This window comes from Esox lucius, chromosome 25 (assembly GCF_011004845.1).
Source record: "Esox lucius isolate fEsoLuc1 chromosome 25, fEsoLuc1.pri, whole genome shotgun sequence".
In the NCBI taxonomy this organism is placed as follows: Eukaryota; Metazoa; Chordata; class Actinopteri; order Esociformes; family Esocidae; genus Esox; species Esox lucius.
In genome coordinates, this window is record NC_047593.1 from 5,179,166 (window position 1) to 5,236,175 (window position 57,010).

Here is a 57,010-nt window from a genome sequence, read left to right on the forward strand (position 1 = left end):
ACTTTGTCTTAAACTTACCAGTTCAGCTGCTTCCATGTCATTATAAAGCCAAAATCTGCTACTCTAGCGATACGCCATCTGTTCATTTCAAACCATGCAACAGGTGGGAGTGTGTCATAACATTAAACAGCCAATGCCTTTACTCTTCCATAAGAGTTTGTTTTAGATCATTCTTGCAGGTTAAAATAGCAGCCATAAGAGGCCGTATGAGCAATAGGAACACATCTTCCATACTCTTCAACTATCCCTCATATCATTCTGCTGGGTGTGAATTACCCATTCATATTATTCTCCCCCGAAATTACTAAATAATGCTGGCACTTTTTGAGTCTGATGTTTCCTGCTGCGATGACATCCTTCTAGGTTAAAAGAACAACCCTTGAAATAATTCAACAGTTTGAGTTGCACATCATTGTCCATGACCGTGACACAACGTGTTTCCCTATTCTTCTTCTCTTCTCTTTCACACAGACCAAATGCCAAGAGCCTGTGCCTCAATGGAAAGCTTGAGAAAAGGAATCCTACCTCACCTTCGTGTGACTAATCCACCAGAGGTGTTTGTGAGCTGTGAATCTCTCCGGGAGTAAACACGAAGCACTCAGCATGACAAAGCTAGGCTTCAAGTCACATTCTGTTATCCCATCCATCTCTCAACTCCCCCTGGTTTTACCAGGCATATCTCATAAAAAAAAAGTAAATCCTCAAATCCTAAAATAGTTTAACTAGGTATCCTGTTGCTGTTGTTGGCCGTTTTCAAAGTCGGCTAAGCTTTGTTTTATTGATTTTTGTCTTTGTTGACTAAACTCATTAAAACCGAAAGTTGAAAGAACATTTACGTTTTTTTTATACACAGGAGTAGCATTTTTTCTTTTTTTTATTATTCTTTTTTTCTCTTTCTTGTTTATCTTCAATTTGTTATTCACTTCCACCCTTTACTTCTCTTAAAACTCCCTGTCTTCTCCCCCCTCACTCTCTCTGTTGTTTTTTCTCCTCTCTCCTTGGCACGGACCTAAAGACCATTCTCTTCCTTATTATTTTTAGTTGGCATGGCTGGACATACTGGTGCCAGTGGATGACCCTGTCTGTCCAGCCACAGACAGTAATCATTTCATGTGCACCATTTAATCAAAAAATAACCATATTTCACAATCTATTTCAGCTCTGGCTACTTCCTCCAACAAATATGTCCCGGGAGGTAATCTAAGCCCAAGTGTTTATACCGTGATTGTGGTTGTATATTTGTTTACTGATTTATTATACTTTTTTAGTGGAATGAGTTTCATTTTAGGGGGATGCATCATACAAGGAACTCTGTTCTTATTATATGCAAGCTGAACCAATTCACGAAGATTTCTTTCACCAACATACTGTAGAAGAGCAGAAAAATAGGATAGAAAGTATTTTTACTCTAATGTGAATAAGGTACCAGACAATTTCAACTTCTTGTGTACATTATTATTACATACGTTGATGATGATCAACCATCATAACAAAGCCATCACAAACACTACAGTCATACAATCAAGCATTTTTATTTATTTTGCATCTTTGAGGTCATTGGAAATTATAATAAAAGGGAAATGTATTTACAAAGCTAGAACAACATTTATGAAAACTAGGTTGAAAAACAGCCACTTTGTTATTGCAGGCTTTTTTTTTTACAAAATTGAATTGCAAAGTGCAAGTTTATTTGTACCCTGTCAGTTGACGTTGTGCAGTTTATTCTCATATTTATTTAAAGTTTTGTTTCTCTGAAATTCACATATTCTTTTAACATCAATATTTTCAGCAGCTAAATACTCTCTAAACAACAAGAACCACTTCATCCATCGCACGCGACATCCACATTGCACAGTGTTACGAACCCTGTGGCTCTAGCAGTCTAGGGTGGATGGTACAGAGACCCATAACATTAAACTCATGCATATTAGTGTAGTGTACATGAACAGCAAGAACAAATGACACAGACAACCAAAACTACCATCAAACATAAAACGTTTATAATAAACACACGGTAAAGGGGTTAGGGAAAAGAGGCTGAGCTGTGCAATTAGGAGGGGTGTCCACTGATTGGTCCAGCTCAGCAGTTAGGCAATGCACTCATGACTGCCAGGTGGGAAACACCAACGAGCACAATCAGGAACATAAGGGACACCTGGGGAAACGACAGGAGGGGAAAAACACAAACGCACATACAGGGTACCTGCATGAGTAACACACAGTCTCTAGTCATTTATTTGTTAGTGTGTTCATTGCCCTCTTTTGATAAATCCATTCCTGGCGACAAGCTTTGTGCGCATATCCGACATCCCATAATCATGACGAATGCCCTCCGGAAGGATCTGTTGAAGAGCCCGTACAGGAAAGGATTAAGTGACGAGTTGACGTATCCCAGCCACAGGAAGACCTCCCACACCTCCGCCGCGGTGCCGTGGTCCACGAAGGGATCCACGATGTTGACGGTGAAGAAGGGAAGCCAGAAGAGGAGAAAAACTCCCATGATGATTCCCAGGGTCTGAGCCGCTTTGCGCTCCCTCCTCATGGCGTTGCGGTGCCTCTGCTCCTTGCTGGAGTCTTTGCCCACCCCCGCCGAGAACTGGCTCTCCATGGCGCTGATTTGCATGGCCTGCCGTTTGGCCGCCCTGTAGATCTTCCAGTAGGCCGCCAGCATGACGCCCATGGGCAGGTAGAAGGCCACCAGCGAGGCCGCGACGGCATAGACACGGTTGACCAGGAAGACGCACGTGTTGTCCGGCGCCGCGGGCGCCACTGCCTCGTGGAGTCCCAGCATGATGGGGCCGAAGGAAATGAACAGCGGGACGGCCCAGCAGGCCACGATGAGCAGGGCGACCCGGCCCTGGGACATCTTCTGGTGGTAGACCAAGGGGTTACAAACGGCGTAGTAGCGGTCGAAGGCGATGCAGCTGAGGTGAAAGATTGACGCCGTGCACAGCATGACATCCAGGCTGGAGTGTATCCGACAGAAGACGGCGCCGAAAAGCCAGCAGCCCTCAGCGGTGCGCACCATGCTATACGGCATGACCACCAACCCCACCAGGCAGTCGGCCACCGCCAACGATGTGACGAACGAGTTGGTGGGGGACTGCAGTTGCTTGAAGTAGGCTATGGCCAGGACCACCAGGAAGTTGCCCACCACCGTGCACACTATCCCTGCCGTGAGGAAGGCATACAGGGTCACGCGGGAGGCCCGGCGCCTTGCCGAGGTAGCGCAGAGGTCCTCGACGGAGCCGCGGGGAGACGAAGACGTGTTGGAAACCACGTCGATATCCGCTGACCAGCCCAAGCTACTGTTATCCATGGCTGGATCTTGATCTGTCGAGGTAAACACGACAAGAATGAAAGGGATGGATTTCCTTTGTCATCATTTAGCAGTAGAGTGAGAAACTTGCCAAAGCAGAAAACAAAAGTCTGGGGAGAATTCTGTAAACTACATAGTACGACCAACACAAATCAACCACAATTTTGTTGATTGACTGGGTTTCTTCCATCTCATAGGAACTTTGTCATTATTAAAAGCACTAAACTTTGTGTTTTTTCCTGACACGTAAATTAATCAATGTTTGATGAGATCAGTGCAGCCAGGAACCTTGGCAAAAGAAGGCTTGCTTATAAAAGGACAGCAGAGTTTTCATACTGGAATAGACAACTTTTACATACAATTCTGATTATACTAAAGCATTTGATTGCCTTTTTCTTTCTAAGGGTTAGATATTTCATGGGACAAATTAAAATGGGGACCCCTGAATTAAAATGGGGGACACCTGGTCGTTTGACACAGGTCGCTATGATGGAAAACTGTATAACAATTCAAAAGAAATAACTTTTCCTGGGCTGTCTTTTCCCAGCAGTGCCTTCTGGAATATTCCCCCAGGATATGGCTGTCATGAATTCTGTTGGAGTGGAACTATCTTGCAGAAAGCATAATCATCCATAGTGACAGACACTCAGGTCTACCTTACTGCACCCTATGGGGAATTATTTTACCGTGGCACAAAGGAACTTAAACATGTTAAAAGTGACATTAGCATTGTGTTCTGAGGATTTCCTATCTGGTTGAGGAGTTAACGTTGTCAACCGTCAGAAGTTGCCCACTGTGTAGTGTCAATGTTCAGAAATCACTTGTCCACAAACTGTCCTAATGTCAAGACTGAAGAGTTCATTAAAATCATTGTTAGTTTGATTGCTGTGGCAGTGTTAATAGTGATCTCACAGTCATTTTCACGCACGGTAAACATGATCTGTAAATAGCGGTATGAAAGCAGCAGCTTGTTTCTTTGTTTTGAGGCTACTGTGTGACAGGGGCAACGAGGATATAACACTGACAAGTTGTATCACAAATGCTCTCATCATCCTCACTGTCAAAACAATTGGCAACATTTTTAGCTGTAACTCTTCCTCAACATCACCACAACTAATGTTGCAGTTTTCTATTCTGGTCGTCTTAGTCATCAGTGTCGTCATCATTCCCATGAGAGTTGACAGTTGTTGTCAGAGACATGGTTGTTGCGTTTATCCCTTTTCACATCTAGTGAAATCTGAAGAGAATTTATTATTATAAATGCTTATTTATCGAATATAATGCAATTATGCCTAAATATAATTCACCTAGAAAACAAGGTACATTGAAATAAGGTTTTACACTAATGGGTTATCATTTAGTAATGGTTGCAGTGGAAATACACTGGTATATTGGTATATCAATGTGACTAGAGAATGTCGGTATGATTACTCAACCTTATACACACAGCTACACACCCACACACCCACACTGTTCATTTCTTTGTTTTGGTGTTTTGACCTCCTTCTTTGAACGCTGCACACTGTAATGTCTGTTTGTCTCACTGTGTCTGTTCACACATCCGTTCTTAAGACCAGGGAACCAGAAGAAACAGAGGATCCAAAACAGCATCTAAACTGAGAGAGTTATTATTTCCACTCATACTGTGTGGGGTGGGTGCCTGAGGTGCTGGGAAGAGGGGGGCAACTGGATATATTTCTAATACACATAGATTTGAAGGAATCTTCATTGGGGAGAGAGAAAAGAAGCGAGGGAAGTAGAAAGACAGGGCATGTCTTTTAAGCTATTTGTGGAACGGAACTGTCTGTAGTTCATTTTAAACGGCCAGAAACATTTATCCTTGCCATATCACATTGCGCCGGAACTGCTTGAATTCACTCTGAAACTGACAATCAAGACGTCATTTCTGGTGACATCAAAGGGAGCAGAATAAAAAGGGATTGTCTTCAACTTATTATCCTATCTAAACCAAGCACACTGATATAATTACTTTTGCATTTCCTATCAAAGGGGTACAATCACTGAAGTATAGTACTGTGCAAAAGTCTTAGGCACCTGAAATTCGAAACTAAGACATTTATTTGGGTAGTAAGTGTTTTTATCTCCAGGTAGCCAAATAAATGGCTTTAGTTTGACTTTCAGGTGCTTAAGACCTTTGCACAGCACTGCATGCAAATAGGAATAAAGTCAAATATGGGTCTTGAAAAGTAATAATTTGACCATTTATAATAAATATCTTGCAAAATATGTCTTGTCATGCACAAATTCTGCAAACAATCTTTTTAAGGGATGAGCGCTAAAAGCCTCATGTTTTTGTTTACAGTTTTACTGCTTTTTTTAAATGCATAGGATTTTAATAAATTACCAATCAGACTGCAAAAGTATTTTGAATATTGTAAAATATACAAATGTGTATACATATTTATTAGCTAACATGTATACACTATAGTTCCTTGGCACAAATCAGGAAATAAAGGGAAAATACACCTCAGGGTTAACCCAGGTATAAACAGGCTTTGGCCTAATCCTTTGGCTTCTTAGATCAATCAGAATCAATGTGTTCACATCTGATACTCTACCTCCATCAGGAAGGAGATTAAATCCAGACTCAATGAGGAGAACAAATGTTAATGGCCTTTGGTCAGTGTGATATGTATGGCTTGCCGAGCGAGTGCCAACCACAAAAGATAAAACATATTTACTATTTATGGTAGCAGTGAAACACTCATTCTGCAAACCCCCAGAAAAAATACATAATAGCCAAAAGCTCATTCAAATCCACCGGAGTAGAAAGTTGCTATCGTAAAAACATTCTAAGCCCTCTGGGAGAAGCTGATTTTGGATGTCCTCTATGGCTTCCTCTTATAAAATCATTACTGAAACTGACAGATTTCTGTTAATGCCCTCTGCCCTATCCACATATTCTAAACCAGGGGTCATTCAGTAGAGGACAGTGTTTCAAAAACACTGCACTGCCCATTGGCAACCCCATTGGACAAGCTGTGCCCTAAAAATCTTTACATCAACATTGTACTTTGTGAATAAGTCCTTCGAGTAGAGTATGCCAATTATCACAATTGTGAGTTGTGTTATTTCTGTACAAGCACTTCTATGGCATTATCCAAAGTAAGCAGATTATTTTAGTCAATCTTAACGATTCGCTCCACCATAAGACATTCCAAGTATGTCTTGACTTCACTTTTTGAGAATGATTTTGAACTGGAAGTGAGAGGTTGTTCTTTGGGCTAATTGTCTACAATTTATCATTTACATAGTATCACCTGATACACCCACGTTTGTGTCAGAAAGGTAGTGTGTTGGTTTAGTAATGCATTAAAATGATTTGTTCATATATTTATCATTTGATACATGTCTGGGTTATATTTTATTACAGCCAGTGCTGACAGATTCATTACAGTTTATAGAGGCTAGATATTCACCGTGGGTCAGATCACTGGCAGAAAAAATATGTGCCTTTGGATTCTATTGTTGATTTTTGGAAACTGATATCAACATTAGTTCTGTCGGGCCCAAAATAATATTGTCAAAGAACGCATTTGTCAAATTCTGCATGTTATGCGACACTGAGAAGGAAAAACACATATTCAGTTGAATACAGTGCAGACAAACCAATACCACTTGTGTATAAGACAGCCATCCAAGATGGTTTAACCAACACAAAAAACAGTAATCAAATGTGAGTGAAATGTGTGAAAAACCAGAAAAAGATATTCTTCCTACTTTAATAGGTTTAACTGTTTTACGTGAATGTGTGTGTGAATGTGCCATATTTTACCATGTAGCAATAGTTAAACTGCAGTCATGACTGACTTCAATGACTACTCCAGTCAATGGAGAGAAATTCTAGGTTAATTCAGTTATTGATTTATTTTCCCCAAAACACTTCTGGCACAAGCGGCATTGTTCTCCTTCTAGCAAATGTGAGAGCTGAGTGTGGAGCGTGGCTACTCACCTTCGAGAGAGATGGTCGATCGTCCGTCCTCATGTCACAACGCCGCTCATCCCAGAACAACAGGTGCCCGGCTCCTTTCTATTCTCCCCTCCACTTGTGATGATAAAAAGAGGAGGTGCGGAGGAGTGTATTGCTCTAACGAACACGGGAAACACACTAATCAGGCTAACGCACAACGGTCCCTTGTCATCGTATTCAGACGGGCGGGCGGGCGGTTAACGAAGGAGGGAGGGGATTCAAACGCAACGACTTCTACAAGAAGATGGGGACCACTTGTGTAGAGACCTACTTCACTATGCTTCTCAACAAATATTAACCTAAGGCCATGGTCCCAGTCTTCAGGTCTCGGGGAAGGTTACTAATGGATTGGCCCCATTTAGTTATACAAGCACAGATCGGGTGACTCCCTGAGAATGCAGGTACTTTGCGTCTGTACTGTTCTCCAACCACCAGAAAGAGGCGCCTCTCAAATTGCACCCAATTGTCTGGGGCCAAATAATACTGTATAATATGGAAAATGCTGAATTCCGTCGATTATCGAGATTCATGAAAATGGTCGACCATATTCAGGCTGGTTTCCACATTCAATCGGTTATATATGAACAAAATGTAAATGGGTAAAAATCTATCCGACACCCACGATAGGAAATATAGCTCTCTATTCTCCCCAAGCATTAAAACAGAGCTGTTCTTGCCTTCCCGGTTCTACATACCTGGGTTCTCTCCCGCTCAGCTGCGGGTGAAGCGCACTGTCTTGTCCCTCAAGTATGACATGATGGATGCTTTAATTAATTAACCATGCAGGGATTTTTTTATTAGGCAAGATAAAAGGCCACATTCACTTGCCCCGGCCAGTGTTTTTCCAGACCAGTCATTCATATGCGTAATGTAAGCGGTTCCCCTCACAGCGGACAGGGCAGGTGTGGAGGAGAGGGGCGACATTTGGAGGGAGGGGAAGACACACAAGCAGAAACATCTGGCGCTTTCGAATTGGATTCCGGGCGATTGTTTTCGTTGACTCAAGGGGGTTTAATTGGCCTAGCTGTTAATCCAGAACATGATCACGCATATCATTGAAGAAGGCCTCATGGGGGTGATGGTGGGGAGAGAGGTTTTTGTGTTGTCGATGTGATCCTTGATGTCACAGGGGCTATTCTGCGTGATGCACAATGCTCAAGCAGTGAGTAACTTTGCCTTACCTTGCTTTCGCTAAAAGGTTTTTGTGCTCCACCAGGAACAGAGTTGACGTAACTGCGTGTAAGCTGTCTTTTTGTCTGTGAAGAATAGAGGCTTTTGGCACCTGATACTAGATGCACCATTGTGTTCATTATATTATGTTAATATTATATTGTGTTCATTGTACTGTGTTAATATTATATTGCGTTAATTATATCGCATTCATATAATAATGCATTTATACTTTAATTCACATTGCTCTTATTACAAATATGTTACATTGTAAGAATAGGGTTTGCATGTAAGCAATTCGCAGCAAGGGCTACACCTGTTGTTTTCACTGAAGATCAAAAAAATTTATTTGATTGGACTGTGTTTTTGTTCTGTTGAATAAGAAATAAAAAGGCTTTACTAAATCCTTCCTTAAAACCGCCACCAAAAAGATGTGAGGGCAAATTTGACTTAAAACCCTTGCTGCCTCTAAATAAATCAAAAGGTCCAACAAAAATATTACACTTCTTCATCATGCACGCCCTTCCCTGAAACACACTGGTGAATTAGTCCATTCCAGGCAAGGCTGTGAGAGAAGAGACGGCTGCCCAATTGTCCGTAATTGTTATCTCTCTAATCTATCCGTCTAACTGCTTAGCGGCTTTATGAGCAGGGGGACTGAAGAATGTTTGTTTGCAATTGGCCTATCTGTGAACTAGTATTGCCTAAAGGCCTATCAGTTGTTGCATGCCAGACGGAGAGATTGACGGCTTCCAGCGGAGCCAGATGGTTTGCTACAGACAAGGTTTTAAATGGTGTTGGTTTACTTTCAAACACCATTCAGGTTTGAGTAGCTTAAATGGTTCAGTTATACCAATAGACTGGTCAAGATTGGGCACAGCGCAGGGGTTCAAGTGAACTGCTCAAAGATTTGGGTGACAATAAAAGTTCTGTTAAATTTGAACTCTGCTTGGAATGGCTCTGGCTATGACTTGAGGCAGGGTCGGGGCACCGTGACCTAAAAGGCACCGCTCACACTCTCCAGACCTCTAATTACCTCCTCAACATGTCTCATGGCAGTCAGGCCGCAAGCCAACCTAAACAGTTGGATGCCAAGACTGGACCTGGGTTCAAATGCTATTTGTTTTCGGGCCTTGACTGAGCTTGTTTAGCGAAATGGAATCAAAAAGTCAAAGTGCGAAAGCCTGATCATCTTGTACTGCAAGCAGGCTAAGGCTAGGACTGAAACGATTTGAAAAGGTTTTAAATAATTTTTGAGCCTGGGCATTATTCAGAATTATTTGTCACCCATGTCTCTATCCTAACTAATTTAGTTTTCTTGTAAGTTGAGAGACTGACAGTAAAAGCTAGGGCTTAATGAAAGAGCATAAATCAAGGATGACCAGTTAAATGTCCACTTCACAAGGATGACCAGTTGAATGTACACATCATAAGGATGACTAATTAAATATTCACATCATCATCAATATAATTGTCTTACTTGTCAAAACAAACCTTCCATTTTATTTAACTACTAAAATCCATTAAACTATTAGAAAAAGTAAAAGAAGCCAGAGAAATAATAACATATTCAAATGAGCTAATAAAAAGTTGGCATCTCTAATGTAGAACACTGAACCCTTCTCAGCATGGTTTAATATACTTGAATAGGCTATTTCACATCTATCGCTATGGAGAACAGTTTAAACATTCTTGAGTTTATATATTATAAATTCATTAATCCTTGTATGCATTCATTTAATTAAGTTGAGATACTTTTAAAAAGGGATTAGTGTTCATAAACGCAGTATTTTATTTAATAATAGTTTCAAGTGCTACCTACAGATTAAGCAGCAGTTGCCCTTTCATACGCTTCCATTATATTTAATCATATAAAACGGGACATATTTTCAAAACACTAAACTTCTTCTGTGTAGTTCTTATTAATTTGTATATGGGCTTTGTCTAGGGAGGCACCCAACCCCCTTCATAGTGCATTTATTTTAACCAGAGCCCTAATGGATATATGGGGGATACTGTGTCATTTGAAGCTGACTGGGAAGTACTGTACCAGACAACTAAATGCGTTTGAAATGTCTACTCCAAAGAATAAAAAGCTGCCTCAAAGAAGTTGTAATAGAAGAATGCATCTCCATGACATCCATTATGAACAATTGTCAGCACAATAATGTTCCCTAAAACAACACAATGAATTTTGAAGAGCACATATCAGCACATAAAGCAAGACAGCTGTAAACTGTCACACTGAAAGGGAACACAGTGTGTTGAGAAATACAAAGCCTGGCATTTCAGATGTACAAAAGAGCCTTGGAGACTGTCACAGTGGGACCACCTCCCGAACCTCAAGCTTTTAAAAAGCAGAGAAGCCTTTAAAGTCATCTGTTGGCAGCCTGTTTTTTTAAGGGTTGTAACCTTTCTGTTCTGTCCGTCATCCCTGTACTTTGGAGTTTAGCAGCTTAGCAAGAAGAAGGCCACATTCCAAATGGCATTCTGTTCCCTCTATTGCCCCTGGTCAAAGGAAACACAATATCTCTGGAGTAGTTAGCCATTTGGAAGGAACCCCATAGGGAAACTAATGACAGTAAGTAGGACAAGAGGAGTTAATAAGTAACAATTTTTCTCTTTAGAAACAGTCAATGGATGTCACAGCAGCTGCCATCATCTTCACTTGACATTGTAGTGACTATGTCTACATACGTGCCAAACAAAATGTAGTACTTTAGATCTCACAGTGCGTGCTAATGTTGACTATTAGTCTCCCACTACGAGCACTCACTATTGGCAGTCTCGAAACCTCCTGACTTATTTGTTTAAATTTTTCTCCGATCTTTTTCTTAAGTTGACTCCGATTTCATTGCCATGTCACTCGTTTGCTGGGAAGACATAAGCCTTGAAAGTGATGCATGGCCACTTTGACAGAAACCAACATAACATTGTAAAGCAAAACAATCCTTCATTTTGTTTTGCTGCTTTGGAAAACAGCAGCAAGGGCCAGCAGAGAAGAATGCTGCAATGAAAGAAGTTCATTTCAACATCTGAAATTAAACAACATTAAGATCCAATCTTCAAAGCCATTACAGGGCAGTAATTAAGAGACTGCACTCTCCAGAGCTTTTAGTAGTGGCCCTAATGGCCATGCTGGTCCTTTGTGGGTAGCGAAGAATGTGTGTGTGTGTGTGTGTGTGTACAGGTTCCAAAAGGCGTTCAGTGCATAGGCCTGAATGAAAGTCTAATTTAGTCATTCTAACAATTGATCTCTCCTAAATTATCTGCCAGATTCATAACAATGATAAATAGCAGTTTCTATTAAAAAGGCACTGACATAAGCAGTGCTCCCTTAGGGAATGAATTAAGTTGATGGTTGCCTGTCTACTGAGACTTGTGCTCTGGTCAAACAATACGCCACAGCCATGGCCAAGAGACTGAATACGACAACTTTCACAAATCTTAAATGTAAAAAAATTCAAGGCTGTCTGACAGGTCCTAGAAAACAAATTACTTGGGCCAGAACCAGAACGTGGGTTAAGCGGTAATTTTGTAATGCATCACTTAATACTCTGATTTGCTTGAGAACAATCCAATCACAACGCTCCTCAAACTTCTTCTACGACACAGTTTCAAAAAAGGTTTGAATGTTGTGTAAGATGTAAATAAAAACAGAATGCAATGATGTAAAAATAATTTAAGCCCTATATTCATTAGAAATTAGTACAAAGACCACATATAAAATGTTGAAACTGAGACATGTATAGTTTCTTGAGAAATATAGTATGTGCCCACAATACAGTATATGCCCACTTTGAATTTGATGCGAGCAAGTTGGGACATCGGCAACAAAAAACTTGAAAAGTTGGGTAATGCTAAAAACTAATCCTGGTGGAATTTCACACAACTACTAAGGTCAATTGGCAACAGGCCAGTAACATGATGGGGTATGAAAATATAATTCCAGAGAGGATGGGTGTGTCAGAAGTGAGGAATTGTATGGGTTCACCACTCTGTGAAAGACTGCAAGGGCAAAGAGTGCAACAATTTAAGAATAAACTTTCTCAATGTAAAATTGCAAAAAGTTTGGGGATCTCAAAAGTTTTGGAATCCAGATAAATCTCTGTACGCAAGGGACAAGGGTGAAAACAAGTACTGGATGGCCGTGATCACCGGGGGCTCAGGCTGCACTGCATCAAAAACAGAGATTATTCTGAAGTGGAAATCACTGCATGGGTCCAGGAACACTTCCGAAAACCACTATCTGTGAACACAGTCTGTCGCTGAATCTACAAATGCAAGTTAAAACTCTACCATGCAAAGAAGTAACCATACATATACAAGATCCAGAACCGGCGCCGCCTTCTCTGGGCCCCAGTTCATTTAAGATGGACTGAGGCGAAGTGGAAAATAGGGAATCATGGATTCAGCATTCTCCGGGCTAAAGAGGAGAGGGACCATCTTCTTATCAGCTCACAGTTCAAAAGCCAGCATCGGCGATGGTATGGGGGTGCATTAATGCACATGGCATGGGTGACTTGCACATCACTAATGCTGACCAATATATGCAGGAGCAACATATGCTACCAGCTTTTTCAGGAAACTCTTGCTTATTTCAGCAATACAATGCCAAACCACATTCTGTATTACAACAGCATGGCTCCATAGTAAAAGAGTATGGGTGCTAAACTGGCCTTCAAATATTCAATATTTTGGAGTGAGATGCAGGATAAGCTAGCTAAATACACAGATACAGTGAGATCACCCAGGTATTTAAAAAAATTATAATATATTTTATGGGCACACATTAGGAAGCGTGTGAAACAAATTATTTTTAATCTTGTGTTTTTATACAATTTCAAATGTATTCAGAAGTCTTATTCTTTGCTCTTCATTCATAAATTCTACTAAACTAACAGCATATTTGTCTGGTGAACAACTCTTATGAGGCACCTTTCAATACATTTTCTTGGAACTAGAGTCATTAAAAAGTTAACATTTAGGGCAATGTCTCCTTTCAATATACAGTGGGTATGGAAAGCCACCACCACGTTTACCATTTGCTGCCTGAAATTAAATCACCAAATCTGTCTTTTTCCGGTTGTATTTACAAACAGAAACCTACAATATTCAAGTGAAAAAATAAGTCTAGAAAACTCTAGAAAAATTCAAACTAAACCGGAAAATACCCTATTTGGATAAGGGAACACAACATGTACAAATAAAATGAGTAAGAAATCCAATTAAAAAACAGTCTAATGAAATACTCTACAGTACACAATATCCAATAATTAAAGTGATTACAGCTGTTATTAGTTTTGTTGTTTTTATCACAAATAAATATTTGCTCAGTGATCCTTGAAATTGCACTCCAACTCCAAATTACAAAAACTAAAAGTGTGTGACAAAGAGGTATGCATTTTTTAAGACCTAATCTTTTCTGCAGCACCGTCACAAAATCAAATTTCAGAAGAAAACATCAGGATGTCACTGGTCCTCTCCCAAAAGCCAGAACGTCCGTACTAGCCCTTTGCCCTGTAATAAAGCACAAAGAGAGCAAAAATGTAAATGAAACTTGGAAAATGTCTTTAATATAAAAAGCGGTCAAAAGCCAAACTATTTTTAGCCCATGGTCCAGCTGTGGCCAGTCAACTAAAATGGCTGCTACTTCTTAACAATGTTGTATACTTGACATTATTTGGTGTCTTCCTTCATGAATACAAATCAGATATAGGGTTTATACAAATGTGTTTTTTTTTTCTAGATACTATTGATAGACTTCCACGCCATGCCTGGCCATAGCATATAAATCGATTTACTTGGTTATGCAGAACCAATGCATGTAGCACTTAAAGCCTTTTTTTGATGTGATTACACATTTATGCATCCCCTCATATCCCCTGTGATAGTACACTGTTTTAATGCAACGTTCATGTAAATTCCCTCAGCTGACAGTCTATTGCCACATTTGCCACTTTGGGAAGAAAAATACCATTCATTCAGGTGTATCACTGTTAGCAATAAGAAAGATGATAATTTATTACATTTGTAGAGTGCTTTTCATTATTCTGAATAATCTCAAAGTGCGTTAAATAAATAAAAATAAATAATACATTTACAGCGCTGGAAAAAATTAAGAGACCACTGCACCTTTTTCTTTCCTTTCCAAAAAGGTTGAAAAGGAAAGTGAGGAACAGAAGCGTTAGAAGTCAGAAGTATTTTTTGACTTTCTGGAAAGGAAATTTTTTCAGATAAAAACATGTTTATCATTGCCTCATTAAGGGATGAGAAAACCCCAGGCTGAGGCCAGGTTTCAGTTATCCACATGAAGTCAATCTTCTTGTCCAATATGTGGTGATGTAGATTGAGGGATTTATTATTGAGAGACCGAGCATTAAATACTCCGATGCTGATAGACAAGGGAGCTGTAGATAGAATAGGAGCTTTAGATGGAAAAGGAGCTACTGTACATCAACTCTTGGTAGAGGACTCAATGTACTGACATCCACTGCCTGTTTTTTAAATTGTCTCGTATGCAAAGGTCATACAATATTTCCAAGTACATCAGGAGCATCCATCGGACTTGGCCAGTGTCGTTCATCAGTCAACTCTAATGGGCCTGTCGTGCTACTCTCACTGAGAGTGCAAACAACAGACTTTAGTTTGGTAGATGGTCTCCTACCCCCTTGTCGTCCTCGTCGTCTGCATTCATTCTGTAGGATCCCAAATTGAATGAGGATCTCCATACACAAGGTTGTTAAAATCCTTTCAAAACTTCACAGGAAACCTCCTGTGTATTGGATTAGGAATGACTGCCATTTCCGGAGCGTTGTGCCAGTCATTTATCAGGAGAAAGAAGACAATGACGATGAGATGAAGATCCAGGGGATGAAGCTCTAGCTCTTGCTATGAACATCAATACTGTTTTTTCAGATCAAAACAACCAGCAATAGAATAGCTAGTTGATTCTAGAAGTAGACCAAATGTTAACTAATTGATAACCTTATTGATAAAATAACTATTAAATATTTGATCGGGCTATCAAAAAACTAAGATTATAAAAACAATAATGCACATAAAACACACTTAAAATAAAATAATAAAGGTTTGCAGGATTAAACTACCACGGCTTCTGCTAGGTGCCCCAGTAACCATGGAATTAATAATAAGATGTACTTAATTGTCTGTTACCTTGCTGAGAACATTCACATTTATATTAGCACACAACCCATTACCATCATGTTTATAGGTGACTACACAGGAATGGTATAAGACCCAGACGCAGAGGGATGGTTGCATGTCGTAATGTTTAATCCCAGAGGGGGCAAGGCAAAAATTGTAGTCAATGAAAACACAGCACAGGTCGTTAATTTTCTTCAGGCAGGTAATCAAGAGGGCTAGGCAGAACCGTAGTCAAGGTAAAACAGGGCTAAAGTCAGTACACTAAATCCCTTAGAGTAAACAGGCACAGTACGTCGCTAACACAAACAATACCTCATAATGGACAGAAGGTGGGCATGAACTAAATAGACACGCTAATAACGCACAGGTGAAATTATTAAAGCCAAGTGATAGTCAAACTAAGGACGGAGCATAGAAACGCGATACTAGACAGTGACCTAAACAATACGAAAACCCGAACAGTAACGAAAAATTAACCCAAACAAACTCAAACCCAAACAAAAGTCATTGCCCCTAGGGCTCCACAGAGTTATGATGTTTGTGGTAGTATTATATCATTTTGTTAATGTCAAAGATGGTTGTTTAGTGGTAGACCCAAGAGCAGGGTGTTTTTAGTATATCTACATATAAGATGTTCCAATTTTATATGTATGTGTGAGAAGAATGATCTTGTACCTTCATGTGGATGTCACCCCTCAGCTCACAGCAGAACATCCCAAAAGTGTCTAATAGAGCTTTGGTGGAGCTGCTTACATGGATCTGCAATGCTGAGAAACGTAAGAGAAATATCACCACATGAATTCAGAATGGCCTAATAGAAAAGCAAGTTTGTTTTGCCCTTGTCATCTTTGAAATGATTTCCAACAGAGCAGTGGCATCGTTAGGCCTGGGCATCCAGGGCTCTAATCCCAGATCATTTACGAATAGCCCCAGATCTCAAATTGACCAAAATAATAATAATTAAAAAAATAGCCCCTGATCTACTCATATATAATTCTGATCGCTCATTATGAAAATGTAGGCTGCTACCATATACATCTTTCAAGGTAAGACCCCTCTAGCTATGTAAACCCAGGTATAGTCAAAACACTTATGAATCCTTTTTCAGTGTATATTAAAATAATGTTAACCTGTTTTATAACGTTAACCTGTATATCTTATGTTTTAGATACGGCCAAATGCACCACTTGCTGTGATTTCAAGAAGCTTTAAGGATAGTAAGACAGAATGTATGTTTAAGGATGGTTGGTATTACACAAAAAAACTAAAACACATTCCATAGGGTATCTTTAGCTGTCCCTGTGAGAGTACCCCTTTTTGGTTACATAGTTAATCTTTGTTAATTCCTTATGGTCTCCAATTATTCAATCTAAAACTAATAGGTTAAACTAGGAACCAAAATATTTCTATTAGAACCGAAAAAGTTGATCCTACAGGAACAACCAAACATTAATTATTGAACCCTCTGTAATTTGAGTGTCGGAGTGCTATTTTATTTTAAAGGATAAGGCACAGTGCACTTTGGATAAAAGGTGATAAACTAGAATATTCCCTTTTGGTAATACATGAAAGAATAAATCATCCACGGCACTCCAGCTCCATCTCCTAAAAACCTTCATTTGCATTGGATTTACATATTTCAACAGAAGATATTTTACAGGAAAAGAGCGACCTTTTGACTGTGTAACGAATTGTGAGCTTACGTGAGCCGTACGACTCCATCCGCGAGGCAGTGTTGACTGTGTCTCCAAACAAACAGTACCGGGGCATCTTCAGTCCCACCACACCAGCCACACATGGACCTGAGAGAAAGATATTAAAGGGGTTCAAAGCAATGGTTGGCTGTACTATTGCCTCCTAACAAAGAACCTGGGCTGTCATTTTTTTGTTATTATCCAGGAGATCTTGAATCACTACTCTGCATCATTACTAATGTTACACACTGAGAAGGTCCCTGGAAGATCATTTCAGCATTATCCAAATTAAAACTGTGGGAGAAAACCAGAAAACCAAAATCTATAATATTGAACCCTCTCCCCCACATACACACACAACCCTCAACTGGACAAAATATTGCAGCTTACATATACTTTTTAGTTATTTTTTAATAATTTATTAATGCACAGTCTACTATTTTTATGCTCAGCCCACTGTTCTTACTTCGCTTATTCCTTTGGTATTGATTGTTGCACCAATAGCCAGAACAAATTCCTTGCTTGTGGTGAAACTTACTTGGCAATAAAACACCTTCTGATTCTGAAAACACACAAACTAATGTTCACTAGACTATTTTAATCTGGGCCGTTCTTCGTACCTGAGTGGAGTCCAATGCGAACTTTGAGTAGCTGCTGTGGCACATACGGGCTGTTGTACTGCCTCATGCCCCGCACCACTGCGAGAGACATACGAGCTATCTCCTTGGCATGGTCATCTCCGTTCCTAATAGGTAGGCCAGACACTACCATATAAGCATCGCCAATGGTCTCCACCTGAAAAAGAGTTAATCCAACACAGCTGAAGTAGTACAATTTTCTTTATTTATTCACCATCAGGCCTTTACACGATGGAAATAAGACTTCCCCAGTAAAATATAAAAATAGGCACAAGGTGCCATTACACACACTGAAATGTAAATTTGATTTCTTAAAATTCTTACAAACTGATATTGTGTTTTTGTATGTAATAGAAATACAGTCCAGCCAGTTGGTCTACCTTGTAAACATTGTAGTTGTCGATAATATTGTCAAAGAACGTATAAAGGTCATTCAGCATGTTTACCACCTGAAAAATAAAGGAAAATCACCATTAAAGGATCTTTCGTTCTCATAGCACATACACATGCTTAAACGAGGCTTACAAATACACACACACAAATAGTTGAGAGGTGACAAACTATTTCCATTGAGACCCAGCTCTCTGTGTGACTTCCTAAAATAAGTTGGCGTCCATGTGTTAATTCCATTTAAGAGTCTGAATCCTACAAGCCCCCTGTACATGATACCTTCCAGTCACTCATGCCACATAACTTTGCAGCAAAGTTGCACCCAATAATTCCACCATCGCCCAAGGGACATATCAATACACCGCCACTATCCCTTCCATCAGGCAACGTAGCAACATTGCTGATATAAAGCACGTCTGTGTGGCCAGAAGGGCGCCCTACTTCCTGTGTAGTGCACTTCATTTGAACAAAGCTGTTTGTACTTAGGACCCAATTTGGAACGGGCAGGTGTGTAAATATGGACACGTAACGGCCATTCACAGTTTGGAGCAATGGCTTAGATGTTAGATTCAGAGCCTTGCAGGATTGGACAGAACAGTTCATATGGTAAAAAGGTTGAGTGGGTTCTGGTCTTCCACGCTGACAACCACAGAAGAACCAGCGTCTTAGCTCCTGTTCAAGTTTAAAGGGAAAAGCGTTCCTGTGATGTATCCAATGCACTGAAAGTGAGTTAGGATTCGTTAGGGATTTCTTTAGATGTGTTAAGAATGACGTGCGATGTGCGAAGAATCCTATTTCGGTACAAGGTTCTCCCTTCCGGAAGTTTTCACCATGGGGGATCTTTAGCCATGTTGCACGCAAGCAAACGTGAATGTGTCGACAGGCGGATGACAATGCTCTGACAGACAACCTTAAAACATGCAGTGAGTGAGTGACCATGGAAACACACAAGACAGCTGGATATAGCTGTACTCTAAAGCATGCACTTGTCTGGCCAGTTCTATTTGTAATATTTTACGCTGGATAGCAAGCTTGCCACGAATTCAAACCTCTTACGACCGCTGAGACACTGAAGGCCATAGGCGTCAAACTAATTCAATGAATGGCCAGGTGTCTAGGGTTCTAAGGCCTCCCTGTAGGATAGGAAATAGCTTAATCTGGATGTTTAGTTCTCAATCGGAAACACAAACAAATTATAGCTATATGACTGTGTGTTTGTGCACTTGCCAGATTGGCATTTCAAATTGCATGTGGTTCTAACCTGCTTTGCTGTGAACTGAAGGCCTTTCTGTGAACATGTGTGCAAACTCTCCTGATGGTTCTGGACGTGGCAAATAGCAACCGATATTTAGCATATAGGGACAGGACACAACGCATGCCCTATCCTCCTAACCCGGTTCCCCAATTCCTACCCCGTCAGTGGGCGGAGAGGCGGAGGTTAAAGGTCGGCTGACTACCTGCATGGGCGTGAGACTAGCTGACAGGGCGGTGAACCCCTCGATGTCGCTGAAGTAGATGGTGACACAGTCGTAGGTCTCCGCCTGCACCGTCTTCCCAGCGATGAGCTGGCCGGCCACCGATCTACAGGACAGAAGCCCAATGAAGACCGAGCAAGGAGAGACGGAGAGGCCGGTCCAGACACACACACACACACACAGTGTACACGCAAATACAACCAAATAAAACACACGGTGACTAGACAGACCGCCAGTCAAAGGAGGGCAGACACCACGCGAGAAAAAGAAAACGAAAGAGCAACTGAGACAGACACAAAGGAAGATGGAACACATGCGGCACACGGCGCCCTTCGCGTTCGCTCGGCAGCACGGGGGCGACCAAGCGCCGTGACCGTGTGGAGGTGGGTTACCGTGGCAACATCTGTGTGAGGAGGCCCTCGGCCCTCCTCTTCTCCTCAACAAGCTGGGCGGTTCGCTCGCCGACCACCTCCTCCAGGTTGGTGGCGTACTGCTCCAAGCGGGACAGCAAGTCGTCCAGAATGTTCTCCTTCATGCTGCAGGTGGAAACAACACGCATGGGTGTGTGTGCAGAACCACACACACAGCTGACACACGCGCAGACACAGCAAATCACACGCAAACTGGAACGCCAATGCACAGAAACGGACACATTACACGCACCCAAGGAGAAAGTCATTAGTTGGACCCTAACCCCTTTTTAACACCACTTCCATTTTACTCTGTAATGGTTCAGGAACCAAAACTAATGGGTAGGTCAACTGATCTGCCCTTGGCACTGGACACCATTGCTCCAGGCTCACCATGCTCAGTGCTGGCTCTAGACTTTTGGGGGCCCTGAGCAAAATATTATTTGGGGCCCCCTCTCCCCTAGCGGTCGGAAGCCCCCTAGCCGTCCAAGGCCCTAAGCGACCACTGTTGTTGACCGCGCTGATCCGTATTTGTGACCCCACGCAAAGTCAGAAAATGCATTACCATTTCACACCTACACACTAATAATAAATATAAAAACCTTCTCTTTCAGACACTGGCTTCGCTTCTCTTACTCTCTCTCCCTCTTTCCATCTCCGTGCCGGATTCCCTGCGTGTCGTGACGCAAGCTGTCAGTGCATGTCCCTAATGACTGTGTGTGTGTTTGTGTGGACTGACGTGTGTGTGTGCAGGTGTCTGTTACGCTGTGTGCCCTCCCCCCCTCCCCCCCAGTCTCTTGTTCCCTGGAGACGGAACGTCATGTTGCCAGTTTGTGTACCAATATTAGGAGCCTGTCATCCCTAACCCACATAGATGGGGCCTCCAGCAGGCTGACAACCTCTGTTCTTTTCTATTACCTCACCTGGGTTCAAGTAATATTTATTGACATGGCAAAGACTTGGGCGTTTGCTTTGCGGCGCCAGTTGGCCGTGGCTGTAGATTCCGCCGCTTGCTCACTCAAGCATGTATCGAGTGCGTAAAAGAAACGGATAAAGTTTGAACCCAGGGTCGGTCTGTATCAGGCCCTTCTCATCAGCATGCCAACTCAAGCGGAGCTAAAGTATGGGGAATGAAACAGATCCGACTTGAACCCCGGATCTGTCTGTAAGAGGGCCTTCTCAGAGATGTAATAAGGCCTGTACTGCTCATGAGGAAACACAGAACCAGAGGGTGGGAGTGATAGGGTGGAATCTAGTAGAGCCACACGCATCTTGGGGAACGCTGATAAAAAAAAATATGCGTTGTTTTATCTTGTGGTAGCTGTCACGAAGGAGCTTTCTTCTTCATTCCATAACACCTTTTTTTAATGAGGAATGTTAATATGTAAGAGTTATGTTCAATTATTCAAGCCATTATTCACGAGGGGGTGTGGAAGATAGACAATGTGCTGAGGGTAGCGGTTGTTCTTGGACACAAAGTGCCAGCATACAGCCGTTCGATGCGATATATTTAGGTATATGTTGTGTGTACTACATATAGCACCTAGCCCAGAGCTGCCTTTTTGGTAAACAAGTTCGCAAAGCAATTAAAACCCAATCAATCTGTAATCCCAGTGGTTTACGGCCTGATAAACCACAGCTTGCAATCATTCAGCATCCAGCGTTCAAACCCGATTTATATTTACTTTCTTTTTATGTTTTAGTTCCTGTTTTGACCCCAGGAAAAGTGTCCATTGCCTTGATGGCATCGAATTCGGATTCACATATTAATAACGACTGGGCGCTGTTGTCATAGACTGTGTATGTTCACCCGCTGGGGCAGAGTCTCTTCACGGTCACTCTGAGGCTGGAGAAATCCGGTCGGTCGCTTGGTCTCTCGCTCCAGCATGCACCCAGAAGGGCCTCCAGCCCCTCTGGACACTCTGCCCCGGCCGTGTAGGGTCTGAGAGGAGTGTCTCTGATGCTGCAGCCTGCCTTCACCCGCTCCACTATATCTGATTAGAGCAAGGGGAGTGGAAGGAGGTGGAAGGGATGAAGGGGAGATTTGGACAAGAAGGGAGAGAGTGACAGAGGGGGAGAGTGAGAGTTTGTTCGGAGGGTTCTACGCTGTAACGTGGCTGTGAGGACGAATGCCTTGCAACAGTCACCACTTACTTGTGCAGCGTGAGCAACTGCGCGTTCGCAAACACACACACTCACTCACTCACACACCAGAAGCGTGGCGTACCGTGTGCATTCAGCGTGCTGTTGGGTATGTAGAAAGGTCCCTGGCGGTACACAACCTCCTGAACGATGACGCCAAAACTGTAGACATCCCCTTTCTGTGTGCCGGCGGGTGGCATGCTGTCCCTCAGCAGCTCCGGGGCCCTCCACAGCAACGCTAAGAGTAGGGTGACAGGTAGGCGGGGGCGCCAGAGTAGGGAGAAATGTGAATCCAGATCGGTGTACGACTGCATAGTTGTAATGCCTTTTAACTGCTTCTCTCTGGCTCTCGACCCACCCTCTGCCCTGTCACTCCCTCTCATCGTATTATGGTCAGATTACCAGAAAATCCACGTTGCGTGACTTCCTACTCCTGATTCTGATTTGTGACCACACTGCTTACATGTCCAGTGATCTCTGGACCCACACCTGCCCTCGTCGTCCTGGAAAGGGGGTCTTCTGAGGGGACTTAGACCGTAGTCGGTCACCTTGAGGACAAAGCGACTGTCCACCACGCAGTTAGATGACGACAGGTGACCGTGGGAACGCAGAGGACTTCGGTGGAGGTAGTCCATCCCCTAAAGAGGACGCACACAGACGGACACATGCACACGTAAACCACCACATGGTATCACTATACTTGTACTTCAATACAAATTCCAAAAATGGATTTGACCTAACCCTTATCCCAATAGTCTGAATCCTAACCCTAAATCTAACCCTTAACTCCTAAATCTAACCCTATCCTTAATCTGACTAAATTAGCCTTTATTGGTTTGTAAGGACTGGTCGAATTTCCTCCGCCCACAGGTCTTAGATTGGAGAGAAATGTACCTTGACAATGTCCAACATCAGGGAGTACTTGAAGCTCCAATCGAGCTTAATGGAAGCATTCTTCAAAATGTCCTGGAGTTTGGGAGTTGCAGTAGAGTTTATTGCTCTTGCGATGGATTGAAGAAGCAGCGAAAGGAGGTTCATGAGTGTACAGAGACGTGGGTGTGTTACCTGCAGGCTCCCTTTAGGACAATACTCTGTCAGCAGGAAAAAAATTGGAGGTTCCAGACAAGCACCGATGAAGCTGCAGATGTTTGGGTGGTTCAAATCTCTACACTGCACACACATACCCGGAGAAGATTAGAGAAAGACAGACGTAGGGAGAGGCGAGACAGATTGTAGGGCGAGACAGATTGTGGAGAAACCATAAACATCTAAAACAGATATTAGAAAATGATTATGAAACTTACTGCATCATTATTCATAAACATGCATATTACGCTTCCACTCTCTAATCACACACAGCAGCAGACAAACACCCACCCACAGCCAGGACCTCAACACAAACATCTCCACAGCGAGGCACTCACCCTTTTCAGTTCAGCAAGCAACTCTCTGTTCAGACAGACACTCTTCACATTCAACAGTCGGACTGAACAGATGTTCTCCTGAAAGAAAACGGAAAGAGACAGAGCCAAAATGGTTGACTAAAAATAACAAATATATAATGGCACAGCCTGGCTTGAAATCAATATGAATCATTCAATTAGATTTAATTTCACAGGAGCAGATGTCAGTGTTTGGAGGGAACATCATGCTAAGTAACTCTGTGTTATTTTCAGAAAGTCTCCAAGGGTAGATATTCCACTTCTGAGGTTTGGTGGGAATTGAATTTAACTGTGGCCAGCAGTGTGTAGCCAGGACATTCTCTTGGCCTCACTCAAACAATCCTATCTCTCGACTCTCTCTCACCTCCAAGTCAGTTGTAGGAAAAACCCAAGGCCCTGAATGCCACTTCATAAAAAAAAGTGTTCACACCCAAATGTACGGTTTTATTTCTGGGAGGTGCAGCTTAAACCGATGACTGTTTGGTTTAGTAACAACATGGAGACATGCTAGCTTAGCATAGAGAAGTAGACATGTATACGACTGTAAAGTCATAGAATAAATGAATGAATGGAATGCAATCAATATGAAATTCAGCAAGACACAGAAAATATTAGTCCTACCAAGGTCAATGTCAATCATGTCTACTATCGGTTTAACTGGAGCCTCCCCCCATTCAGAACAGGGTCTTATGTATGTACATCATCTACTCAAAGAAGGCACCATAGAGTCATTAGAGCAAATAAGAGAGGAGTTTAGCCTTCCCAGAACAAACATCATCAGGTGCCTGCAGATAAGGGGCTTCCTGACAAAGAAAATGGACTTAGACAAGTTCTATTCCCCAACTGCATTAGAAAAGTTATTTACAAAGTTACAACTAGGCTCCTTGGGTGCAAAGATCCCATTGCATTTATCAGACTTTGCAGTCCAGGGACTCAAATAGCTCCTTTCAAGTTGAAAGGAAGTGAGAAGCTGGAAATTTTAACAGAGACTGAGGAAGAAATCTCCTTTGAGGCCCACCGAGTTACCTGCTCAAACTCACGGAAAACATTTAAATGGAAGATGGGTAGTAGATACGTCAGAACGCCACATATACAAGCAAAATGTATCTGGCATTGCCTACTGTAGTAACTGCTGGGGGAACTACGGGGAGCAAGTTCGAAATGTGCATACATTCCCAAAGTTGAGTTTATTGGGGTGATATGATGCTCTAAATGAGGAATATATTTTAGTAATCACTCAACTCTTAGTCACTCTACTGGGGGTAATTCCAGAGAACATGGATGGAAGTGGCCAAAACTACTTTCCCAGATTCTTGCAGGCAAACTTTGTTTACAGTAATGAAATATACTTCCATTTGTTAATCTGATGACATAACCAGGAATAAAACTGCATTCAAGTTTTTATGCAATCACAAAATGTTCTAAATGGAAAATAAATATTGACTTACAAAATACGTGTTTACCAATCCAACATTGAGAGTTAAAACTCAAGGCCCCTTAATAAAAAGTCATAAAAGTGTTATTAACATTAACGACATGCAATCGATTCTCTGAAACAAGTAAAATGAATACCAATAATGGCTAACAATTTAAATGTACATTTCTCACTTTATAGATTGCCGTTCGGTGGGTGGAAGGTTTGTCCGTCGTATTTTCTAGGCCGGACTCCAGAGAAGCATGGATGGACATGGAGTTGATGTACAGTACCTAGTAAACACACAATCTACTTTATAATACATTTTATATGAGCCAGAAAGAAGGAGAGAGGGAGAGTTGTGGAAGGTCGTTGGGTAAAGGTATGGTAGTAAACATAAAGCAGTAAAATGTTCAATATGAGCCACATATGCCACTTCAATTTAATGGATATGTGAATTTATTTGATCCATGCCAATGAAGTAAATACATATTCTTTATTGTTGGTAGTGACTTTCATTACTCTGTGAACAAGGCAATGAAAGGCATGGTGTATGAGAGTAGGTTTTAAAGTGTTTTATCAATTTACCATCGCCAAAGCAACATATGGCTGTATATCTGTTTATCTTAAAAGCATTACATTTCTATTTTCGCAATCAGTTATAAATAGCTCAGTGTGTTTGCGGAGTATAAATCAATAATGAAGTGACAAAATTCACAAAGTTGTCTGTTGTGCACTTAACCATATCTTTCGCTGAAATAACATACTGTAAGGAATACAATATGAAGTTGACTTTCATAGCCAACTTCATATGCATGTCTTTTTTTCTGATGTCTTTGGAACACAAAAGTGTTTCAGTTTTTGCAGTGCAATGCAAACACCTATCAGAAAGGAATCTGAAGTAGGCTGTTCCTGTAAAAATGGTCAACCTTGCAGATTGAACACCACTCATGCCAAAATAGAAGTGGTCAAAAATGGGCCTAAATTATAATTTTTTTGGTTTGTTTGGGTCAAACCTCCCAAAATTAGGAAAGCCATTCCAAAACAAATGTTGTAATCATTTATTTTAGGACTTTCTATTGAGCCATGTTAGTGATTTTCATTCCATTTCTATTGAACATAGCGATAAGTCCAAATGTCAACCTCATTATGAATTATTTTCCAAAATGTTTCAATATGCCTACAATGATCCTAAACAGCTAAATCCAACACCAAATTAAAAACATGTAATCTGAAAATAATTCTATGTTAGTTTAAGAAGGCAAATATATATCTAGACTCAGACGCAACACTGCATCGAAGCACTGCAGGGAAACGGAGAAGGCAAATGTAGGCAGTGGCGTCACACCAGGGGAAAAGGGGCACTAACGTGTAGAGGGGCCCTCGAAAATGTTTGAATCTTGAATAAAGAGGGGAGGAGCCCTCAGAGACCGCCTATATACAGGACCCAGCATTTTGTGCTACACCCGATTGTAGGAAAGAAAGGCTTTGGGCTTTCAAAGCAAAATGATATGCACCCCATATGGCACACAATTCCCGACACGTTGCGCCACTGATTACAGGGGTCCATAGATTTCCTGTCAGAATAATTGTGATATATAGTGAATATGTTGCAATTAAAGACGCAACCACCCTCTCACCTTTCCTGTAGAGGTTGAGCTGTGATCCATCATGGTGACATCACCTGGGCTGAGCCTCCACAGTATCACAGACACCTTCTTCTGGATGATGTGCTTCCTGTGTCAGAAGAACAGTTCTTCCTGGGTCAATATTGCTGTGAGGACCTACTGCACTCAGCTTGTACCGAACACTAGATCTGCAATGACATCAAAGTCTGTTTTTTGCAGAGTAGATATATTCTGTTGTATCTACCTCAAGCAATCCAAGGGACAGCAATGCATTTTCATTTAAATGTTGGTGTAATATTGATGCTGTTTCCTGAAATCCTCCTATCTCCAAAACAGACCATTTCCCATGAACTAACAAACAATTACAAAATGTTCAGAAACTATTCAAAGTTATGTTTTTAGTATTAGTAAAAATCTGGGGGAAAAAAGGAAATAAAATCGATAAACCTTTCATCAGATATCAATTAAACATAGCTGCCGGAATATCAATTTCTTCACACATGCATGTGCTTGTGAATGGGCCAGAACAAAAGGTGTGAAATCTGCCTCAGGCAGTGTATTTAAATTACATGTAGGAGAACACAGTTTAGTTTCTGGTTAAATGTGGTTACTGAGGAAATTCCCATACCTGTTATAAAACTAATGACCTATAATATGCTTAAAATGTCAAACCAAGCTTGATCTATTAACAATATCAAGTTGCATGTCTTGTTCTTTTAGCAAAATAACTCCCTAGTGAAATTTCACTTTAAAAAGGATCTTTTCATCCATATCCAAACCATTTTATTGATGTGTCCTATATTCACATTTGTGACAAACATTTAATTGGATAAAAAACAATGATGTCCTCCACCTGAGGAATTTGAGCTGGCTAACTGTTCAGTCTACAGAAGGATCAGCTATCCATTCTGTGATCTAAAGACATTCATCTTTTTTGTGACTACAACAACATTGTTTTGTTGTCCCTAACCCTCCTACAGAGAAACGCTGCTTTTTAAAGGATTTTATAAGGAAATATATTTCACTCACATTGATAATGTAAGTAAATATAAGTCATATTTCATTGAAAGACTTGAAATACTGGTCAGTCACTCTTGTAAAACTGGTGGGCATCAACACTTATTCTTCATGTTAACATCCAAGTTCACTCTGCAGGCAATCTTTCTGCGGGCCAATCTCTTGTTTATTCATTGACTAGCAATGAAGACACCATTCATATTAATTCATAAATGTTCCCACTGGAAAGGATTATTTAAAAGTGTTCATTTGGATGGGAAAAGTCAATTTCCCCCTTGAAAGGGTCACATAAGCCTCAAGTCTGAGACCTCTGCGCTAATGACTGGTGTCTCACTCTCCCACCATCACACACACACACACACACACACACACACACACACACACACACACACACACACACACACACACACACACACACACACACACACACAATTACACACACGCAAGCACTCTGAGTTAAGAACTAAAGATACAGAACGAGGTACAGATTCACATTGTTCATTTACATCCATTGTGCTAAAAATATTATCAAATGTATTGTCATCCACCTGCTTTACCCAACAATGTAAAACAAAATGAGGTAATCCCCACGTTGGTGGCAAAACCTGTTTAATTACAAATTGGACGAGGATGAGAGAGACACAGGGAAGAAAGGAAAGAGAGAGAAAAATAGAGCGCGAGCAAGTGTTTTATTTGTTAAAAACACTAGAGCTTTGTTAAAAGCATTAGGGACTATCCACAGTTTGTGTTTGTGCACAAGTGCTTATACCTGTAGAGAAGACAAACGATCAGTGTCCCAGTGGCCAGGAGAACAGCAATGGTCCCTACAGCAACTGCAAACCTTCTTTCTGTAACACACATAGGCTATCATGAGCTTTGATAACTGTTTTACAATCTGAAATGGTTAGGACAGAAATACGTACAACCCCAGATTCAAACAAACTGTTAAACCTGGGTATGGCCAGGGTATATCTAGTCATTCGGTTTCTATGTTCAGGTAATCATCCCTTGGCTCATTCATTTCACCTGTGTCTTCAGTCTTCCTGTTTTGCCTCCCGAGTTCCCTGTCCCTTTGTCAGTTATTGTTTTTAATGTACGGTACCCGTCTTGACCTATCAAACCTTTTTGTGTTTCAGTAAATCTTTGGAATTAAGTCTTATCATTGTTACTCTGCGTTTGTGTTCTGCCTCATCCCTGCAATGTGACACAAATCTAATATTTGTCTGTTGCTTTGACGGTTGTACTACTTTCTCTATGAAAAACTAGTATATATCTCAGTATATAATCTTTAATACGCTGTTGTTTTCATGAACCAATGTCCAACAAAAACTATTTGTAATTTGTATTCTTGCATCTCTTCCACATTAATTCCTTCTTAACATCAATAAACACAAATGATGAAGGCCAAACATCAATAAGTTCCATGCATTTTTCACGGGGCCATCTGTGTGAGCTCTTGTCAGCCAAAGAAAGCTGGAAGCAACGGCAAAGAAAACATTTTCGGCCTGCATATGACATTTTTCCAGATCGGATTTCGTCTAGAAAACGATGATAACTAAGAATACAGCCCTTGTTATTTTTCAAATGCCTCCCTCTTACTTATATAGCGAGCTACTCTGACAAATCCCTGTGTGATGTGCAGTAAATACCACTGCGTAGGGAATAAAGTGTCATTTGGGTCTCATCCTGTGATACACAATCCGGGCTGTGCCATTATGAAGTGGCTAGAGGTCTACCTGGGTTGCTCTGGGGACATTAATAAAACGGTATTAAAAGAAATCCATATTTCAGTAGAAAATAAAGATTTCCTTTTTGGTCCAGCAGGCACAGGTGAATAATTCAGTGGGTGTGCAACTGTTTTTGGGAGTCCGTTCTCGTTCTCCGTTGTTCTCTGTTTCCGTCTCCTTTCTCTCAGCCCTTCCTTCTTTGTGTTCATCTCAGGGGATCACATGTCAGCACTGGGCTGGATAGCGTTGAGTAACTTACGGAGTAGCTGAAGCAATCAGGTACATTCCAAGCATCTCAAATCCTGTGCTCAACATGAATTTATTGTTCTAAGTTGGCCCAGATTCTTCAACATGTGTGGTCAAATGAAAGACACCCTGCTATCAGATCATATGTGTATACAGTCAAGACAAAATCTGCATGAAGCGTTGGAGGCAGGTAAAAACGGGGTCAGAAAGCAGTGATATGGAACCTACATCAACAGAAAACTCTGCTGTAGTGGATACATGATGCTCTGACGCCCCCTGCTGGCATTGTCATCACCTGCACGTGCTGACTGTATTTGCCAGGAGGCCATTTATCATGATGGTCAGGCACACAAAAAAAATTATTTTCTTCCATCAGTCCATTTCGGCCTCAAAAATGATATTTATGGATTTCTATTTTGACAGGAAAGAGCGCGTACATCAATGCAAATCTGTAACCAGGCTTACTCACAGCAAGGCAGGGTTAGGCTATTTCAGTGTTTGTGGTCCGAAACACTGTGTTTTGTCTTTACCTGGTGGTTTATTACATTTCCCTGGTGTCCCAGACCTGAATCAGTCCTGGATTAGAAGATGATGAAGATGGAGAAAATTGGATACCAAATATTTTTCTTTTTTTTTTGCAGGTAGGAGGTTAAGGTGTTTGATGCACAGAAATTATAACCATAGGCTAATCAAATCCAGCATATGAACAGGATGTATCTAAAGGTGTTTGCACTCTGCCTACAAGTGATTCAAATTTGATTTGAGATCATTTCTTAACAGGGTTGTGCATCAATACAAGCAAAGAAATTAACAGGAATGGCTCTGATTTATATATGGAAACAGTATATGCACATGTTGCTTCCAACAGTTAGATAAATATCAAGTATTTGTTATGAAACATTCCACAATCCAATAATGTCAGAATTCAGTGATATATGGCTAATAAATGAGGCCTGTGGAGCAAACAGACGACAATGGCGGCAGCATGAATGTTTTTCATCCGGTAAATAAATGAACAAATCAAGTAAATGTATTTTGATAAATGAATGAAATGTGAAAATATTTCGTGACTAAATAAATGTTACCATTACAGTATAACAAGAGTTGAAAGCATCAGCAGAAAGCAACATTTCACCATTCACTGCAATTTTGCTAAACAGCTCTGATACTAACTTGTCAGACTTGCACAGAGAATCGAGTAGTAGCCTTTCAGTTGATCACTTCGGTGCCATTGTAGGCAACGCATTGAGCATGCTCATTGGTGAAGACAAATGCAATCCCGCCCCACTTCCCATGACATAATTACCAAGTATAAACACTCTTCTGCTTGAGGCGTTCAATTACGCCACTGGAAAATCTTGTCTGCTTTTGTGTTTTTCTAGTGAATATGTATTTTTTTCCCCATGCCTTTCTTGGCGCACCTTGCTCTCCGAAACTCTGCAGTTCAACTGTCCATTTTGGATGACATTCCCTGCGGTTGTTGTGTTTTGTAGTTTGTCACTGTGAGGTTGCATTTTGCCATCCTTTGTTGTCTTGAGACTGTGCTTTGTTTCTTTCTCTGCTCGGTGTGGTCCTATTCACTGCTTGCCGGAATCTGCCTTGTGTTAAATGATCCCCTTGGACAGCGTTTGTTTGTTCGTCTTAGAATGTGTGTTCTGGGCCGTTTCAGTTTGTGCGAATCTTATCTCGCTCATGGGGCATAATTTTTCGGTGTAGTCCATCATGGCTTGTTCTACTGGACTCGGGACCGGCACCTGCTCTGGCTGCCGGTGCAGGCTTTCTCCAATTTGGATGTGGTGTCAGTGACTGTCTCCTTTGAGCCCTGGAGGAACGAGACGAGATGGAGTGATAGCTTGTTTAGAAACTGCTCCCATGTGAGGGGTTGGTGGTGGTCATCTTTCCCGTGTTCTGCTGTGGCATGAATGCGTCTGTACTCGTTCATGTCTGCGGAAACATTTGGTTCGTGCTGCGCCCCTCATGAGGCCCTCTGTGGTTGGTTCAAACACAGAAGGGTGGGATGTTAAACGTCCTGCATATGGCAAACTGCTCACCATTCCTTTCCTAAAGGGTTTCTCCGGCACACCTATTGGTTTCACGTAAGTCAATTTGGAGGACGTTTTCCTCCATTTGGCAATCTACCCGCCTACGCAGGAAGAATCTCTGGCTCAGTTTGTGGCAGTAGGCCTTGAATTTGGGGTCCACCCGTTTTGCCTATCCCTGTCTTCCTGACCCTTCTCCCATGTGGTAGGGGGGTATTTCCCTACGCTGGGACAGAGAGATCTGAGTGCTGGCTTGTTTTTTATGGGGCGATTGGCTGATAGTAGTACAGTCATGCCAGGCGGTGCCATTTCACACTTCTATTCAGTCAATCTGTGGAAAGAATGGCCTGACTCCAACCGAACACGTTTGTTTTTTGGGTCTCGAGTTGAATTTGGTTCCCAAATGCGCATTAAACTCCTGTTACAGGCGGGATGCTTTTGCCATTCTCGTTTTCGATTCCATCTTGGAGAGCATGTGTGTTGCGCCACTGCTGGTCACACCTCTTCATTGGTTATTTTTATCCACCCCCATCCCCCCCTGGCTGAATATACAGAGCTGAATCGTGTAGGATTTCACGTCGCAACTTTGTATGCCTCCCTTATGCCTCCTCACGACTTTGTACAGCCTACCAATCTTTGGTGCATTGGGCTGCGCTTTCCGAGCCACGCCAGTCCTTCTGTCACAGAAGCCACTTCTATGGCACTTTGTAGTTTTTTCTGTGTCTGAGATTTGCACGCCTGCCACGTTATCACCTCCATGCAAATTGGTCCTGTTCCGCCACCTGGTCTGGCAACGGTGGAGCTTTTGGTTTGGTGGCTTGGCAGACTCGCCCGTCGCGGCCTGTTGTTTCTTTGCCCCATTTTTTGGGGTGAGTTGCCTCAGTCTCCCACATCAGAGTTTATGTGTCCCCAAAATGGCGTTGAAGTGACCAACCAAAAGGGAACCTTTGGATATGAATATAACCTTTATTCCCTGAAGTAGGGAAAGAGGTGTCTCTCCTTTTGGGACCCACCCACCCGAAATCGGTTAGTGCAGGTGTTGGCTGGGGAGCTCCCGGCTGCTTCGCACCTGCAGGGCCTCATCAGGTGGCACAGTATTTGTCATCACCACTTTGCAGTGGTGATATATTCCCCGTATTTGCACCTCATTTCCTCCCTCTGGGAATGAAGGTAAGACTCATAGCCAAGAGACTTAGAGGTCTAATAGTGTAGTAAACACTAAGTACCGATATTGGTGCAGAGCTCGTTTTTGAAGCCACAATCTGGTGTGTCTTTCGGTGGCATCTTTCTTCCTCCTGGCCAGTAGATCTCATTCACAGACTCATAAGCCTTATTTGTACCAAAGTAGTTGGCAATAACCTGTCAAGGGAGAAGATACCATTACTATATATAATATGGTCATGTAAACAACTTCGGCACATTTAAGGATGTTTGTATGTCTTCATAAATCATATTCAGACCACTATCAGTCATTAGTGTTAATACGGGTGTTTCACTGTTTGACGGGCTGTGATACATGCAAAGGATTTGGATGTGAACTCTGAGTGGGTGCGTGTGGTGGGGGGTGCAGAATTGAAGAGAAATAAAAAACTGAGAAAGAGAACAGAAGAGAGAGAACAGAAGAGGGAGAAAGGTGCAAATGAAAAGGGGGGGGGGGAATGAAGCTGGGGATAGAACAGAGAGAGTTCAGAGACACAATCATATAAAGCAGGGGTTAGAACTTGTTTAGGGAACAGAAATGGAACCTGGAAAATAAATAATATTTTCATATAACAGAAACGAAACCCGGAAACAAACGTGATATTTTGAGCGATTATTTGAAAAGCATGTGAAGTGGATAATAACTTTCTTTTAATTTCCATTATTTAAAGTGTGTGGCATCCTGCCTCTAAAGTTAACAAGACTGAATTAAACAATAACATTCCTCCTCACTTACAAGAGTATGGAGAGGTTTAAGATGAGAGGAAGTGTCTAATGTTAGTAGATTACAAGTAAATGCAAGTTAAGAGACAAAAACATTGTAAGAAAATAGAGTCAGTGACAGAAAAAGAGCAGTGGAGTGATAATGTAATAGCTTCTGACTTTGAACTCTCCGTCTTGGAGGTGTTTCATCATATAGGCCGACTCCCTGTCTCCGCAGCTGTCCATGGTAACGTCACCCTGGATACCTAAGAGATACAGTCCAGAAACACACACTAAATTAGTGATCTTTTATTTCCAAGTCAGTTGGAATATCCATATGTCATGTGTCATAAATCTTCAATAGAGGCACATGCTGTTAATCTCACTGTAAAATCTATGGAGCTGATGTTTTGGACTATTTTCTTTTGGAAAAAGAACCTCAGTGGAACTGCTCCAAAAATGACCATTGAAAAGTAGCTGGATCACAGCATGCTTTTCTGGTGGCTCTAACTGTCAATACTTCATGAATGAGTAAGAATGAGGCATAACACTTTTTTTCATAATCTTCCAGAACAAAAACAAAAAAATCTAAACACATTATAGGTAAAAAATGATAAATTCTGTCTGAAGCCCAACAAAATGTTTTTGTAAGAGTACTACACTGCATTATCAGCCCATGCTCTACAAGGGATTGTATTCTGCAGTTGCTGTGTTGGTGTGTTGTACTTCCAACCATGTGTCGGCAGGTTGCTTAGGATTCAAACCTCAAAGAGTCTGATTCAAAGTCAATTGGAATTTCTGCAACATTTCTATTTGTACTGCATACAAGATAAAGTATCAGATTTTTCATTTAAGATATTTTTCCCCATTTCATTACTGCTTGGAGGATTTTTTTTAATTAAATGAAAGCAAGCGTTTCTTATATACTGATACTCTGGTTTGATTAACAGGACCCTTCGGTATTCTAGTAATGTTGTGCTTGCCTTAAGTCTAGTTTAGAAATACATGGCATTGAGATTCTTTTATTTCATAACATCTTCAATCATTTTGATCAAAATGTGCCCGACATAATTAGAATTTCCTGGTTCAAATCTTGAATGCTGATTGATTGATTGACTGATTGATAGCATTACAACACTACGAGGGACTGTATCTAGGCACTCTTCACACCTTAGAACCGCTCTTTAGCTGTGGTGTATTGGCTATATACCACACCCACTCATGCATTATTGCTTAATTATACCAAAGCATTAAAAGGTAATGTAAACGATAGTGGCAGCAAAAATAACAGTATTATTTTAATTACACAGCTGATTCTTTAGAGGGAAACTAAAAACCAGAAACCTATTTTAGCCAATGGGGAGTAAACTGGGAAGTTTTCCCGACCTCTCCGTCCTTGACTCTCACATTCAGTGGCTTGGAGAGAGAGTGGAATGCAGTCAGGTAAACTGCGCCCATTTTTGCGCTAGCAGAGCATCTGAGCTGTCGCTCCCCTAGACATTCACTCTAAACACCTTTTTATGTGACTTTAATTTAGGAAAAGTACTATTAGGCTAGTGCCAATGAAGTAGTTTATCCAGTTCCGTTAAACTTTTTTGGCACCATATATACTGAGAGTCTCATTCGTTTCACATGTGAACATGTTAATTTAGTGGAATCTTGAAAATAAAGGTGGCTAGTATTCTTTTTTTTTAAGAAAGTAATTGCTATGCTTTATTTGCCAGAAGAAACACAGGAGGGTTTTTGTTCAAAAGATTCAAACTCATACTTCAGTGTGGTCATTCACACAGGTGAAAATGACTTGGGATACAGTGGATATGAAAAGTCTACCCAGGTTTGTGTGACGTAAAAGAATGAGGCAAAGATAAATCACGTCAGAACTTTTTCCACCGTTAATGTGACCTATAATGTGAACGATTCAATTGAAAAACTAACAAATCTTCAAGGGGGAAAAATGAAAAATAAAAACCTGGTTGCATAAGTGTGCACACCCTCTTATAACTGTGAAGACAGTATTCATCGAGTGGAGAAAATATGGCACAGAGACATTACAAAGAACTGGACATCCCTCCAAAATGTATGTAAAGATGAGAAGAAAACTGGTCAGGCAGGCTTCCAAGAGGCCTACAGCAACATTAAAGGAACTGCAGGAATTTCTGGCAAGTACTGACAGTGTGCTACATGTGACAACAATCTCCCATATTCTTCACATGAATGGGCTATGACGGAAGCCTTTTCTTGCAAAGACAAACATTCAAGCCTGGCTGAAGTTTGCAAAAACAAACGTGTCTGATGAAACCGGTCTGATGAAACCAAAGTGTTACTTTTTGGCCATAGAAACAACACTGCACATTACCCAAAGAACACCATACCCACACTGAAGTATGGTGGGGACAGAATCATGCTTTGGGGCTGTTTTTCTTCAGCTGGAACAGGAGCCTTAGTCAGGGTGGAGGGAATTATCAGCCCATGCACTACCAATTCTCACATTTTCACTTAGGGGTGTACTTTTGTTGCCAGCGGTTTAGACATTAATGCTTGTGTGTTGTGTTATTTTGAGGAGACAGCAAATGTACAGTGTTATACAAGCTGTACACTCAATACTTTAGTGTCATTTCTTCAGTGTGGTCACATGAACAGATTTAATAAAATATTTACAAATGTGAGGGGTGTACTCACTTTTGTGAGATACTGTAGGTCACATTAAAAGGTGGAGAAAGTTCTGACATGATATTTCTTTGTCTCATTATTTTACCTCACAAGAACCTGGCATTTTAACAGGGATGTGTAGACTTTTATATCCACTGTACATCACGTTAACAGCAGCTGGTGGTTTGGTAGAAAGTTTCCCTTTTAAAACAGGACATTAGAAGGTTCCCTGGGACAGAGCAATTGGATGTTTGGGGGAGGGGGGGGGGGTACCAGGGCCATCTATGTTTTACTGTGAGTGTTAAGTGTCTATCTTTGGCCACTCAGTAAATCTATAAACTCCATACATTTTCCCCAGAGGGAGAGAGTAAACTGTACAATGGATTCATGTTTTTGTTCCCAGCTCTCACCTGCCCACCCCAGTCACCGCTCAACACAACAACACTGTAAAATGATAGGTTGAGTTGGTATAGCTACCGAGGTTTACTAACATTTTACTAACACATTTCAGATTAGTCGAACCCCGCTGACATTACTTAAGAGTGCAGATCAACTGTCAAATGAAAAGATGAGAGACTCATTGCAAACCACTCATCTTTCACTGCGCAAGGGGTTGTGGTCTATTATGGAGGATCAAAGGAGTACAAATGTATTAAATATGTAAATAACTAATTAAATTAATATAGTATTTTAAGTGGCACATTATTATGTACTCCCTCTTCACCCATGACTGTGTTTCTGTACACAGTTCCCTCAACATCGTCAAGACAATCAGTGACAATGACGAGTCAGCCTACAGGGAGGAGGTCAAGTGTCTGGCGGCATGGTGCGCTGATAACAACCTGGCCCCCAATGCAAAGAAAACCAAGGAGCTCATTGTGGATTACAGGAAGTCTAAAGGCTGCAGTCAGGCCCCAGTTCTCATCGATGGCACTGAGGTGTGCATGTGTCCAGCTTCAAATTCCTGGGTGTCCACAACTCCGAGGACCTCTCCTGGACCCTCAACACCTCAGCCCTGGTCAAAAACTTCACTGCTGCTAACCCTGCATTTCAGCTGCACATGCCATCTTGCACCTTCAACTTGCCTTCATTGCACATATAGAATGCCAATTAGAATTGCCATTTGGAAACACACATCTATTCATCCCACTTATAACATACACTATACTTAATTTTCTGCCCTCCTCTATTTGCCTTCATTGCACATTTAGTATTGCTAATTTGTACTGCATTTGTCTTCTCATTTATGAAAAATGCACCCTCTGTCATTTCATCCTGCATGTTACATGTTAGTGTAGCAAATGTCAAGGCAACTAATGCACTGAATGCAGTTCTCTTATTGTTATGGACAGCTACATTCAACACAGATTTGCTTCCTTTGCGAGTCACACTGCCCATACAGGTTCAAGATGTTGCTAAAACAAGCATAATACAATTTCTGAAGGTGTTTAGATAGATACAGCCTTTGAACCAAACATCTGTTCTCTTAGCGTTCGTTTCTTAACCACATTCCAAGTGCCTTAGTGTCAGCTCAAAAACAAGCAGACATCTTCATCTAATCTTTTTAAATTGGATTAAAAGACCCAGAGCTTAAGCCTCGGATGCCCAGGCCTAACGACACCACTGGCAGTGATGTCATGCATCTTCGTTTGTTATGGCATTTCAATACTTCATGCGTACATAACAATAGTACTTTTGCCAGAAATGTCTTCATACAAACTTGATAAATTGCTATAACTCAGCACAAACCGCTTATGCTGGTAAATCCTATTTAAATGCCCACTAACGAGTGCTCAACTGTTGGTGAAGCTAGAGGTGCTGAAACAGCAGCTAAAGACCACCCACTTACATTGATTGACATATCCCTTGTGATCATGAAATACGCAATGAAATATGTCGTTAAAAGTTGCCAAATTATAAAATATGGCATTCAATGATTAAATACACCATTATGAAATACAGCATGAAATTATTAAATACTTCATTAAATTCTAAAAAAGGCTATTATGAAATAGGTCACAATATATTGAAAAAGGCCATGACCTTATGAAACACAACTTGTGATGAAAAATCTAATTGGAAAATACAATGTACTATAACGAAATTTCAAACCATTATTTTAAAAGGGGGGCATAATAAAAAATATGTAATTATAATGTGCCACTTAAAATTAAATAGTTAATAATTCATATATTTAGTTAATATTTATATATTAGTTCTATATACATTTATTTTGACTCCTTATTGGGTCCTCTATATGCTACAGCGCCCAAAGAACAGCGCACGGTTGAATACTTCACAAATCCACCAAACATTTTAGACCATCCAGGAGCTTCTAGCATACCATTTCAGGCATACCATGGTTAGGGATACAGTGGGGAGAACAAGTATTTGATACACTGCTGATTTCGAAGGTTTTCCTACTTACAAAGCATGCAGAAGTCTGTAATTTTTTATCACAGGTACTCTACGATAAACAAAAATCTAGAAAATCACATTGTATGATTTTTAAGTAATTAATTTGCATTTTATTGCATGACATAAGTATTTGATACATCAGAAAAGCATAACTTAATATTTGGTACAGAAACCTTTGTTGGCAATTAGAGATCATACGTTTCCTGTAGTTGTTGACCAGAATTGCACACACTGCAGCAGGGATTTTGGCCCACTCCTCCATACAGACCTTCTCCAGATCCTTCAGGTTTTGGGGCTGTCGCTGGGCAATACGGACTTTCAGCTCCCTCCAAAGATGTTCTATTGGGTTCAGGTCTGGAGACTGGCTAGTCCACTCCAGGACCTTGAGATGCTTCTTATGGAGCCACTCCTTAGTTGCCCTGGCTGTGTGTTTCGGGTCGTTGTCATGCTGGAAGACCCAGCCACAACCCATTTTCAATGCTCTTACTGAGGGAAGGAGGTTGTTGGCCAAGATCTCACGATACATGGCCCCATCCATCCTCCCCTCAATACGGTGCAGACGTCCTGTCCCCTTTGCAGAAAAGCATCCCCAAAGAAAGATGTTTCCACCTCCACGCTTCACAGTTGGGATGGTGTTCTTGGGGTTGTACTCATCCTTCTTCTTCCTCCAAACACGGTGAGTGGAGTTTAGACCAAAAAGCTCTATTTTTGTCTCATCAGACCACATGACCTTGTCCCATTCCAGACAGGCCTGGACATGAGCAGGGGGACCTAGCGTGCGCTGCAGGATTTTAATCCATGACAGCGTAGAGTGTTACTAATGGTTTTCTTTGAGACTGTGGTCCCAGCTCTCTTCAGGTCATTGACCAGGTCCTGCCGTGTAGTTCTGGGCTGATCCCTCACTTCCCTCATGATCATTGATGCCCCACAAGGTGAGATCTTGCATGGAGCCACAGACCGAGGGAGATTGACCGTCATCTTGAACGTCTTCCATTTTTGTAATAATTCCGCCAACAGTTGTTGCCTTCTCACCAAGCTGCTTTCCTATTGTCCTGTAGCCCATCCCAGCCTTGTGCAGGTCTACAATGTTATCCCTGATGTCCTTACATAGCTCTCTGGTCTTGGCCATTGTGGAGAGGTTGATGTCTGTTTGATTGAGTGTGTGGACAGGTGTCTTTTATACAGGTAACAAGTTCAAACAGGTGAGGTGTCTGTGAGAGCCAGAATTCTTACTGGTTGGTAGGTGATCAAATACTTATGTCATGCAATAAAATCCAAATTAATTATTTAAAAATCATACAATGTTATTTTCTGTATTTTTTATTCCGTCACTCACAGTTGAAGAGTACCTATGATAAAAATTATAGACTTCTACATGCTTTGTAAGTAGGAAAACCTTCAAAATCGGCAGTGTATCAAATACTTGTTCTCCCCACTGTATACTAAACTTCTGGGCTACTATAGAGTATGGGTTGTATGCGATTGGAGATTCAGCCCAGAATTGAATGTCATCCTTCTTCATTCACATCTGGTTGGTGAAACTAGTAGTTACACCATGCAAACCATTAGTTCAGAGAAATAACGTGTCTACAGTAGATACACACACAGAGATCATTTTTGAACATGTAGTGTTTTAGAGCGTTATTGTCGTAAATAGGACCTTCGGCTTTACTGCTAATTACAGTATAATGACCTTGTTCGGTGACGTGGATTATTTTCGGTGGTAACGTAAAATTAGATTTTCGTACAAAAAATATAATATCTAAAAGGTGTTAATGAGGACAAGTGTTCTATCACACTGTGTAATAAAGATGTTCTGCTCAGGCAATTTGTTTCTTTTGCAGTTAACAAGGTAAATGATAGCATGCTGAATGCTATCAACTCTATTACTAAGTTAAAAAAAAAACACCTGCACTGGGCATCAGTCCAACAACCGACTTCTAATCTGCTCTCTTTGTTTTTTACAACATAAATCTGTGGAGTATCTCACTGGTCCTCTGATATTTGCTCTGGTTCTGGTGCATTTCGGAGTCTGTATTTCAGGCTGGGGGGCTGCTCCTATGGCAGCGCTACTGTGGTGCAACAGTCCGCTGGTGTGTCGGGTCCTGTCAATGTGTTTTTTTACCGTGCACCAGGACTTCATATCAACAGTCACTAAATGTGTCTGTGCATATGCTGACTGAGTTGCTGACTTTTACTGTTTGTCCTTGTGTGACTTTGGGCATTTCACGTACATAGTGGTGTCTCACTGTCAGTCCTTTGGTTTGTTTCCTTGCTACAATATTTCGGACCACTTGGGGTTCCAGGTGTGTCCTTGGACAGTAGGAGGGTGCGGGTGTACCTGGACATTAGCCTCTGAACAGGACAGCTGTTCAGTCCCTCTGTTGGAGTGTTTCTCCATTACCCCTTTCACACAGAGCCTAAAATGCCACCAATTTGAGGCCATGAGTTATTCTGTGTATTATTTTTAGATATGAAAGGTACGCAAAGGGAAGTCCATCTACAAAGCCGATTATTTCTTTCCAGCAACAGAGGTGGTCTACTTTATCGATTTCTATCGGCGTTCGGCTTTGTAGGAACGGGGCGGTATAGCGTTGGAAGCTTTCTTACACGCTGTTTCTTCACGCTGCGTCTTTAGGGTCCTGACGTATGACACTCGCGTGGTTAAACCAATCACAATGTTTTGGAGAGACGCTTTTGGAGAGATGCACATCCAGTAACGTCGTTTCTCTTCCTGGGGCGTTTTTCTTTCTAAGAACCCATTGTACATTCAAACGTTGGTTTACTCACACAGATTGTATTTTTCGTGATAAAAAAACAAAAAACAATGCAAGTGTTGTGGAAATTATCACAAATGATGAAACATCTGAATACACAAATTGAACCTTTAGTAATACAGCAATTGCAGGAAACAGTGGTTTACAGCCTTGTACGCAACACACTGCTTGTGTGAGGTGGTCATACCAGGGGTCCCTCCATCCCCAGGACACTAAATGACCATTGTTAATGATCCTTTCAAGACAGATGGGCTACGTATCTACAGAACAAAGAACAGATACAACCAAGATCTCTTTAACAGATTACCAGAGAGCCCTATGATCTGTTAATTGCCAAAAACAAAGGCCTGTTCTTTATAATTTTATATATTTATATTTATATATAAAATATATTTTCATATCTTATTTAAGTTTCCACAGAAGGATGAAGGCTTTGGAACAACAAATCAATCACAGGAATTGAATGTCCATCTGGCTATTCCATTTACGGGATTCCGACTTCTCCCCTCTGAAATCCGGTGTACCACAATGTGTACATTGCCCAGGGCACCAATGTTGTGGTAAACATTTCTATGTTTAAATGACGACCCTATAAAACACTGTCGATTTCTTTCATGAAACAATGCCGAAACAATCCTGCATTCTCTGTGTGAAAAGAGTACAAGCTAGCACAGACTTCCATGGGTCTTCAACATCCATCGCAGCCTTTTTCAGGCAATTTGGCCATTTTTACCGCTGCAGTGGCAAAGCTGAATCTTTGGCTGTGATTTGGGGATGATGTGACATGCTTCAGGTCCCACTGAGCTGCTTCTAGCTGCCCCGTTATGATGGTGGCTGATTTGGAGTCATTCAGTTTGTCAAGTTCCCAGTAGTCTGACTAATTACCCACCGTGATCTGCTACATCCTCCATTACACCTGGCCAGAAAATCCCATCACGTGCCTTTCTGTGGCTGGCTTTGATTCCTGAGGGCCAGAGTGGATTTTGGGTAGGAAGTCAGCATGTAACATCAGGGCTGAATGCCCTGATTCCTTTGAAAATCAGTCCATTGTCTGTGGTGAGCTCCTCTGTGTAGGTCCAGAAATCTCTCAGTGTGTGACTCACAGCCTCTTTGGTCCTCGGCCAGCCTTTGATGAATTATAAGTGCAGAGCTTGAAATAGTGGGTCCTGTGATGATTCATTCCAGTGTTTTGGTAGGGAAGTTGATATCACAGGTGTGACAGAGTGTCTAGATGACATTTAATTGTATGGCTTGGGTCATAAGTCAAAGGCACATCCCTGTGTAGAGCTTGCTTAAGGTTAATCAAGCATGTGTTTGTGCTGTCCCCCACATAATTAACATGTGAGATGTAGCACATTGCAACTGTTGTTTGGTCATCTGACTCATTGTCTTCCTCTACAAGATTAATTTGAGGTTTGTGCTTTGTTTGTTTACAAATTCTGGCAAAATGATTTAGTTTGCCACATTCTTTACAGGTGACACAGTATGCTGGGCATTTGGCTTCAGCATTTAATGTAATGCATGTAATTGTACTCTCAACTGTATTGTCCTTACGCCCTTCTTAAATCCATTGGATGAGAAAGCCAAACAAAAGGATCTTTGAATTGAGCTGAGTGAAAGTTGCAAGAGCTTCAGAATGGCTACAATAACAGAGGTGGTAACGGTTACAATAAAAGAACAAAATACAATATGGCTGACCTGGAATGGTCCGGTTCCACATCTTCTGGGTGATGGCTAAGCCGTCGTATGGGTCACCATGTTCTGCCAAGGTTTCGTTCAGAGCCTGGGCATACAACAACACAGAGTCGTGTGCAAAGGCTGCCAACACTGACACCTGCCATTGGACAAAGTCAAAAACAGCAGACAAATTACATTATTAATTATGATTGTAAACCTGTTGGTTAGAATCCTGAATCCTGATTGGCTAAAAGCTGAGGTATAATATACTGTATACCACAGCTACAGCATCACAGACCTTTGTTCAGATCTTATATTCACAGTCCATTGTACATGTCTGGTGCAATGGAACCAATGAAAAACCAAAATGTGCAACGTCCACCACCTCTGGCACTTTGGACTGCTCAATCAACATCGTCAATCATCTGCGTGCAGGCTTAATGCGTACCTTTTCATCGGGTGCATAGACGTAACCGAAGTCCTCTCTGGACCTGCGGATGACGTTGCTGGAGAAGTTCCAATACCTCTGGTCATCGGGTTTGTACAGAGACAGTAAGAACAGAGCCCCGTAAGCTTGCTTAGCCACTGCGTCGTCATCGTGTCCTACAACATATTAATGCTATTCATGGATTTGTCCGACCATACATGTACTTTTCTAAAAATGTTGCCTGTATTTTTCAACAGTAGCAAAATACATGCACTTGAGTATGACTGGTGTACGTGTAAAATACCTCAGTCACAACCTAAATGAAACAAGTATGTTGTGAAGAACAGTATGTTGCTTGCTTACAGTATGTTGTGAAGAACACAAGGTCAGTCATCATTTAAAAGCTACTTGTACTTATTCTTTAGTTACTACTAACCAGTTTAGTTGTTACTAGTAACATTTTCATTATTGTAGTGAAAATGGATTACGTATTATGACTTAATTAAATAGTACCTAATCTATTTCCTCTGTTTTCACAATTCAAAATGTCCCATTATTTAACTACAACTCTGTTGTTTACAAAAAAATAATCCATCCTTTTTGGTTAATTTGTGATGTCTTCTGCATTAACCAAGTTTTTGAAAACTAGAATTTTTGGATATCAAGTAACAAATTCAAAACCCCTGATGGTAAGTAGAGTTTGTAGAGATTATGCACATGACTTTGTTTAAGACAAATGCATTTTTGCAAGGCCATAACTAGATTCAATATAATGAACTTTTCCCTGGCTATCAAACCTTTTGCAACTACAGATTAGATACAGTTGCTACTGTAATTTTGGTTGAACTTTTAATAGAAAAAGGATTATTTACTAGTAACTAAAGTATGTACGATTTTTGTATTACCTAAAGAACTATAACTAAAGTACTAGTACTTGTTTAATAATGACTAGTTTCTCCCAGGGAATAACTGTTAAAAAGGTTGTCCATTGGGATAAATTCTACCTATTTTCCAGTTAAAGTTGCCAAACATGTTTTCCAGGTTGTAGAAATCGAAGCAGACGAAAATATAATCTCCTGTGGTGAGGCCTCTTCGGTCAGCCTCGATCAGGAAGCTCCTGACAACCTCTGCATGTGCTGAGATCACTATGACTACAGAGAAACAAACACGAAAACCATTGGCCACTTTTACAATACCCATCTAGCACATCAGTAAGCTGCTGTGGATTTTTACACAGAACCTAATGAAATACAGAGAAAAAGGTGTAGAACCCTTTAACATTTTCTGTATTGACCTGATATGTGGTCAAATCTTCATCTACTATGTATTAATGATACATAATTGAACTGATTAAACAAAAAACACACCATTATTTATTATTTTATTAATGGATTTGCAAATCTGTATCCATTAAGTTGTATCTGTATCCATTATTGTATTCATACAACCCTGTTTCCCAAAAGTTGGGACACTGAATATGATGCAAATAAAACCAGAATGCAATGATGTGCACATTGTTGAATCCCTATATTTGAATTGAAAATAGTACAAAGACAACATATCAAATGTTGAACCAGAGAAATATTATTGTTTTTGGAAGAATACATTTTGAATTTGATGTCAGCAGCATGTTTCAAAAAAAGTTGAGACAGGGGCATGTTTATAACGGTGTTGCATCTCCTTTTAACAATACTGTGTTTTGAAACTGCAGCGACCAATTGCTGTATTTTTTTTAAATGAAATTGTGTCCCATTCTAGCTTGATATAGGATTTCAGCTGCTCAACAATTTGGGGTCTTCTTTGCTGTATTTTTTGTTTCATAATGGGCCAAATGTTTTCAATGGGTGACAAGTCAGGACCGCAAGCAGGCAAGTTTAGCACCCAGACTCATTTACTAAGGAGCCATGCTGCTGTAATGTGCAGAATGTGGTTTGGCATTGTCTTGCTGAAATAAGAAAGTCCTTCACTGATGTTGTCTGTATGGTAACAAGTCTGCCTGGGCCTCCCCAATTCTCTCCCAAATGAAGGAGTCGATGTCAGCCTTCGAGACGACAAGTGGCGTCTTCATCTCTTCTCGTGACATTAGGTCCGCTGCTAAATTCAGACGGCCCAGAATGTGTGCCACTGACAGAGAGCGAAAGTATCTTTGCCCAGAGCCACATGCGCATTGCTGACTGGTGGAGAGCAGGAGACCTGACTCCCTCCTGACGATTGATGTATGAAACTGTGGCACGATTGTCGGCACGTCCTGGTCAGCTCAATCTTGAATGAAGCCTTCTCTATCATGCCGTTGAATTCCACTCGAAGAGGGAGAGGCCAGGCAAGGGAGGAGGTGGAGGACAGGTCCATGTCTCCATCATCAAAAGAACAACTGAGAACACGGTTGAGGTTTACCTCCTCTTCCAAGAACCAGGCCCTCTCAGCACCCCAGAGGGTCGGTAAGACCGTCGCGCACATGTGCAAGACACACGAGGCGTGAGTGTCCTCACTTCGTACCCTGTGGGTGCAACGGTAGGCAGCAGCAAAATAATTGCTTCATCTTGAGACACAGGTTGTGAAAGAAATCTCAGGAAGTGCAAGCAATCCAAGTGATGTTCAGACAGTGCTGAAGATAAAGGGAGGGTGAGTGTAGGGTGTGCTCAGTACTTATAGGGGCGGGCGTGCCCCGATTGGCTGAGCTATATGCATAATAAATTTTCAGTGACAGCCGCTGATGCGTCAGGGTAAACCACTAGGATCTAAGCCCTCTAGGGGGCGGAGCTCCACAACATAACATTTTTCAGTTTCAACATTTGATATGTTGTCTTTGTACTTTTTTCTATTGAATATAGGGATTACATGATTTGCACATCTTTGCATTCTGGTTTTATTTCAATTTTACACAGCATCCCAACTTTTTTTGGAAACTGTGTTGTAGAATTTTGGACCAAATACCAAACATGCTAAATATAGGTTAACATACTTCTAATGAAGACACATCAGTTTGCTCCATAAAGAATTAATAAAATTAATTGTTTCTTCATTTAATCTGTTTCTCTGGCATAGAAGTGCCAGGCTCAGCTAATGGCTCTGTTGCCGAACAATACAGACCACCCCAGGAAACATTCATCAAATGTTTAAATATGAAAATATTTTAAAACAACTTACTGCGAGATACCTCTGTAATCTCCAGCAAGGTATGTGCTTGTGTGAGTGAAGTTAAAGGTTTTTCAATCATCAGGTATTTAGCCACAGTAATGTTGTTGTCTTCAGCTTGGTGCCTTAAGAGGAAAAAAGGGTTGCTTATTTTCCTTATTACTACATATAGTGTCTTACACTAAAACAAAAATACGTTTTTAAGGTTGAATTATTTTTAAGACTTTGTGTCTACATAAGATTAAGTGTTATTACTTTGAACATACATTTTCTAAGAATTGATATGATGTGTGTCTGTTAAATTACAATGAATTGCATTTTACCCGATCATGTCATACCTGATTCCATCAGCGGGCATGATCCAGGCAGGGTGGTTGTCACATATAATGCTGATACGTCTCCAGCCAAAGTTCTCACAGATCTTCACAAAGAACCAGCCCATCTTGGTAAAGGGGCCGAACACTCTGGTTAGAGTGGGATAATCCTATCACCACCACCAAAAAAGAGGTAATGTGTACTCCAGGTTGGGACCAATACAAAACAGTCAGTTGTTGGAATTGTTATATAAATTAATGTTATATGACCTTTTTCATAAGGAATTGCTGGTCTGCACAGGTGGGACTGACTACTGGAACGTTCCAGAAAGCTGCCAGCTTTGACACGATTGCGCACACCTAAAAAAATTGATTGTCACGCAGGTAATTCCGTTAGTATACTACGATACCATTTTTATTTTATGCCTAACCCTAACACAGTTGAAGGAGGTCTTACGTTAGAGCAGGCAGGACCGATGAAAGCGCTGTAGTTGTGTTTGTGCCATAGTTCCATTATCTTGCCCGTGCCGTTCACATCAGAGCACTCATCATCCACATATTCATACTCTAGCGAATGACCTGAGGACATACAAGACATGTCCGTAACAAACACTTTGTTTCTCAGTCTTCTTTAGGGCCCCCAAGACATTGCACACAACTGTCCAACACCATACATCATCTTTCTTACTTCTATCTACTAATGATAATGGTAACCATCTGATAAAGGCACCTTGGGTACGTCGTGCGTGTTTAATAGATCACTGCTCAGGGCTTTATCGACGCACCCTGTTTTGCAATGTGCCTAAGAACAGCTCACAGCAATGGTATTTTTTCCACACAGCCCCATGTCCAACTGCTCATTAGAACTACTGTACGCTGTCTTGTTTAAGGTACTGACCTGCTAACAGGTTGGGGCTCCGATTCACTGTGTCAATAGCAATGAGGGCTCCTGCTCCAATCCGGCCCACACTGAAGGGCAGGGAGGTGTTGGGTAAGGACAGGAGCAGTGTGAACGTTGATCCTTCCACACAGGGCTCCAAGGACAGAAGGAAGGGTAGGGCCAGCACTGTAAGGAGCTCCATATTTGCTCTGGGAGATACTAAAATGTACAAAGATCCCAGATACCAACTGAGCTCCAATGGATGACATACTCAGCCTAAATGTTTGTGTCTGATATATTCTGACAGTGCGTTTGCTATGCTATAGTAGGCTCAAAATGTTAATGCCACGAAACACTAAAAACACTTACAATCTAGACAAGGAGGTATACTGTAAGGCGTAACACCCACAGATTCATATATAGTACAAAAATAATATTAACAACCAGTGTACTAGCATCAGAATATATTTCACTTACCAGTCAGAAAATCTCAAAAACTTGGCATATTTCCAGAGAAGCAGCATTGACGAACAATACAGTAAATAAAGATAGAAATCAAGAACCACTTGCTCTGTCTGGAAATTACTAGAGCAAATCCTCCAATATAATGAAATGTTGCCTATCCCTCGCCACTGCATCAACGAATGGCCAAAGAATATAAGCATGCCCCAAATATTTTGGTTCTCATATTAATCACTCCAGACATTTGCTGAACTCTGGGAAGATTCAACCCACCACAAGCCTGTTTAACGTAATGACCACAAAAGTAAACATACCAGAGACAATTATGAGAGCACTTGAGATGAACTTTCAAGAATGAATAGATTCCAGAGTTGGGTTGTTTATATATAGTAGTAATACTTCCTGTTGTCTTGGGAAAAAATTTACTTTTGAATTTTAATGCGTAACAAATTGAGATTTTGTGGTTTACTTTTTGCTCAGGGCACAAAGAGTCCAGTCCGAACAGGTTTTTTCAAATTGAGTTAATATCAGCAGCAGTACAGTACTATTCCCTTTTGTTCCCTGCAATGCAATCGGGGAAGGAAGTATTGATTGTGATGGTGACGCAAGCAAAAGCATGAAATTTGGTACAATGGTGCTACTCTTAACAAAAACAATTACTCAACTGCATGACAAAACTTGAACAAAGTTTTGCGTAGCTCAATGCAATATATTCTAGATTAGTACCTAAAACATAATGGCACATATGCTTAGGGATTTTAGTTTTGCTAACCAATGCAAGGCCACAATTTTGACTAAACATGGGTGAAAGATGCATTTTGTCATATAGATCCAGCATTTACTCAATTAGATTGATTGGCAGAGTGAAGTGATGCATCACTTGAGGCGAAGGCATTTAGAGTTTACCCTGTCAAAAGCTGTTGCTGGCCCCAACAGGGAAATTGGGAAGGGAACATTGGATCTGTTTATATGTGTGTCTTATTTGTGCATTTATTATATGCAGACACTAGTGACACAGTTGTGATCTTGCCATTGAGATCCAGCATTTACAAAATAACAAACTGATTCAAAATATAGTAATTACACTTGAGTTAACATGACGCGAGTAGGCACCATTTACAGCATATTGGCATGAATACACAAATTAAAGCTGCAAGCAGCATTTAGCGGGTTTACTACAAGCCAGATTGCAAAATGTTTTCAACTAATATCCATAGCTGCAAGCAATACGACCAAGTTTTGCTTGCATTCACACCAAGTTAAATCACAACCCTGATCATGCGTACCAAATGTAATCTCACTGAGTGAAAAACAGATCTTGTTTTATGGCTGTTATGGCGCCACTGTTTCGACCAAACTGAATTAACTTGCATGTTACATTGCCATAGAAATGTACCTCAATTGGCATTATAATAAAATGTTCTGATTCAGATAAATATGGATACTTCAAAAGTCTGACACTATCAGAACAGTACAACACCTTAAGCACCAAACAATGTAACCAGGAAATTGTTAGAATTTTTCACAATGTAATAAATGTACCCTTATCGCATGGTATATGTAACTGAATGGATGTTTGTCAGTCTTCCCCAGCGCAGAGCATATTAATGATTTCAACTTTTGCTTGTTGTAGGATTATGATGGGGTCAGAACAGAATCATTATCATTTTCAAAGGTAAGTTTAATTAAGTATGTGTTTTAAAATCAATGATTGAGCAAACTATTTATTTTAGAATTGTTTCATTTCGATGATCAAAAGTATATTTCAGGTGGCAACTATAAAACTCAGATTTTAATTTATTTGGAAAATACCCTCCCTATTCTTATAATAACAATATGTTGACTATAGTAGGACATGGGCATATAGCCTATGTATCCATGTGTTATTGTTAAATTAAAATTAAATCTTAGTTGTAATTTAACTGCCAATTTAAAGGTACAATTGATTAGTTAAGCCCTCAGTTAGAAGTGGAGCTGTAGAAACAAAGGAAAACAGAAATTACGTAACTACTGAGAACGGATTATCTACTGAGGCTTAAACACATATCACCCTCTCTAACAAAGGCACATTTTTAATAGCTAAATCATTGGTTATAATGTTCATGATTTAAGGTGAACTAATGCTAGTTTAGGCTGAGACTCTTCTTGCATTTATTTTTGATGAAATTATCATGGGACCGTTGCATTCCACTAATTATTTGCCTATTGTAGCAAGAAATTGTACAAACAAAAACAGTGGATTTCTGAGGATGAAAAAAAACACAACACCATAACACAAAATTATGAATAGCTAAACTGTCTGTTATAATGTTCATGTCATCAGAATAATTGTAGATGGAGTAACAAGACAGATATAGTGTGTTGCACTCTGAGTTAAAGAGAAAGACAATTTTTTTGCTGGATGTAGCACAGTACCCCATGACTACACATATATTTGAAATTTTGAAATTTCGTACAATACATTCACTGGGGTGCTGAATATTTATTCCACAAAAAGTATCCCTTGTACATTGGGGGGATGGAAAAGACAAGGCCTTTACACACTGCATTGTCCCAGGCTAAGACTGGCCCCCGGGTTAGCTTAGTCTGTGTTCACACAAGAGTTTGTCAACCCTGGGCAGAGGCTTAAACCTAGGCTAAGAATTCACACTTGTGTTCCTAACACCTGGACTAACAGACAAATACAACACAACACCATTTTAAATTCTATGGTAAGCTGCAAATGTTATGTTCTCTCTGGCATACAAATAATGGTACAGTAGCATACATCACAGACACATGATCAATGTTCCTCTACAACGATTAAATTATTGACTTCATGACATCGACTGATGTAGATGCCTACCCTGTTGGTATTCGCTTGTACAACTTTATTAAAACTATGCAAAGAAAGAGAAAAACATTAGTCAACCTTTATTTTTTCGACATATTTGCTGGATTTACATCCAAAGCAAGCTCCTTCGCTAAGATTTAGCAGGTATAATGAAACTAAAAAACTTTGCAGAGTGAAAAGACCAAAATAGACGCAGCTGTTGTTAACGGTGCGTGTCACCCGCGTATGTAAATGAAGTGAAAGGGCAGGTTTTGTGATTGGACAATAAACGTTCTATGGTTTGTTCTTTACCTTGTTTCACACTTATCACTTACACTTGTCACCGTTTTTCTGGACTAGCTCTGAAATGCCTGCTCCAGGGCATAGCCAGCTAGCCCCAGGCTAAGGGTGGTGCTTTCTCAGTTCAAAATATGCAAATGTGAACACTTGCTTAGCCCTGAGCTTAGGAGGCCCTTAGCCCAGGGCTTAGGATGCCCTTAGCCTGAAGCAAGCGTGCCGCACAAGCCCTGAAAAGTGAAGCCAAAACGTCTCGATCGCCCCCTGGTGAGTGGTCCCAGTATAGGTCATAAACCCCGCCCTCCCCATGTTATTCAATGGGACGCGAGACCAACTAAACAATTAAATTACCCTTCAAATATATTTTTTCCGAAGCTGGTTTCTGTCATTTACTGTAGTTTGTATCACGCTAATGTAAATTCAAGAGTTTGTTTTTAAAATAAGTTTGTTTTTAGTTAGTTATTTAATGCTCTAAAAACGGTGGTGTGACGTCGTGATTCACAGCTGTGATTGACAGCTATCTGAGCCGAGGAGCCACTGAATCTTCGGAGGACTGAGGAGATTGGAACTTTACATTTAATCTCTAAATTTCTATAATTGATATAATTTCACACGGACATAATGGGTTGTTCTGCAGTACATTGTGCTAACCGATCTGGCATTTCCAATCGATCTTTGAATTTTTTTCGGTAACTTAAATTTATAAGCTATTTAATTAGTAAATAAATGTAATGGGCTAGCTAACGTTAGCTAAAAGACAACAAGCCTCGTTAATAGCCATGTTAATAGCTAGCAGGTGATCGTTAGCTAGAAGTTACCAATTATTTTTGTATTAGGCCTATTCTAAATTAAGGTTAAACATGATGTAAGTTAGGCTATAACATATCGTCTAGGTTTAACAAGCAAAGGTTGTACTGTACTTGGACTTGCGATTGATTACGGTATGCGCATTCTGCGAGAGAGAGTGAGGGCGGGGCACCGGGGTGGGGCCGTTGATTTCGCGGCTTTACGGCTTTACTTCCTTCTCGCTACTGCGCATAACTACTGCGCAGAACTGGTCCCAAGATCGCTATCTGCGCAGACGCAAGTCCAAGATGTCAGCGCCGTATCAGGACACTGGTGGCTTCATTTTTCACCAATGGAAAAGAGCGAAAGGGCGTCGTCCATTATGTATACAGTCTATGGCCTGAAGCAAAGGTGCAGAGTGAACACATCAAGTGTGGTTGGATGTATTACACAATCAATCTACAAAGCAAATATTTCCCACTGAGTTTTCCCTTTGAAAATGTAGCCTACACAACACAAATGATAGACACACCAAAGACCTTTAAGGCAACATATGAAAATTGGAAGTCTTGTTGTAGCCGATTCATCTCTAATGTAAAGTCTTAATGTTCCTACCGAAGTTAAATAAATAATAGGCCTGCAAGCATGAAACGCTATTCTTGTTAGAACGGTTTTATTAGTGCAATTCGTTTAATGCCAACTCCATTACATGAACCGTACACAATAATTTGCACGGATATCGTGGACGTAGTAACAGCTGGCCACAATCAATGACGTGCGGTTACTTAATCACAGAATTCGCTCCTCTTCCATTTCGCAGTTTGAAATCGAACCTAAACATTTTCTAACTAGAATTGAAATCGGTACACCCCTATATTTTCTAAGCCCATATAGCGTAATTTAAATGACAAAGAAATCATCCCCTCTTGAAAGTCATTAGCCCCTGGACAACTTTCGTACATGGTAGCTACATTTATTTACTCCCTTGCTGGTTAAAACAAACTATTAGCTGACCTGTCAAGTAGATACAGGTCAGTAAACAAAAACAAACGTGTTGGATAGCCATCAGCACGATGGACTCAAAGCTAATAATTCTAGCATGTATGGCTGCCTAATCCTATGGGCTATTAGGCTATTATCACTCGAAGTAACCATCCCATATTCACAGTGACAGTGGAATAAAGCGATTTAACAAGAGGCTTACAACACTAATAATTACAGAAACAGGAATACATGGTGAATGAAACCAAGGATGTACAGTACCATTAATAATGGCATTATCTAGTATGCCAGGATGCCGCAACAGAAATATACATAGTAAAGCCCAAATCAATGACATTAAAGGTACCAAAGAAACAAGAACTTACTCACAAAAACGATGTTCCTTCGACGCTGTAAGCCAGGTGTACTTTTCGTACTCGACTGATTGAAAGTGCCACAAAAAACATTTTCCCCGGTCTGCTAGGTTGGGGGTTGGCTTCCAGAAAATCTGCCACCAAATTAATTTCTTCTCCTTCATTGTGCGTTAAGAAACAACAGGGCTCAGTACAAATCTAAACAAAAAATCTAACAGAAAGCACTGCATCTACTACATCCTTACCATTAATGGTTGCTAGTTGGTTTGATCAACCCTTCCTCACAATTTCCATGTTTTCTCGAAAAAAGGCTATGCCAGTAAATCTGCCACCAAATGCATTTCTTCATTGAAAAAAATCTAACGGAATGCGCTACATCTAAAAAATCTCAACCTCATGAAAGAGAGTTAAAAGTTTTACCTCAGTTAGGTAGCTGGCTCTCCAATCATACCTGAAACATTTGCAGGTAGGCAACTAATCAAGTAGAAGGCTGCTATGTACCAAAGAATAGGCTCATTATGGCGAACTCAAAATCTGATTGGTTGAAGAATATGACAATCAACAACCTCCTCCCCATTTGTTTCAACAGAAGATGGGATTCACTCGTAATTCTACAGGTAGGTGGCGGTAATGCACCAATAACGTTGGATGCCAACCACCGTTAAACCCCAGAAGAAGACGAAATTCTATAGTTTAAAAAAAAAAAAAAATTTTATTAAATGCTTGAAGAAGTTAACAAAAAAAACAAACAGAACAAAAAAACATTAACAACAACCATTGTCATTGTCATTACAACCTCCAGATTCCCTCAGTCCAGACTAAGTTCCTTCAGTCTTTCAATCCAGAATAAGTGCCAAGTCCTTAAACACAGCCACTGTTCTTATAGCTTTTACATTTTTAGAGAACTCAATAGACTCAAAGTACATTTTCAATTCACGTTTAAATCTCAAAAAAAGAGGAGTGCATTTAGAAAATTTAGATTTGTGAATGTGAAATTTAGCTAACAGAAAAATAAGGTTTATAAAATAAATATCACTTTCTTTTCACATTCATGAAAACCAAAAATTAAATTTCTATATGTAAAATCAAAATTAGGATTTACATAACAATTGATAAAATCACAAATGTCACACCAAATTGTAACTGTGAAAGAGCAGGTCCAAAATAAATGTAAAGTGGTCTCAGGTTTCTCTGAACAGAAAGAACAGAGGGTATCAATGTCATTCTTAAGTCTTTTGAGGAAGCACTTATCTGGGTAAAACCTATGAATTAGTTTAAAGGTGATTTCTCTCGTTTTATTAGTTATCAGGTATTTGTGAGTTAATGTCCAAACTTTTATCCCACTTATTCCACGTAATATCACTTACAAAACCATTCCAATAAGAAATTACATATGGCACAGAAACAGACATTTGAAGGTAAACAAAGAAAGGCATTGTTTACCTACAAATGTCTGACACAGATCCACTGAGTGACAAACAGATGAAAAAGAAAATCCTTTATAAAGCATGATAACTCCATGTGGCACTGCATCAGCCACGATGGCAAATTCTTTTGGAGTAACAGGAATTCCATGCTTTACCAAGAACTCAGAATAATTACAAATTGAACCATTTTGATGGAAAAGTTGAGATACAAAAATAATTCCATTACTAACCCAATTATCAAAGAAAAGAGATTTATGTTTATACAGTAGGTCCTTATTATTCCAAATTACATAAGAGTGAGGAGTAAAATTGTGTTTAAAGATAAGGGACCAAGCTAATAACATTTGCCTATGAAAAAGGGATAATTTAACAGGGATTTTTATTATGCTATAATTACAGGCTAATAAGAATTTTAAACCCCCTAGTTTGGAAAAAATAACATTAGGGATCAAATTCCAGATAGATGCAGGCTTATTGATAACGTTTTTTATCCAATTTATTTTAAAGTTGTGGTTTAAAGCAGTGGTTCCCAACCAGGGGTACTTGGCCTCTCCACAGGGTGTACTTGAAAACACTCATTACACCATAGACTTACTAGTGAAATTAACATGAGGGGGTACTTCAGGGGTACTGAAAGCAGTGCAAAAACATTTAGGGGGTACAGTAACTGTAAAAGGTTGGGAGATACTGGTTTAAAGTAGTAAAATCAAGAAAGTTTAACCCCCCCTTTTCAATGGTGTTCATAAGTACAGATTTTCTGACAAAATGAGATTTATTCTTCCAGACAAAGTTGAGGAGCATGGTGTCAATGTTTTTAAGAATGGCGGTGTCAACACTCAAAGAAAGAGCAGCGTATGTAAGCCTTGACATCCCCTCAGCTTTGGCTAGTAAAATTTTTACGAAATTCTATAGGTCTCAGGATAGATTTTCACCAGGAGACAGCACATGTGGAAAATCTGATTGGATAAAAGCTCTGATTTATCTAAGCTGCACTGGAAACAGCACAACCCAGGAAGAAAAGAAATGAAACTAAGTAGACTGGTGGGAGATTAGAGTTTTACCTACCTTAAGCCGCGTTTCCACCAAAAAAGTACCCGGAACGTTGAGTGCCAGGAACCGCTACTCAAGGAACTAAGGGGTTCCTTCCGCCCATTGTTGTGTGCCTTTCCACTGCGGTCAAAAGACCCGCGAAGATTAGGCAAATTAGTATGCTATACAAAGCGACATACAGGAATCTTTATTATTTATGCGACACCGCAATCATGGAAGACATTCAAGTTGTGTTATCATGATTTACTGGTTTGCAAATGTGGTCATTGATTAAATGGTGGAAAAGAGACGAGCAGTAGTAGCAAAGCGGGTTAAAAATGGCCGAAATACTAGACGAGTTGCAGTACAAATAAAGTGAACGGATTACGAGTTATTGCGGAGATTGACCATGAGATGACTTAGACGGATTCGCGCCATCAAAGAACAAGAATGGTAAGATTTTTTTTAGTAGGCCTATATACGTTTAAGTAAATCACAATTGTGAATAATGTTATTGTAAACTACATTGACTTATTATTGGCACATTTTCGTGTGTTTATATATGCGAGTACTACCGAATGGGTCGTGTTTCTCCATCCGTTTGGGTACACAATATAACAAAGGAGTGGTGGGAAACCGTGGTTCCAACTTTTACCGAAACCCAGTGGATAAAGAATTTCCGTATGTCTAAGGAGAGACGGGGGGGTAATCCAGATTTGAACTTCCGGTCAGATTGGTGAATCGTCCTGTTCAA

The 57,010-nt window shown here is 40.6% G+C and overlaps 2 protein-coding genes across 5 annotated transcripts; both read right to left on the reverse strand.

Annotated features, from left to right (window-relative positions):
* Positions 1 to 2,161: 2,161 nt before the first annotated feature.
* Positions 2,162 to 7,432, reverse strand: LOC105021074 (5-hydroxytryptamine receptor 4). Its single transcript, XM_034291232.1, has 2 exons — positions 7,293 to 7,432; positions 2,162 to 3,333 (listed from the first exon to the last, which is right to left on the reverse strand). Exon 2 carries the CDS (start codon positions 3,317 to 3,319, stop codon positions 2,234 to 2,236), a length of 1,086 nt encoding a protein of 361 aa, XP_034147123.1. The 5' UTR covers positions 3,320 to 3,333; positions 7,293 to 7,432; the 3' UTR covers positions 2,162 to 2,233.
* A 5,814-nt stretch (positions 7,433 to 13,246) lies between these two features.
* Positions 13,247 to 56,685, reverse strand: si:dkey-37g12.1 (atrial natriuretic peptide receptor 1). Of its 4 annotated transcripts, XM_010888535.3 has the most exons (27): positions 48,566 to 48,813; positions 48,107 to 48,307; positions 47,666 to 47,787; positions 47,479 to 47,568; positions 47,233 to 47,378; positions 46,907 to 47,019; positions 44,764 to 44,910; positions 43,781 to 43,935; positions 43,354 to 43,489; positions 33,992 to 34,077; positions 33,136 to 33,268; positions 28,667 to 28,745; positions 26,893 to 26,989; positions 25,447 to 25,545; positions 23,821 to 23,898; positions 23,462 to 23,566; positions 23,291 to 23,362; positions 22,860 to 23,034; positions 22,482 to 22,634; positions 22,065 to 22,248; positions 20,237 to 20,380; positions 19,827 to 19,950; positions 18,360 to 18,428; positions 17,962 to 18,136; positions 17,351 to 17,449; positions 16,323 to 16,414; positions 13,247 to 14,000 (listed from the first exon to the last, which is right to left on the reverse strand). In XM_010888535.3, exons 2-27 carry the CDS (start codon positions 48,288 to 48,290, stop codon positions 13,953 to 13,955), a joined length of 3,105 nt encoding a protein of 1,034 aa, XP_010886837.2. In that variant the 5' UTR covers positions 48,291 to 48,307; positions 48,566 to 48,813; the 3' UTR covers positions 13,247 to 13,952. The 4 variants fall into 4 exon arrangements, with proteins under 4 accessions (XP_010886837.2, XP_019899343.2, XP_010886835.2 ...); XM_020043784.2 differs by lacking the exon at positions 48,566 to 48,813 and adding an exon at positions 56,293 to 56,685 and having other exon boundaries at positions 23,291 to 23,566; XM_010888533.3 differs by having other exon boundaries at positions 23,291 to 23,566.
* Positions 56,686 to 57,010: the final 325 nt, after the last annotated feature.

Coding starts and splice junctions, on each gene's coding strand:
- LOC105021074 (XM_034291232.1), bottom strand. CDS start 3,319: ATGGATAACAGTAGCTTGGGCTGGTCAGCGGATATCGACGTGGTTTCC.
- si:dkey-37g12.1 (XM_020043784.2), bottom strand. CDS start 48,290: ATGGAGCTCCTTACAGTGCTGGCCCTACCCTTCCTTCTGTCCTTGGAG. Junction 47,788..48,106: donor GAGCCCCAACCTGTTAGCAG/GTCAGTACCTTA, acceptor GTATGTCCTCAG/GTCATTCGCTAGAGTATGAA. Junction 43,936..44,763: donor CAACTTTAACTGGAAAATAG/GTAGAATTTATC, acceptor AATATGTTGTAG/GACACGATGACGACGCAGTG.